Raw genomic sequence first — 72,089 nt, 5'->3', positions numbered from 1 at the left:
TCTGTGAAATGAAATAGCACAAATATTCCATTCTTTTAAAATATTATTGTATATAAAGAAAAACACATACTGATGTTTAATAATAGTTTTTAGCCATTTTAGGTTTAGGACAACATGGACAAGAAATATAGAAAAATAATGAAAAATATAAACAGTTACAATAAAAATGAGTGGCAAAACAAGATAAACAGAATACAACAAGGCCTAAACGGTAAGACCACTTCTATATACTGTAAATTCAGAAATTATTGCTTGCATTTATTATTGTGATTTTTCACGAATGGACAACTTACTGTGATTACAAAAAAAATCTGCATAAAGATCTATATATATCATGTATATATATATATATATGTTTCTGTTATCAAAACATGAGTTCTTATTTTTGCAATACTCACCAGTCACATTATTCGCATTACCATTACTAAAAACCTCTTGATAATTTCTGAATTACAAAAATAAAAGTATTTGCCTTTGAATGGTGACTTATATAAAAATAAGAAGATGTGGTATACATGGTAAACGAATGACTTATCCACCAGAGTTCAATAAAGTGGATGCAAGAAATTAAAGGCCAATGATGGGCCGGCCTTCAATAATGAGAAAACACTTCCTTTATAGGTCAGCCAATAAAAATCCCAATATGAAAAGACTTAAACAATCCAATTTAGTTCAACATGTTCAGTCAATAACAAACAAAACAAAAATCATGTTTGTGAGCACTCAACCTTACCATAATATTTGACAGTGGTTCAAATTTCACAACATATGAACATTCTATAACAACTATTGCAAGTGGCTCAACTTTAAATATCACTGCAAGGCAATAAACAACAAATATTAAATTTGGACACAAAGCACTGAAATAAGAGAACTCATAAGTACGAATATCAAATGAAAGTTTCTCAAACTGTTCATTAAACATGATAAAATAAGCTTATTTATATTGCTGTTTTTTTTTTTGTCCATTTAAACATTTTTTTTAATTTTTTTTATTTATAGGTCAGATATCTTGGTTTTTATGATCATCAACAGGTCCTGCAGGGTCTATACTGAAGAGGAAACTTAATTGTTAATACTTTTCTACATAATGTGCTAATTGTATTTAATAATGTGAAATGAACTGTGTGTTTTTCTGGAAAAAGAAATAGAAAAAAATCGACAAAATTGCTATTAACAAATTGGAGTACTATCAAAGATGCACAAGAAAACAATTGTGTAAAATGTAACAACCTACATATTCACTGATGGATTATGGAGAAATTAAGAAAAAAAATAGTATCTTTGTCATGTTTGTTGTCGAAATAAACAACTGCCTTATCCATTCATGTACATGGCTCCATCATATCAAATATACAGAGAAGATGTTTGAAGAACAAGTTGCCAAAATTTATTCAACCAATTGAAGGCAGATGTCTTGTGGATGGAATTATTTATGCACTGAACTGTTATGTAGGGGGTCGAATAATTGTACACAGCAGCTGAAACAGAAGACAAGTTAATTTAACATGAAAAGAGTTTATTTTATTTAATATGCAAATATGAGCACAATATTAATAACATCACAAGTGGTATGATATTCATAGCGTTTTGCTTATTATTGTATTGTCTTAAACATGCCAAACAGTCAGCCTTTTGTTTTTGTATGTTAAATACTCACCATGAAAATTTGTATTAAAGTTTTAATTATCTTTTGTATCAATAATTCAGTCTAGGAAAAATTATATTTATACTGTCATGAATTTTCCATAGAGGAAAAATAGGGGAAAACATTTCCTTAGGGGAAATTTGATGTTCAGAAATTTCCTTAGAGGAAATTTGAAAAACAATGATTTCCTTAGAGGAAATTTAATGTCTTGAATTTTCCCTCAAGGAAAAGTGTTTGTCAACAATTTCCTCACAGGAAAAAGTTTTTCCTCCAAGGAAAATTTGAAGCTGCAAATTTCCTCACAGGAAAAAGTATTTCCTCAAAGGAAAATTTGAAGCCGCAAATTTCCTCAAAGGAAAATTTGAAGCTGCAAATTTTCTCAAAGGAAAAAGAATTTCCTCCAAGGAAATAGAATTTCCTCCAAGGAAATAGAATTTCCTCAAAGGAAATGTTTATGCAGCAAATTCCCTAAGGGAAATCTTTTTCCCTCGAGGAAAAAACAATTTCCCTTGAGGAAAAATCTTTTTCCTTTAGGGAAATTTGATTTCCCTTGAGGAAAACTACTTTTCCTCTGAAGAAATTGTTGAAAAAAGGGGCATAACTTTTTCAACAGTGGTGCTAGAGCCAAAAAAAATTAGGACAAATATCAGGGAACCAATGCCAACCAAGTTATCAACTTCATTTTGACTTAACTCCAAAAATTAAGGTGACAACTTTTGCACTCAGCGGAATTGCAAACTTGTCCCGGAGACTGTTATATATATATATACAAGTTGGAGCAAATTGTAAATGGAGAGCCCATGGATTCATATCTTTACTTATCTGTGCTAATCCTAATGTACAGGAAAAACAAACAACGTCTTCCTTTACACCATAATAAAAGAACCCACCTTCCGCGTATTGCTGGAACACCGATTCATCAATTTCAACATCGGTACTAGCTTTAAACTTTTCGAACGTTAAACGTCGGTTAGCAACATTACTGAAATTTTCTCTATAATAATTACTATCATATTTTTGGATCAATTTATCTACAACCATTTCTTCTGAAGTTTCTGAATGTGATGCTTCATCAAGAAAAGGGGGCATCGGTATATGACTTGCTTCTGTATTACTTTTTCTAATATCTACGTGGAATGTACAATATGGAAACCTTTCTATGTGTCTTTCTAACGGGTCGTCATCTATGCTCCAAGTTCTTAAACATCCACCATAACAGAAACACTGCACGTAATCTATGTAATCGAAATAAAAGAAGCCAGCATCTGCGAGTTTGGAGCGAAATGTACTACTTTTTAATGGAAATGTTTTAATGAGTTTTCTCTTGCTATAAGCTCTTCCATTTGTGGATAGTGGGTATTTTCATGGGTCATTAAACTAAAGCATTTTAGCAGTGGACCACTTATATCTAGGGTCCTATCAGAATTTCTCACATGATGGCGTTTGTAGTGATACCAATATTTTAATCGAAAGTCATGGGTTACTGTTTTGAAGTGATCTAGATAAATATCAACTAACTCATCAAATAAGTTTCTATCTCTTCTAAAGTCGTCATAATGAAAATTTGTTAGTCCAGTTATCCGTATAATCCTAATTTTGTCGGACGAAAATATGCTGTTAAAGAGATCATTGATCAGTGGTTTTTGATCTCTAGAAATAATTTGCATTTTCCTCATATCAATTGAAAATCTCGCATCTGAAACCATCAAACCCCACCATTCTAAAACATTGGATGCCAACTGTTTTTCTAGAGTAGAGACATTTGGTGGAAGAATGCATTTATTTAAATTGCGCAAATATTGTCCTGTGTTAGAAAGTTGGCTAAGGCTGTGAACGTATGTTTTCAACGGCTGATGTTCGTTTGTTAGGAGTATTGCCTTAAGTAATTTTTTAATATCATCTCTCCAAGCGTAAAACGGTACGGTTTCCCGTAGTATTAACGGTAACACTGATTGTTCAGTGAGTAAAATAGGTATAATACGACACGATTCATTTTCTTCCTGGACAAACAAAATCGCGCACTGCATCATCTTCTAAATTTCGAGACATCTAGTGATTGCTGTGAAAGGACAATAGCGAGCTTATTGACGTTTTTTAAGTGTATTTCTAGCTCATCATATTCGCGATATCCTATACGCAGCTCAAATGATGTATTAAGGTTCTTTACTCCAGCCTCTCTAAGGAACTTGACACAATCCTTAGTCCTTAATAAGTCGCTTCCAATGTCCGAGCATAGAAAGAATACTGAAGCATTACGCTCAACTGTGAAATCGCTCTTCAGTTGTATGTCTGTAGAAGTTTGATTCAATGGTTCCATTGTAATACAATTACAATAAGAGTAGTTTAATTACTTCCAAAGGTAACAATTTCTCTTCTGCTTTTTGTTCGACCCTCTGCAAAGACAAAATAAAACACATTTTGACTTCCAAGATGTTTGTTTTAAACTTGTCTATAGATTCAATGAACATGTGTCTTAATTAAACGCTTAAGGTGGTACCTAACACTACAGGGAGATAACTCTGTAAAATCAGCTAAACGTTTTAAGTACGTTGCGTTGTGAATGCAATATTAAAGGTGAAATGCAAAGGTTTTTAAAAACTTTTTTTGTTTCATATTTTAATAAATTGGTTAAAATAAATACTAATAAGAATATTGGTAGTCGTATGTGTGTCCTCGTAATACATATAAAACAGGTAATTTCATGGTTCATCGGGGAAAGTGCAACATGATTATCTCCCTTTGTTCCGGAATGCTGGTGACGTCATATGTGTCCTCTCATTTTGTAAACAAACAAGCATGGCCGCGAATATGTGAACGACAATACAACGATACAACTATGGACTATCGATTCACAGACGATGAACGTGAACAGATAGACATTCAAAAGGTTAAACTAACTATGTCAGTACAATCATACATGTAGGAACCTGTAAGTCGGAGCCAGAGAATTGCCGGTGCCGAATCGGTAACTGGATAAAGAAGCCAACATTTTCTACATCCGATGGTGAAGATGGAAACGAAATAGATCTTTTAACAGTCTGTCTGCTTCAAAATCACTCATGGTGCGTAAATTAGATAGTAAAATAATGTATTTAGGAATACTTTTTGTGAGTCCGAGATTACTCTGACATCCAACGGCTGTTTTGTCAGACAAGCTTGGGCCCTCGGCACGACCCCAGTTCTGAGTTTGTCTGGCATAACAGCCGTTGGACGTCATAGTCATCTCGGACAAAATTTGTGTAATCACATAATATTGATATGAGTAGATTGGTAAACACAGTTAATGTACAGTGCAACCTTTAGCTGTTGAGGGAGGGGTTGGCAGGGAACATGCAAAATTGCATATCAGGGGGAGTAGGGAGATGGAATAATTTGGATTGAGTTAGGGGTTACACTAATGACTGGACCGAATGACAGGACCGAATGACAGGACCAAATGAAAAATGCTAATAACTTTTTCATTTCGCAAAGGATTGATCTCAAATTTAAAATATAATAAGATTTCATCATTTGATAAATAGATTTAAGAAAAAAATTAAAAAGTTTTGTAAGAAACTTTAGAAAACGTGACATGACCAACTCTGATAATGACAGGACCAACATCGAGAATAACAGGACCAAATCAAAATGCTAATAACTTTTTTGTTTTTCAAAGGAATTATTTCAGATTTGAAATATGAAATGGTATGTCATATTTTGAAACCAAAATGTTATAAAAATTATAGATTTATTTTCAAAAACTTTCGAAAACGTGACATGACCATCGCTGATTGACAGGACCAACATCGACAATGATCGGACCAGATGAAATTGCTAATTTCTCTTTTATTTCTCAAAATATTTTTCTGAAATTTGAAATATAATAAGATTTCATCATTTATCAAATAAATTTAAAAAAAAATGCACAAAAAATATGTAAGAAACTTTAGAAAACATGACATGACCAACTCTGATAATGACAGGACCAACTTCGACAATAACAGGACCAAATAAAAATGCTAATAACTTTTTTGTTTTCCAAAAGAATTATCTCAGATTTGAAACATAAAAAGTAAAATAACATAAAACATAAAATGATATGTCACATTTTGAAACATTTATGTTATAAGAAATAAAGATTTATTTTCAAAAACTTTCAAAATCGTGACATGATCCCATCGCTGACTGACATGACCAACCTCGACAATGACCTGAACAAATGAAATTGCTAATTATTCTTTAATTTCGCAGAATATTTCTCTGAAAATTAAAATATGTGAAGATTATACCATTTTATACATAAATATAAGAAAAAGGTATAAAAAGCTTGCTGAAATGTGACCTGGTTAACGTTGTCAATAACAGGACAATCCTCGACAATTAATGACAGGACCAAATAAAAATGCTAATTATGCATATAACATTTGTCAGAATATTCCTCTCAAATTTGAAATAATGACAATTAAGACCATTTTGCACATCATATAAGGAAAATATAGAAAAAAAAACGTATTGAAAGCTTGCGGTTGTGTGACCTGACCAACATCGGCTATGATCTGGCCAATGATTTTACTGAAATTGTTCAATTCTGATCCATAATTAGTAAGATATATCTTATAAATTCAGGAAAATATATTCTATGGTGGTTAAAATTCTTGACCTAGCTACTAAACATGCTAAACGTATGTTGGCAGAGAGTCACAGGACATGCAGAGTCACAGGACAAAAAGACACGAATGATCATTATATTTAAGAAAAAGATCTTGAAATATTTATATGTAATTACATATAATCATTTTATAGTTTAAGAGATTGTTCATTAAACTATAGATAAATTCAGATTTATTGAATTGTCATCATAATATTTCTTGACATCATGAAGCCCAATTTAAGCCACTTTGGAAAGGTATCAAACCTTTTAAAGTAGTCCGTGAAAATGTTTGATTCAGTATATTTTATGAAAATATTTGAAACTACCAAGAAATCATGCATGCAAGGGTCGGGCATACTTCAAGAAATGTTTATTTGTTTATTTATTATGAGGGGGGAAACTATCAAGATATACCCTGCATATACTCAAGCATACATGGAAATAATTATTTAATGTTCTGAAAATATTTATAAAACAACGACATGAACTATTATGTGATTTTAATTACTGTCATTACAATCTTTATTGGATTTATCAACTTATTTATGGCTTATGTCACACCTTTTGTTTGTTACCTTATAATTGTTTTCAGACGTGTCAGATTATGTCCGGTAATTAATATACAAAATAATCTGAATGAATGAATGATCTTTATTCTCAACCCAAATACATAGTTATAAAGAGTTAAGATATTGCATGTGTGAAATATCAATTAATATGATAAATATTTACACCAAAGATACATAAAGTTAGCTTTTTCCCTTATTTTCTAAAAACTTATAAATCATTCAATCTTAATGTGTGTTTTTTAATTATTATTATTAATTTCAACCAGGATAATCGATTTCTATAGTAGGAACTATGGTCATTTCATGTTTTCGCAATAAAAAAAATCTAGATTTTTTTTCTCTAATTGATGTTTTAAAAGATGAGTTCACATTTTATTTTAAATCTCACATAATTCCTTTTCAAAATTAAAAAGTGAATAGCATTTTTATTTGGTCCTGTCCTTGTCAAGGTTTGTCCTGTCATTGTTGGTCAGGTCACATTACAGCAAGCTTTTAATATTTTTTTTCCTATATTATTCCTATTTTTATGTATAAAATGGTTAAATCTGACTATATCTCAAATTTCAGAAAAATATTTTATAGAAATAAAAAGTAATTAGCAATTTCATCTGGTCCTGTCATTGTCGAGGTTGGTCCTGTCAATCAGCGATGGTCATGTCACGTTTAAACTTTCTATATTTTTTATAACATTTATTTTTCAAAATATGACATATTATTTTATATTTCAAATCTGAGAGAATTCCTTTGAAAAATAAAAAAAGTTATTAGCATTTTACTTTGGTCCTGTCATTGTCGATGTTGGTCATGTCATTATCAGAGTTGGTCATGTCACGTTTTCTAAAGTTTCTTACATTTTTTTTTAATTTTTTTTCTTAAATCTATTTATCAAATGATGAAATCTTATTATATGTAAAATTTCAGAAAAATATTTTGAGAAATAAAAGAGAAATTAGCAAATTCATCTGGTCCAGTCATTGTCGAGGTTGGTCCTGTCAATCAGCGACGGTCATGTCACGTTTTCGAAAGTTTTTGAAAATAAATCTATATTTTTTATAACATTTTGGTTTCAAAATATGACATACCATTTTATATTTCAAATCTGAAATAATTCCTTTGAAAAACAAAAAAGTTATTAGCATTTTTATTTGGTCCTGTCATTCTCGATGTTGGTCCTGTCATTATCAAAGTTGGTCATGTCACATTTTCTAAAGTTTCTTACAAAACTTTTTAATTTTTTTCTTAAATATATTTATCAAATGATGAAATCTTATTATATTTCAAATTTGAGATCAATCCTTTGAGAAATGAAAAAGTTATTAGCATTTTTCATTTGGTCCTGTCATTCGGTCCTGTCATTCGGTCCAGTCATTAGTGTAACCCTTGAGTTAGGAAAGTGGAAAATTATCAAAGACTCCTGCTCATCCCTCTTTGATCTAAGTTGAGATAAAAAGAAAAAAAATTGGGGGGGGGGGGTTTGTTTGATTCGATTGAAAAAGAAGGCCTGCAATGGAAATGTCTTCAAATGATACTGTCCATTCTTCCCTGTCTGTATGATATATATCATTACATGTACAATGTAATTATTACAATATAATAGTGGGTAATATAAACAAAAGCAATTGTGTGTGGTAATGTACAGTGAATCTACATGTGTGCACTATATATTATATATGTAGACAATTTTTGTCATTAATTATTGAATACCTCTGAATAAATTATATAAATAGTCACTAGTCAGTCCTAATTTTGAACAAATTTGCACATTTACAGTACTTTAATACATGAGTTGGTGAAATATCTTCATACATGTACATTTGTGTATGTCTCTGGTGTGATGTACTTGTATATATATCAAAACATGGGGAGGGTGGATGCATGTTTGATCATATATGTTGATTCGTTTAAATTAATTTTAACTGTTTAAGTTGTGAATGGAATAAATTAAGAAAATATATTTCTCTCTTTTTTTAAATTCAATACATGATGATTGATCAACATATATGTCAAACTTGCTACAGTAAGAGACTGTTGCATTTATGCTTATTAATTTGCTTGAACAGAGCGATTCTCTCTATAAACTCCATCTCATAAATATCTAGAAAACTTGTTAAGGAAAGTCATGGCTTTGTTTGTAATCAATTGCACTTTGTAATAGTATTACATTTGTAATACACATGACACATGTACATTGTACATGATAAACATGATAATTGGGTTAAGCTCTTGCAGAGATGATATACTTATATCCCTTTTGATTGATTGATTTTGTCCAACCCAAACCATACCTTCTTGTGCATGTTGTATTATGAATACATTGTACATGGGTGAATACCTTCAAGAACTAATCCATTTAATCCAAATCATATGATTCATGAGTAAGTATATATACTATCACATTGCTTAATTATGCCAGTAGCAAGTAACCCCTCATTATACACTAACTTGTACTACTTAAATGACTATATTCTTTTATTTTGCCAACACAAACATGTCAATTACCCTGTATTGAATCTAGTTTTCTGGAAAGTTCCCATTTCTTGGTCTCCCAATGACAAACCGTTGTATTGTTAATATTTAAAGACAAGAAGTTAATTAATTTTCTGTGATTAGGTTTTTAACATACAAATTCAATTTCAAACAATGAATATCACTTGCATTTATTTGTGACTGGCACAGAGACTGATGCATACAAAGCAATTCATGTTCAGTTTTCATAGATTTTTATACCAGCAGCTATTTCAGAAGCACCAGTAAATGTAAATGTTATATATAATTTCTGTGCCATTTGGCCTCTTATGTATTGTCTCATTGACACCCATTCCACTACTTCCCTACTGGAGCTATCATAAGATTACAGTTGATAATTAAAGTAAGATTTTGTACTTGATTTTTAAATCCTTATCAAGTTTCAAAAGAGTAAATAAACAACCATATGATTTTTACTACTAAATATGTATGAATAAAGAAGATGTGGGATATACATATATTGGACAGCAACCAAACAAAAATAACAAAGACACTTTGTAAAATTTCATTTTTAAAATAAGTTCTCACATGTCTCACTGAATAGTTTTTTGTTTTCAGAAATAACAGATATTTGTCACAAAGAAGATTTACCATGTACTAGGAGAAACATACGAGTTGTGTTGCCATCAGGTGTTGTTTGCAAAATAAGGGAACAGTTCCAAGCTGAACAATTAACAAACTTTAAATAGCCCTAATGACCACACAAAGAGTCAAATTATATTAACTATATTAATAATAAAATTTTATCACATTTATGCATTGTTTAATTTATTTATAAGTGGTCTCCTTTTCTTGTCTGTTTGCCTGATCTGCTAGTAGAGGTAGCTCAGTCAGTCTTTTATCAACTGCTGCTACAAATGTATATATAAGCCACTTTTGTATGAAGGATACTTCCATAAGTTCATGCACATTACCTTTAAAAATAAATAAAAAGAGAATTAGTCTTGTTTAATTGAAAAAACAATTTGATTTGCATAGGAACAACATAGCTTGAATCTTTCAGCATGGTTAATAATTATGGACAACTTTCATTGGATGCCAGACTCCTAATGGATTTTTTTAAATGATGGAGAGATGTATCATTGGAAATCATGTCTCTCATCTTCTTATTTCTATATGTGTTAATTAATCAGTTTCAAATTAATGTGACTGACTAGAAAACATAATGCCCATCTACTACTGTCATAGACATGTGAACAAAAACAAGAGAAGCTATAAATAATTTGGAATGATTATAAAAATAGAAGATCTGGTATGATTTTCAATAAGACAACTCTCCAGAAAAGACAAAATATCATAGAGATTAACAACTATAGGTCATCGTACAGCCTTCAACAATGAGCAAAGCCCATACCACATAGTAAGCTATAGAAGGTCCCATTGACAAATGTAAAACAATTCAAAAGAGAAAACTGATGGCTAAATTATGTACAAAACATCAACGAAAAACAAATATATGTAACAAATTAACAAACAACATCCACTGAATTTCAGGCTCCTGACACACAGAGGACGTAAAGATCTATAAACATAAAATCAAGTGGATTTTTTACTTATTTTTCCCCTCATTTTTGTTGAGCCTGTAATTAACAGCAAAAGTAGGCGAAAGAAACACTGTGTTCCGCCGAACCCTTACATATTTTATACAATACTATATATATATGTAGGACTCTAAAGTGCGATGGGGACGCTAAAGTACGATGGGGACGCTAAAGTACGATGTTCATGCTAAAGTGCGATGATCTACGCTAAAGTACGATGCCTACACACGCTAAAGTGCGATTGTCCGCGAAAGTATAGATCGACGTAATAAACGTACAATGAATTTTGACGAGAACAGTCGTTTATACAAACGAAAAATGAACATGCCGAAAGATAAATGTTTAAAATACAAAAAATGTATATGATTAATAACTTTAAGTTGGATGAAAAGTTGTCTCATTGGCACTCATACAACATCTACCTATATCTATTGGTACTCATTACAAAGAAGAAGAAAGCTTGGCGAATATTGCATGTATGCAAGCAAGCTGACTAAAAAGTCTTACTCTACAAGCATTAGGAAACTAGCTCTAATCCCTCGAACCTTACTATATTGGTTCATTGCACTTTAGCGTGATATACAATCTAGGTTGGTCCCCTCCGTAAAACATTTAATATGCCTTCGGAATATACAAATATTTAATTATTGTCGAGAATTTCAATAACGGCCGAGAATTGAGACTATATACAATCGTACGTTAATAAACAAAACAACCATTGCCTTTTAGCGTCACTCCGTGATTCACCATCGTACTTTAGCGTAGACCATCGCACTTTAGCGTGACCATCGCACTTTAGAGTACCATCGCACTTTAGAGTCCTACATATATATACATAAAGGAGACAGCAACCTATAAACAAATTATTTTTTTAATACTATATATGCATAAATCAGACGGCAACCTATCAGCAAATTATTTTTTGAAGGTTTTATGTTTTCCTGGTATATATAAGCTCTCCGCCCCCTTTTATAGAAAAAGATCAGTGATTGACTTTCAAACCTTCCATTATTTTGTTATCAGTCTTAGAAAACATTTCAAATGTCTGTATTTGGTCTGCCGTACATGTAACTGCAAGTAACACACTTGTGTTCATTCATTTTATGCAGGGTTACTATGACTTCTAAACATTTTATAGCCTCGAAGTTAAAATATCTTTTAAACCAGTCTATTTAGATCGAGCTTCAATAAAAATAATCCTAACCAAATTATAAACACAAATGATGCCTACCCTGCTTTAATTAGAAACCAAGTATGCCTTACGAATAATGAAATATATGATTTTGTAATGTAGATACCTCTAATCTCCGTCATTTTCCTATGGCTATGTTCTAAATGCATACTTGTGCTGGCTCCATGCAGGAAGGGCAGAAGTCTGTTCCTGCCGTCTTGTCATAATTAAACAAAGTCATAACATTTGCTTTCAGTCTTATTCTGATTTGGTGTTAATGTCATGAACGAGGCAATCTGCATCAATAACAAATTGATCAAAATCAAAGTGTTTGGGGTCATAATCTGGAATGCTCCGTTGAACGAAATTTAATTTGCTTCTTCACCTTTCGTGTCCAAATCTTTTGTCTTTGTTGGTCTTACGGAAATGTAAACAAACATAATCCCTGACCTGATCCAGTATTACAGTTGTATGCAACACAAAACACCATAGCCGGTTAACGTTGTTTACGTTCTAACCATAGATGTAATACCCATCTATTATTACATCTATGTTCTAACACATGTATTCGATACCAATGTAACAAAGGACTCATATGACGTCACAGCGAGAAGGAAATAAAGGGAGATAAACAAGGTTGGTATTTCCCGTATTTTTCGACACCAATATTTACCTGTTATTTTTAGTACCAACAAGGTTTGGAATTATTGTATAAATATAAATTTCAACATTTTAAACATAAATTCTTGCGATTTACACCTTTTCCTAAAAAAAAATTTCTACCTTTGCATTTCACCTTTAAGCTTCTCAATAATCAAAATTAGTGTTTGTCCAACTGCTATATAACCAGTGTAATTTTTCTGATAAAACAGTTTGTTCAAATTTTTTGAAATTTTTATATTTTTGTCAAAGGGTCAAATTGAATACTTCGTTAAAAATTTATGAAAATTAAATGAGCCAAATTAATTTTAGTGAAGGTGTTAGGTACCACCTTAAATTGATATATTAATTTCCTCGTTTTATTTGTTTTGCATCTGTCGTTTTGTGACCTTTAATTGCTTATTATGCAGTTATGGTTTTGTTGAAGGCCGTAGGGTGACGTAAAGTTGTTGATAATTTTTACGTCATTTAGGGTTTGGTGCAGAGTTGTCACATTGGGAATCATACCTCATCTTCTTTTTTTAATTTCATGCTTTTTAAATAAAGTTGTGAACATACATTTGTATCTGTCAAGGTGACATTTCTTTCTACACATGGAATTTGATATTCATTCAACCTTTGAACAAACCAAATTTCGGTTCTGACCGTTCTTGATGAAGATATTAATCTATACAATTTGAATGGATACTGAAAACAGGATTGCTTGATTGTTGCTTGCATAATGTCCAGTGGCAATTTTGAAAACACAAAAATAATATACATTGTAATTATCACGGACGGCATGTATTAAATTCATTTAAACCTAATGTATATCAAAAGACGGGGAGGGGGAGCATTGGGGAGGGTGTTATCAGCTGTTTATTGTTTGTTTGTTTGTCGCATGTTTTGTTGGATACAGAATGGCTTAAATGAAAAAATACAATGAAATTTAAACACAGATACAAGATCAAATGGACAAGTTAATATGATAACTAGATACATGTAGTAGCGGCAAACAGAAATGGTGCTAACTCAGAATATGATAGCTTGCATCAATTTTATTTTGAAGGGAAAAAACAAATTCTAGGAGTAAATGATGAAACATATACAAATTGGGGAAAAGGGCAAAGGAAGATGTGAAGCTGCAAAAAAGGATACAATTGTACAAGGTGGTTTTTGATTTAGAGAAACCCCGGTAATTGGAATAAGTGGTTTTAACGGTGACATCCCGTTAGTCCAACAACCATTATTCCGACAGCCTATTACTCCGACAGCCCACTATTCCGACAGTCCATTACTCCGACAGCCCACTATTCCGACAGCCCATTACTCCGACAGCCCACTATTCCGACAACCCAATACTCCGACAGCTCGATTTTTTAAAAATGAAATTACACTTTTATTGAATAAAAAGGAGTAATATCTTTAATTAATATTCTTTAATATTCAATTTGTTAAAAGTAGTATAACACTATAAAAAGTAGCATAACACCATAAAAAATCTTTTTCTCGGGATACATCAGTTTGTTTTGGGGATATATAATGGTGGTTTTTTTTTTTGTATTTCTCAGGAAATCGTGATACTGATTATTCCCACAATGCATTTTTCTTATGTGTACGGGTAAAATTACTCTAAAAAGACCAACTCAGTTCTCTATAATATTTGTGGTTGTCCGTTTTGATTCCAATTATTCTTTCCATGCGGGATATTTGTCTCAGTATATTGGAGTTGATACACATGCTTATTGCAACTGTTCAGTCCTTACCCTCATCCCTCTTTCGTTTTACGTGTCTGGGTATTTTATTTGTTTTTATATTTCGTCGTTTGTGTGTCCACTGTCAGTCTGTGCTGTTCTAGTTCGCTGTTTTTTGTGTGTCTTGATCTGCCTTCTTTCACTAGATCTTCGGTTTCCCCCTTTCGAGTATCAGGGGAGTGAAGTTTCACCACTATTAACTACATAAATAAAATCTTACCTCCTATACATTTCTAGGGATATATGATTGGTTAAGAGCGTCCGGATGGAGACCGTGTATATTCCATATTAGGTTACATGTAGTAGGGAGGCTGGGCTTATTTCAATACACGATTAGTAGTGGAGTTACGACTTTGGCACTATTAATTTGATTATTTAAATGTATTGAAAGTTATTTTTAATATTGTAATATCAAGGTTGTTGATATTAAATTATTATTGTTGAAATTGTTTTTTTTTTTTGTGCAGATCAATGGAACTAGGTTCTTAAAATTGAACACTTGAACATGTATATAAATAGGAAGATGTGTTATGATTGCAAATGAGACAACTCTGGTCTAAATTCAACAAATAAAGATTGTCGGTAAGATAAATTCGTTACATAGTGTGCTAGTGACCTAATATGATATATACAGTGTCAGTAAATTCCATATTCCATATTCCGTTCGCTCTCACCCCATATGGAATTTATTGACCCTGTATATATATATATATATATATATATATATATATATATATATATATCGTATTAGGTCACTAACACACTATGTACATGTAACTAAAGAATACAAATATTAAGATATCATTGATTTTAAGAAAGGTAGTTCATATGTTCATTAAGAATCGGTGCTCACCCATTACATTAAGAATTGAAAATGCCAGATACTCGTATTGTACAGCTGATAAAGTTGAGGATAAGCGTCATTTTTCAATCGAATGCTCACTTCCATAATAATTTGAGGGAGGAACTCTTTCATCATATTTCTAGCACATGTCAGAACTTTAAAAAGTTAGATAAATATGATAAATCTTCGATGTTAACACAAGAAAACTTTACTATTATGAGGGAAAATGATGATTATATTGTTAGTTCTTTTGAATTGTGTAGTATACATGTCTTGATATACTGACTGTTATTTGTTAGTTTTTTTTTCTATTTTGTTTTGGTTCCGATTGTGACTGAGGCTTATGGTGCTATAAAGATAATTATATCATATTATTATTGTAAAGTCTTAATGTTGACCCAATCATTATACCGCCGCTTCGAAAAAGTGGGGTATACTGTTTTACCTCTGTCTGTCCGTCCATCCAACCGTCAGTTCGTCCCTCCGTCAAAAACATTCGAGTAAGGATCGAAAAGCCAGTCACTCGGGAAAGGATCGTGTAGAGATCGAGTTTGGTCAGATTACAAATAGTTTACTGATCAGTACTCGACCATTTCGATCTTTGCTCGACTTATATACGATCATTTCCCGATCAACGACAACCTAGGCCTGTACGATATGTGGTCAAGATTAACTCGACCAATTCCCGATCGCTTCATGATCACTGTGACTTCTATATTGTTTTCATCCTAGACCAACTCGACCAATACCCGATCTCTACGTGACCACATTCGACCACTTTTCGATCTCTACTCGGCCATACACGAGTATACATGACTGCTACACGATTCTCTAAAAATGTGAGCTGCTCTGATTAACTCTCTTAACTTTGCTTCTGCAAAAATATATTGTCACTATTTATTTTTAGCTGTACACAAATTTCTCCATGTACAGTACGCGTCTGTACTTTTGCAAGGAGGTGTAAAATTTTAAAAGAGAGAACACAAATACCAAAGGAACAATCAAATCCAAAGGTCAAACCGACACAACCATAGCGAAAAACGAAAGCCGACGAGAAGACAAACAGAAGTGAACATAACACAAAATAAAAACATAGCAACACGAAACCCAATAAAACCTGGGATTATCTCAGGTGTTTCTGAAGAGAAGTAGATTCTGCATTTTGGCCCTAACTTGTGCATTAAAATTCATTAATTGCAATACTCATAGAAGAAGACCCTATATCAATACTGAACGAATAATAATGAGATGAAGAACAACGATCAAGAGTTGTTGACGTATTTCTAAACTATGTTGAAGTCCTTCCTTTAATCACAAAGTGATTAAAAATTCATCTAGAGTTGTCTCTCTTTATCTGTTGTTTTACAGTAATTCACAAATACCAAAATTAACATTATACAGACTTTCTGTAAATTATACTCATTTGTGTAGAGGTTCCATCCTCTGTTTTTCATTTATAACTTTTACAACTAATACAAAAACAATCCTTTAAATTAAACATACATTTTATTACACCAACTTGTATTTACATTTTCATGACTAGAATATACATTTTTACTTTGTGGCATTACTTTGGCTACAGAGTATATTATAATATTTTGTTGAGGCGCCAGGGTGACTACCGATTACCTATACACAATGGCTATCAGCTGACCTATGTTGACATAGTGTCATAAAACCCCTGGTAGTTAAACACGGTTACACCACCACCTACCATGGGGAGTGACCGGGGAAAACACTCGTATTACCAATGCTCCAGTTATTAGTGCCCCAACTGTTGGCAAGTGTAGGCCTCCCCTCTATAAGATGAGGTGAAGGAGGTCCCAGAGTTACCCATCTGTAGACCCCACCGTTACCACTAACCACATTTTCCAAACCTGCAAATTGTAGAACTTGTCAGGCCCAGAGCAAGGGCCGAGTGAAATAATCCCCCAATCACTACCAATCTCCCTGGACCTCCCCCCATTCAAATTTGACTCTGCACCTAAGGATAGTAGAAGATAATTAATTGCTTTAAAATGTCTTGTTTTCTTTCCAATTGTTAAAATTGTTAATTACTTAAAACTAGAATTAATTCTGGATGCTTAAATCACAATAGTCCATATGTTAATAACGTGCTTAATGACGGAAATGTCCAAATCATAGAAACGCAAGTTTATTCCAAATAGTCCTGTATAGGTCCAATACTATGAAGGTCCGGCTTGTATACTGGTAACCATAATATTGTAATCAAATACAGCAAACCAGTGCCTGAAAATATAAAACAAAAACAGCAGCAACTATTCTCATAGGGAGGGTGATTAACAAGTGCCCGATACGGAAATTCCAAAATTCTATTCTAGCTGATACGGGAATTCCAAAATTCTGATTCATGCTGCGAGCGCCGCTATGGCCATGCCAAATATGGCATTGAGCTACAGGCTGCAACACCCACGCACCCACACGAATATTTGATTGAATTAAACCAGATTATTGAAAATATAAAATTTTTATAATCTCAATTATTAGACAGCTGATGACTAATCTAACCTTCAAAGTTAGTTTTTAAGAACATCAATAATATGTTTTAGCTGTTTAACGGGCTAATTTTGTGTGTGTGACTGTCCGTACTTTCCGTATGTCCAGAAATGTTTGTAGGATGAAAATAAGAAGATGTGGTATAATTACCAACTCTCCACAGGACACCAACTGACACAGAAATTAACAACTATATGTCACCGTACGATCAAATGTTTACAAACACTTTTTTCATACGCTTTTTGGTATAATTTTATTAAAATGAAAATGAGACGAACGACAAATGGTTTTAATTTGAATTCGTGGTAGATATATGTAAACAGTTTTCGAAAAGGTATCCTCAATGGGATTGCAATTCTATATTTGGTCACATTTTGGGAAAATATGTAACATCTTTACCCCTTTTTGCAATATTATTAGTAAAAAAATGCAGGTTGTTACCATGGATACACCAAAAGAAATATCTTGAACCATTCAACTACTGGTTATCAGATCTATGGAAAATACTGATTACATATATATGCACATATATGACACAAACAGTAGGCTTAATTTGTAAGAAAGCAAGGAAAGGGGGATGGTAATATTTGAATGTTGCTATCTAACATCAGTACTTATCAAGTGACAAATCTCATTTTGAAGAAAAGAGCAGTAAAACTCCTATAACAAATCAGCGTCCTACTATACTTTCAGGAAGTTTTTATAACCATATGCATTGGGTCCTCTTTGTTCAGCTCCTGCAAGTCTCTCATACTTTTGATTATGCCATTTGATTAGGGACTTTCCGTTTTAAATTTTCCTCGGAGTTCAGTATTTTTGTGATTACTATTTAAACTGGTAAAGAATGGTAAAAGTGACACTACCCCAATTCGCACTTGATCTGTGTTTTATGGTATTGTGTTTCATACAATTTGGTTAAGGCAAAATAAAATTATTATTGGGACGTATATATACGTACTCAAGGACGGACAAGGGTAACACTTAATGACTCCTCCGCTGCAGCGGGTAATATAAAAAAAAAAATCAGATATTTTTATACTGAAATTGTACATACCCGACCAATGCCCGACTATCCCTACGACCCCTATACGATCAAGTCGATCTAGTCTGGCCGATATCAGGCTGAGATCGAGTATAGGTGAGTTGGTCTAGCTAGTCGAGTAAAGATCGTGTAGGGATCGTGAATTTGTCGAAATTATCGAATATGCATTCAATTAGTGGTCGGGTTTGAGTCGTGATGGAGTCGTAAAGGAGTCGTGAATGGTCGGGTTAAGGTCGTGTACAGTCGGATAGCAGTCGGGTAGAAGTCGTAAACAGGACCGATCAAGGATTTGGTCCCGCTTGGTCGTGGAAATTTGAACAATCGTGAACATCGAGTTGATCTGATCGGCAGTGTGAACCTAGCTTTACCGAACACTTTTCACATGACAGCCAAGTTAAAAAATTTCGTCACATTTTTCTCAGGAATTACAATACAATGATTTCTGAAATTTGGTTTAAAGGTTTATATGAGTCAGCTATACTGTGTGATGCTTTTTCAGATTCACAACTCAACAACGAAATATTTGGGCGGGGGTATCATCAGTAGCTCGCATCATCACTGGTTGTTCTTGATTTATATGCTCTTTATAGACCCTTTAATTTGGAAAATGAAATATTCTGTTCTGTTTTATTCTATATACAGATTTCGAATTGAGTATATAGAAAGTATTCGAACTACCTTAGCCTTTTGTTATATATACGGAGTTATATCTTAAATATGTTATTACATATCTAAACATAATAATACAGACAGACACATTTTGTTTTACCCTGTTACCCTTATACTTGATTTGACAAATGTCGGACTTATGGGCTGTCTGAGTATTGGGCTGTCGGAGCAATGGGTTGTCGGACTATTGGGTTGTCGGACTAATGGGTTGTCGGACCAATGGGCTGTCGGACTAATGGGCTGTCGGAATAATGGTGTGTAACCGGTTTTTACATCCAGTGGCAAATTTTACACGCATAACAGGATCCCGTTAATGTGATATGAATGTGAATCATACTTTCATGACTATATGTCAAAATAAAGCTTATTACTGCATCTATAGACAATCGTACCAGTGGCGGATCCAGAGGGGCGTAGAGGGCGTACGCCCCCCCCCCCCCCCCTTTGCTGGGACTTTTTTTTTGTTTTGTTTTTTTAGGTAAAATGATTAATCAGACTAGACTTCGTGAACTTTGCCATTTCCCGTGTATTTAATTTTTATGCAACAATTCTTTACTTATAAAGATATTTTTCGCTGGTATTTACCGACTATGGCAAAGTCATGTGATTCGCTTTGGTGGAGTTGACCAGTGCGTCGAAAAACGTCACTCGGTCATTTTGAAATTCAAATTACAGTAACACATTGCTTAGGCTGAGGATGACAATCATGATACCTTTAAAGCGAGACAGGATTGAGCAAGAACGTATTGACTTTTATTTCACAATTCCACCAAACAGAAAGTAAAACTCTATTACACTCTCATGAAAAAAAAAGTTCCACAGCAATAATATTTACATACGAAATCTTGTTTAACCCCAAACGTCCAGCCTATTTCAAAATAATATAACTGAACAATGATCCCCAGTCAGTATTTAAAGCTCTAGATAGATTTAAAGTCTAAGGTACTTAGATTTGATGAGGAGGCAGTCTGAGATATTTGAGAAAAAAATCTAACTCTGATGTTTGCCTTAAACAAAAATTCTGGTCGTATCTGGATTGAAAACAATAATCTTTGCCACATTTTTTTACTATTAAAAACGACAATTTCCAACAAAATTATTAGCATTAAATGAACATGATGAATAAAAACGGGCGTATTTTTTTTTGTGGCCGGGTTTCCATGTCTGACCGGAATGTCTGTTTCGCCGAACTGATATATTGAATACTTTTTTCAAACCAGACTGCAACCTGCCTATTGGGTGTGGCCTTTATGTCTCCATTTGTCGACCGGCATTCATAAATTCGTTGTCATTTCAGACTCATTCGTAACCTTTCGGTTGAGTTGGAACCCCTTACTTCTCTTGTTTAGGTGAAACTTTTCAACGAAACATTTAGCTAAACATTGCTTGTTTGTATTTTAACTCGAGTCGGTCGTTTTGTAAATTTCATTGAATAGCCTGGCGTATATTTTGCTTACAAAAAGAAATCTTTAGTGTATCCTAATTTAACATACAACACACGAGAATTTGCCATGTCTATGTTTTACTGACAAGTCCAACATCAAATATATCAGTACATAGCTTTTGATCCATACTATCATTTTATGATAGACAATTGATAGGGAGAATTAATCCAGCATAAAACATGTCCAACCCTTACACTTTACAGCAACTGTAAAATATACATGTTCCACGTCAGGAACCGTTAAAGTGGGAATTTTAAACATACTTTATGTTTTTTTTTGCTCCGCTCGGCGATCTTTAAAAACTTCGCCCCCCCTTTCAAAAATCCTGGATCCGCCCCTGCGTACGACCTCCAACATAACAAGTTATCCCGATATCGTGTGGACTAGTCAGCTATAAAATGCTCCGACATGACTAAATGTAAAACAGTTTAAACGAAAAAATCAACGCCAAATAAACATGCCTTATGAGTTACATGTTACCCATTAGCAAACTAGATTAGGCAACAAAGAGTAATCAAGTAATTGAAGAGCTTTAAACACCAAACAAACTAATTATCTGGTATTTGAAGCATTACTAAATAGTTTTCTAAAGAATTCATTGGGACACAAATGACAATAATAGACAATCAAGTAGTAAAGAAGATAGTCGTGCAGTCTATTATCAAGGCTAGTAGTGAGATTTGTCAAGGTTATTGTAAATTGGGTGTAAACGACGAATCCCATGCCAAGAAATCCTCGCTAAAAATTCCGGTCGACCCCCCTACGGCAGTCATTAGTAGCTAAAGATTTGATTTCATTGAAGAAATTAATTTATGACCTTCATGTACGTGTCGCTTAGAACACAGCCATATACCAAATGGTCAATATTAATCATCCATGTAAATTGCTCTATGGGGTGTTTGCAGAATTTCAACGGAGGCAATTTCTTGGCATGGGAGAAAGGAAGAAAGACCATCACAATTTGTCCTATATTTGTTTATCTCTTTTTTAATTACATAAAAAAATAACCCTTTCAAATATAGAGTTCATAAGATACAAATATTCCCTGTGGACCCCCCCCCCTTTTATTTGACCAGGCTCAAGCTAGCAGCCACTCGCTAGCAGCCAATACGCTAGCAGCCAGTTTTCGGATATGTCTATGAACCAAAAAATTGCATAAGATTCAAACGTACTCAATTTATTTTTATTAATATATATATAACCAATGTGTGATCAGTGTTTTATATATTATAAAGCAGTCGGAGAACTATTTGATGATTTAAAAAATATCTAGTCCTGTTCATTAATTTGAGACAATAGTAATCGATGTCAATATACCAAACAGCGTGCTCCCCGCTTTTAACTTTAATAGTCAACAGTTTTCAGTGTACATGGAATCGTAAATATGTAATAAAAAGTATTGAAATGCTTTAAAAAATGTTTGTAACAGAGAATTGACATTGAAATCATAAATTAATTTTGTGATATTGTGTCAAACAGCTTTCCATATTCTCGGCATTCTGTCAAATAGTTCCTGAAAAGTTATAATTGTTCTGCATGACAAGAAAAGAAAGTTTCACTCGTGCATTAACATTTTTTAATTAGACAAATCTGTTTTAACGAAACATTCTTATTCTGAAGCAGTGGATATCGCTTACTTTTGAATAGACAAAAGGTTTATTTTTTCTACATAAAGTATGGTGGGCAGGGAAATTATTTATAATCTTTGAAATAAAAGAAAAAAAGAAATAAGTATTGCGGTCGAACATTTTTTATTAACATTTCCGTAAGGGTGGGGTAGGGTGTCCGACCCCAACTTTAGACCTAATTTAAAAAAAATCTAAGCCTAAGCACACCCTTGATTTTTTTTCAAGTAAACCTTACCTATTCAGCTTCACATTGCACCTAGTGGCGAAAAAACTATTGCCGTCAAACATTTTTTATGAACATTTCCGTAAGGGTGGGGTAGAGTGTCCGACCCCAACTTTGGAACTAATTTTAAAAAAAATCTAAGCCTAAGCACACCCTGGATTTTTTTTCAAGTAAACCTTACCTATTCAGCTTCACATTGCACCTAGTGGCGAAAAAACTATTGCCGTCAAACATTTTTTATGAACATTTCCGTAAGGGTGGGGTAGAGTGTCCGACCCCAACTTTGGACCTAATTTAAAAAAAAATCTAAGCCTAAGCACACCCTGGATTTTTTTTCAAGTAAACCTTACCTATTCAGCTTCACATTGCACCTAGTGGCGAAAAAAGTATTGCCGTCAAACATTTTTTATTAACATTTCCGTAAGGGTGGGGTAGGGTGTCCGACCCCAACTTTGGACCTAATTTAAAAAAAATCTAAGCCTAAGCACACCCTGGATTTTTTTTCAAGTAAACCTTACCTATTCAGCTTCACATTGCACCTAGTGGCGAAAAAAGTATTGCCGTCAAACATTTTTTATTAACATTGCCGTAAGGGTGGGGTAGGGTGTCCGACCCCAACTTTGGACCTAATTTAAAAAAAATCTAAGCCTAAGCACACCCTACATTTCTTTCTCAAGTAAACCTTAGCTTTTCAGCTCCACATTGCACCTAGTTGCGAAAAAAGTATTGTCGTCGAATATATTTTATCAACATTTCCGTAAGGGTGGGGTTGGGTGGCCAAATATATGATCAATCCTGAAAAACTGATACTTTTATACGAGAAGCCATATCTGCTGCAGGAAAATTGAAGTCTATGTTAAATCTTTCAGAATTACATCAAGGAGTGTCTGCAGATTAAGAATACATCAAATGAGGACCAATAACTGCACTCTGCCGCTACCGCTCTATGGCGCGATATTAAAAACCTCGCTTTTTACTCGGATGACTACCCTAGTGCCATTGAAGTATCGCTTCTTATATTCATTTGTTAGTTGATTGATAAAAAATCACATACAGTCGCTTCTGAACCGCGTGCTGTGTCTAAAGATAAAATTCGTGTATGTATGGCTATTACAGAATCTGTCGTTTATGTAGCAAAATAATCATTCACTTCATTCCACTTGGGTCTGACCGTGCAGTTATATCATGAATATCATGAATATGTGTCACGAACATTGATAGAAATTTTGTACTCGCATGGCTTTTGTGCTTCCTACACAGAGGTAAGACGATATTGCCATGCTCGATGTTGACCAGTTTTCAAGACAATATTTGTGTTCCAGACGGCATTATTTAAAAACATCAAGGGGAGTGTTTGATACAAGAAGGTGTCTCAAATTTAAGTGTCCAGGACAATAATAAATCTGTAAAAAAGCTCTGATGGTCGTGAGAACTATTTTGATGCCTCGTTTTGAAGTCTACAGACAGTGGGGATGTCAATCGTCACCATCATTCAAGTATTGGGATATGTTTTACGCGCTGTAAAAATAATGATTCAAAATGGTAGGGAGGAACGAGAGGGTTCAAGGGATATACATTTGACCTCTATTGCTTCAATATTACAATACTTGTTTATTGCAAATAGAGTAAACTATTCGAGATGTTTACTTGTACATATTTTAGATATGCCCAACTTAACATCTGATATAGAACCGACTTTTTCATCTGGGCAGTTTGTCATTCGCCAGAAGCTAGGCAAATGTAATGAGGTATGGAGCGAAATTGCGACAGAAAAGACAGTAATTAAAGATTTAAAAGGCCGTGATGGTATAGTTGGCATTAAACAAAAGTTCGTACTAATCCGCTGGTCCCTCATCCATCACTTGCTCGCAGAGTTCAGTGCAGAAATGAGATTCATGAGATATTTTGATCCCGAAGAACCCTCTCATGCGAAAACTCGACCAGCTACATTACGGCTAGACGTAAAGATCATGTTCAACAGCGAATTACAAATCCTTTTTATATTAAATTTCATCCTTAAGCACTCATTAACATCTCAACTGGCAGGCATGCGCCTAAGGGAATTGAATCATCACTGACAAAAGCATTTGATGATGAAAATGGTGAAATCGTTTGTCAATAGTGCGTTGACAGAAGGTAAAGGTAACAACAATGACTTCTATGACCAAATACCTAGATCGAAAATTAAAACATTCGAAGACTTAACGAAAAAGTGTAAAATTAAGTGTAAGATAGGAGAAGTTCTTAGTGTACATGGAAGTCCAGAATTAGTCTTCCGTCGTGCTCTAGTTCTTGCGGGGTGTTGTGAAGATATTACAATAGAGAAGGTTCTATCGGTCCCAATCGGACCTGTTCCTACCTCCCTCTTCTGCGAAGACTGCACTATGCGAAAGAAATATAAAGACGATATTTGCCATCAAATAGAAGCAGAAGCTGCATTTAAGAATCAGTTGGCACCATGCAATCGATCTTCTACCGTACTTATTAGGGACGTAATTGTCTTAGTCCAGACATTGCATGTAAAGACATTTAGCACATTCGGTGACTTGGCTCTACCTGTCATTCAAAGTCAGAAATCTTGCCTTACCAATGCTGCTACAGTCTTTTATATATACAATATCAATCATTCAATAAAATCTGTCGAACTGGAGTAACTTCGATCCCGAAGGTATTTCAGGTAATATATGGTCGATCCATAACAGACCGGAAAAAAAATCTTGAATGTCAACGCAAATAAATAAGCCCTATTTAAGTTCCGTAGGGATTTTACCCTTCTTCATCATGCTCAGTACCCGGTGCTGACTTTGCCCGAGGATAAACTTTATCTAGCGGTATTTTTTGTTAACCAAATTGTTGTGAAGATGTTATCTTTCACAGGGTAACTGACTGCCAGGATTTTTCCAGCAAACATGAAGAGGCAGACAGGCAAATGATCATGCATGCCATGTTTGCTGATGAAGAGTTTGGGAGGCAAAACAAGAAGGGTCGAATATACAGATACATATGTCATAATTCTTGATGTGCATTTCTTTCCATCAATGAAAAACACACAGGAACTGTGGTTTCAAACAGGAACAATTATCAGCAATAAAGATGGTCGTTGATTCCTTCCTGTACATATATTATGCAGTGTGTTGAACACTATCATGTGTAAAGTTTTACCTGCTGTTTCTGCTTTGACCGGTTGTGATCCCACTTCATATTATAAGGAACCGGAAAAAAAACCAGTTGATATAATTTTAAAGGACAATCTTGGGGACCTTGATTTAGACCATCTTTCAAGCGGTGACATTGTCAAATCTGTTGATGTCAACTGGACATTTGTTGCATGGCTCTATGAAACGGAAAGCTAAATTTGACCACAGTGATTTGAAAAAACGCCGTAAAAGCTAAACAAAAATGATGCTAGCTTAGCCAAATTATACCCCAATGCGAATCAACTTTCCTTCAACCTGTCCTGAAAGCGTCACTTAAGACCACTGTTTGGACTTCTTCAAATAGTGCACAGCCACCAAAGCAGTTTCCATTAGACTGACTGGGAAGACACACATGGATTAAGCCCACTTTTTTAAAGAGACATGTGTGCTTTGAACAAAATCTGTCATGCACTGTATTTTTCAGTATCAAGGAAATGAAGCGTGCTGTAAATTATGATAATACGCGTATTGAATCCAAAAACGACGAAGTAGAGATTGGCCAATAGCTACGATTCTTGCAAAACACGTTCCCATTGTAATGTTTTGATTTTTTTACATGCAGTTAATCGTTTTTGTTAAAACCAGAACTTTTTAATGTAGCATTGGAACGACAAGTTATATATGGTTCAATCTGGCATAATTGACGAGTCTACACATTATCAAGATAATCCAGATAAGACATGTGTATGCATTTTATTATTTTGTTTTACGCTAAACCAACCGCTTAATACATGCAAGTTACACCTATGATTTTTCTTAAACCTCGCATTCGCCTCGTTTGATCATAATCATTGTTTGTTATAACTAATCGATCCGACTTCGTAAATAAATATTTATTTATCTTTAGCAAGATACTTATTTTCCAAAAGTACAAAACAGTTTGGATGCAAAATTAAAAACACTGTTTCCGCGCTTGAATTGTTTTTTTTTTAAAAAGACAAATTATTGAAATAATTTGATAAACTGGTGAATTTCAGTTAAGAAATAATTCTGTTATATGTTGTAGTAAAAATTGTTAATCAATATGAAAGTTAATAGATGTGAAAAGATCAAGGCCAGGTCTATATATGCTATGTTATAAATGCGAAAAATTCAGAATGTTCAAGATAAACGCAATTTTGTAATAGCAACCCTTTATTCAAGAGGTCAAATTTGTCGTTTTGACATCCTTTGAAGATTTAGTCGTTTTTGTAGCATTCTAATGAATATATATATAAGAACATTTCTCGTTTTGACCTCATGGTTGAATTAATGATATTTTCAGGCTTGGTATTTGACTCCAAGTGCACAAAAGTGACGAAACGCGCGTCTGCCGTATAAAATTATAATCCTGGTACTTTTGATAACTATTACCACTCTGGGTTTTAACGACCAAATGTTCTTATTGTACACTTTTCCTCTTTCCATTGATGCATAATTAGGTGTGTGTTCTTCCGGAACAATAATGTTTAAAGAAATTAAGTCGGGTTGCAGTACTTTTATATGTAGTGTACGAAAAATTTGAGTGCTTTACTGATGACGACAAGTCAAAAACATTGCAAGGATTGCTTAGTCTTTAGTTTTCTATGGCGTGTCTTGTGTACTATTATTCTGTCTGTCTGTTTTTTTTTTATCTATGGCATTGTCAGTTTGTTGTCGATCTATGAGATTGAATATCCCTCTGGTATCTTTCGCCCCTCTTTTGGCAGAGAAAATACAATTCAAGACTTTGTAAAAAATCAGAAAAAAAAGTTACTGATGCAAAATCAATGACTGCAAACCAGACATCAAACCCTACCAAAAGCAAACATCGTTCATTTTCTATTGTATTAATTAATCAGACAACTGGACAGGGTGATCACCAGATATCAGTTTGAAATTCAACAAGTACAATGTAAAAAAAGAGGGATGATTAGGCTGCGATCCTTATGCAAAAACTGAAAGAAGAAAAAATGATAATTATGTCCAAGGAGATGTCGAAAGAGTATAAACAAGCGTGGGAGCAAGCAATAATGTAACGGAGATCTTGAAAACAGTTAGGAGATGGCAAAGTGAGAGATAACTGTCAACATACCACCGGTTACAAAGGCACAACTCATAATAGCCATGATAATCACAAAACATATTTGTCTATCCGTTTTTAAATCACCATTTCCAGTGTGTTTTAGTTACAATGGAAGTCTTGATTAAAATACCACACTATATTTCCTGTGGTTCATATGGTAATTTATTCCTCAAATTGACCTATCTGACGTATGTACTGGAATAATTCTGGTTATCTTCCACAATCTGGTCGGGTACGACAGCTACCTCTTCATAACGAACATGTGAATAAAATCGTGAATACAATAAGTGTCGCAAAACAAAAGGGGATGAGGATAGGAAGATCAAGACAGTGTACAGGCATTATTCTTTTTCAACAGTCAGCAATTTATAAAAGCAAGTCTACAGGAACTTGACCGTCGTATTTCCAAACACACAGAATGTGCTTGGAGAAATTTTCCTTTATCCGGAATTAACAATAAATATATATCCGGAAAGTGGTAGGCATACTAGTATACCCATAGTTATCAAAGGTACCAGGATTATAAGAGAAACAGTTATGTGCAATGTGAATCATCTGGATGATTGTCAAATTAAGGCCCGATAGATCATAGGAATTAAAGTAAACACGAATACTTAGCTAAATTTAATGCACGATTACCAAGCCAATACTCATGTCAAAGATGAAAGTATAATATGTTACGTTTAATGGGACAGTTTTTGAGGATATTAAACTGCAGTGAAACCATGATTTCAAAATACAAGCGATATATATATATATATATATATATATATATATATGACGAAATAGACAAACACTTTGCGAGGATTACATGTATGCATATGAGATTGACAAAAGGAATGGTCACGCGACGTTACAGGCCAGATAATATTAATGGACAAAATAATTGAGACACATTCAACATACATTTTACAAGCTATTTCAGCAAATGTGGTACATTACTTAATATATATGAACATAAAGAGGAATCTGACTCAGAATTTGAAACTTAGGAATATATACAAAGCTATCATATCAAACCATGGCCCATTTAAAAAACAACTGTGTTCGTATTTCTAAAATAAAAAACATGAAAACAAGCAACCTCAATTTCAAGAAACGGAATATATTTAACGATCTTTTTGGATGAAATCCGCAAGACACGAAACAAGTTTGGATTTGAAAAACCAATCGTCCTAGGTTTTGCGATATTGGTCTAATCCAAAGCTTGATAACTGACTTTGTATAAGACTAACCACAATAAGAACTGAGACACGTTTAACTACATTCGCAAAACTGAAAATCTTGTTTACTATATTTAAATCACACACTTACAAATGGAATTGGAAAAATGTACATCAATTGGACAAAATGTCAAACTAAACGACTGACCATATCATACACTACAAGTCCAGACTAGGCTAAACAAGAACGTTTATATGTTTCACGATCGAGTATGCTGGAATATCAATGGTTCATTGCAAGTGTTGGTCTAAGCCGGTATGCCATTAGAACATTTAGGTAGGAAAATTTCAAGGTATGAAAAAAGTGTGATCAGAATGAGATTTTTAACAGCGACTTCAAACAATATATGAACTCGGGATATGATTTCTACAACAAAATAAAAACGATTTTGAGCTAATGATCCCATCTACATAGTACAACACAAAACAATAAATCTATTTCAGCAGACAACAATAGGCAGGCATTATCGATTGGACAGAAACACTACAAAATTAAAGACACAATACAGAGATTCATCTAATAGATTGTAGATTATGATGATGAACTAATTAATATCATGTATGAGGAGGATTCTTAAAGATTTACTTCTTATACCTACATAACGACCAATAACACTAAAAGAGAGGAGAAGATTCTAAAGGTATTGCTTGTTAGTCGAGCATTTGTGTCAATTTGGTACTCTTTTCTGCTTTAATTCCTTTCATTTTAACAATGGAAATCAGCCAATTTCTGTCTTATGACTATGTTCTTAATATCCTTAGAATTGTTTTAACGTTGTTTCATGTTGTACAATTCCGGGTTTCTCTACAAGTACCTGAACAATTGCTTTTATAAATGTCACGCTGCCAACAGAGCGTAAGTCCCAGTACACTGTCCACTTCCATCCTTTTCAACTCCAATTGCAAAATTTGTTTGTGATCTGTGTTCCACTCACTCCTATGTTTGTAATGATGTCGTGGATGTCATACATGCCTGGTTATAACAGTCATCTCCTTCTTGCAACAAATCCATTATATCGTTTCCTATTGTAAGCTTTTCATTCTGCACGACATTTTCTTGAACATTGAATAATTATTGCTCTAGTACATTTCCAAGTAATCACAAAGATCCAGATCACATCGTCCCTTCCGTTCTGCAGTGTGCATGTTGTAGAGCAAATTGATTTACTAATTAGCACGCTGCCGTCATAGCACTAAATATTATAGCAAATTCCGGACAATGTGTGATTCTGGTAGGGTTTGCAGTTATCTATTTGAAAAAAGCGATTTATGGTTTCTTCAGCTGGGATCATATTGTGTTCCTTGGTTTGTTTCTAAAATTGAATTGTTTCACTACAAACCATCACAATGTTTACGACTTGATGTCATCAGTAAAGCACGTTATAAAATGTCTGTTTTTGTTTCAAGTCTTCGTATGCTTCTCGATCTAGCATCATAACTAAGCAGTTATTTTGTTATCACTATTCTCTTTTTGCTGGGATAGGTCTTCTTTTTTTGGGTGTGATTAAAAGAGAAACCAAAGAAATATTTTTACGTTTTAAACTCAAAAGTTAGATTCAGACTAACAGTTCAACGACAACAGTACACAATACATAACCTAGAAAACAAGGACTGATTAAAATTAACACCAATAAAAACCGAGAGTGATCTTTAAAATATGTTGATACTTTATGTTGATACTTTAAATCAAGTAAGTAGTCACCCGATCTCAATCTCCAACAAGTCCCCATTCAGTTAACGTTCTCTTTTGTCAGTGATATTCTGAGTAGGTTGATGTTTTCTTTTCTAAACCATGAAAGCTGGTTGACATATTTTAATTGTTCTCTCAAACTTGTAAATGATTTTGAGATTCACTGTGATATCAATCTATTCAAAAGTAAAACGTCTGCCCATCGACGGTACTGGTAATCATTTGTATGTTCTACACATTCTTAATTATTTGACACCAAAATCGCCCGCATAAAATATTGCACCAACTGCACCTTCACATCACTGATGACTTTCTTGTCTTCCAGTCACTTAGGTAGACCTAATATTGAAATCCGACAATTGGTCTATATTTGTAGATATCGAATTTTATTTTAATCTCCTCAGTGAATGCCTAATATCTTTTATCTTATGCCCAACTTGCAAATTTCTCTCCGAAGCTATTATACTTCATTTTTAACATATCTTAAAAGTTGATTGCCTTTGACATGTTTGTCCAGCAATGCAAGTAACATTTTCTTCTTCAGTCTTATCAGCCGAATGGGTTCAATTGTATGAGCTTTTGCTATATCTTTATTTTTTACGCAGTTGTTTCTTAGGAAAAGCTTTCAACGTCATTTTTTTTTGTTTTTGTTTTAACAGCAAACACCATTGTATTTGTTATGGTCCTGTTGTGATTATATATCTTCTAAGCCTCCCTCTTATTATTTTTTTTCATTTCAATGTTTCTTTTTAAACCAACCCTGATATTATTTACAGATCAAAATGCAGGGTCAAATGTAAACCGTTTCTTTTGACACAAGATTCCACCAATTTAGTGTATTTTGTGTAGTATATTTTAAGCTGATACTTTATTTATTTCAATTTGTTGTATTTCTAATAAATGACAATTTACTGTTACAAAATATTCTATTCCTCTCTGTAATTTCTGTGATATGACATTTAACATTTCGTACTTCATGAGTCCTTTTTATTCATATCATTTGTATATATAAACCTGGAAAAAAGCATTACAACACCTGATTTATTCCATTCGACATATTTCAAACCTGAGTTGTACTTTTTTCTACTTTTTTTTATATAAAATGTGGTTAAATGTTCCTAGTTTTGGGGTGAATTGGGTCTTAAACACTGGAAAATTCAACTATAATTATACAATTTTTTTTTAAAAGACATCATTTTTGAGCAAATGCAGTGTTTACAAATATTGGTCTACGCGATTCCAATTCCATCGGACAACTTCGAGTCGGAGTCAAACACACCCATTTTGATACATTTTGTCAATTTAAACCGGAAATTTTATTATTTTGAATAACTTCCGTTCACACGGATAACTGATTCCAGCCGCCTTCTAATACCACCACATAACCGTCGTATTTGTTGTTGTGTTAACTGTTGCCATTCATGGAGCAGTGCATTGTCCAATTCTGCAAGATTTTGCATAGGAGGTGTAATTTTTTGCACTTTTCGACCGTTGATGTCCCAAATATGCTCTATAGGGTTTTAATAGCGGCTACAGGCTGGCCAGGGCAATGTCTCCACTGACTCGTCGTAAAGATACGCTGTTACAGCCCGCGATCGATGCGGTCGTGCATTATCGTCCATGAAAATGGGCCTTGTCCTCAACGGGTGATTGTCAAAATGCTGTACTACAATTGCCTCAAGGATTTCCTGCTGGTACCTTTGCCCATTAAGGTTACCACGAACAGTTTTCATGTCCAGCCTACAGTCATAAGACACACATACCCACACCATAACGGAGTCACCACCGAAAGCGACTATCTCAACCAGGTTTCTTTCGGCATATGCGGTATTTGGCTACCACCAAACACGAACTCGGCCATCCGTGGCATGCAACACAAATTTGCTTTCGTCGGACCAATGCACCCTTCTTTAGATACCAAATTCAAGCGACGACGAGCTCGACACCACCGTAATCGTTCAGCTTTGTGTCTAGGCGTGAACAATGGCTTTTCACGGGCCTTCGGGAACGGTATCCTGTCCTTTTGAGTCGATTTCTCAAAGATCTTGAGGAGAGTGCACGCTGTGGAAACCACTGTCTTTTCAATACTGACCTTACTGTTAATGAAGGTGTTTCTTCAAATAATTCGGCTAAGAGCTCTGTTTTCACGATCTGAAGTTACTGAAGGTTTTCTAGATCTGGAAAGGTCCTCCACAGAATTGGTATTTTGATGTTTACTAACAATTCTGGTGATGGTTGAATAGTGGTGACCCACGTGCACGCGTCGGGCAATCTGCCTTAACGACATTCCAGCTGCTCGCATGCCAATTATTTGCCATCTAACATTAGTAGAAAGTTGAGGAGGACCCATTTCATCAACTGTTGATAAGTTTTTCACAAACAAGCTAACATACAGCATACATTTTGACCCGTATCTTAAACTTGACTTTTGAAAGTTTTAAGTGACGGCCACGCACGGTAAGTTCATGGGGAAATGCATGGGTGCAAAACAATGAATTTAAGGTCAATAAGTAGGAAAGGTGTACTCTATCAGATAAATAAAAATGAAAATAAAAAAAAAATCACGTTAATGTCAATTCTTTATTTATTTTTCATTTTATCATTCTCCTATCAGGTAATTTTTTCTTTCGTACTGGTCTATTGTTTGTAAGGGTTTACGGTAAGGGTTGGGTTTATGTTTTAAAAACTGGTGATATGCTTTTGCAACTGTCAATTCTATACTACAAGTCTACTGTGTTCTTCACCAAAAGACACGGGGGAAACCTAAGATAGATTTCATCATATATCTAATAGTGAGGTATGATAGAATGCACGCCTCCTTCCACGGCTTAGATTTAAATCGGAAATATTCTTAATTAGAGGTAAGCTAAAATGTTTTATCGACAAAAAGGCCCAGGTGGGATAAACAAAAGAAGATATACATCATAAATTACAAATTGGGGCCTGAGAGTACCGACCACTTACCATCACTTATTTTAAAAGTTTCCTTCGAACATTTTGATTCGGACATGATGCAAATTAAGGACAGTGACCTCGGGTCGTCTGGACCAACCGATCCAGGTGGAAGGACTATGTAAGGTCTACACTATACGTGAAACATATAGGGATCTGAAATAGCTGCACCCTTATCCATTCTATATTTAAGTCCACCCGTCATTTGCAGTAAAACAACCAAACCTGTGTCTTTTTATTTACCCAAAAAGCACAGTTTATGACTACTCTTAGAACGGTCTACACCACATTTCCAATATAGGTATCTGACATTACTGCCCTGTGTGTTGAAATGATTTATCAATGATATGGTCATCATTATAAATCAACTTTACATTTTTCGAAATACTAAGGATTTTCTACACCAGGAATATACTTTAGCTGAATTGACAAACCATTTTAGAATGTTTGGATACTCAATGCTCTTCAACTTTACTTGGTCATTTTAAACTTGATGATTTAAGAGTCACTGAAGAGTCTTTGTATACAAAAAGCGCGTCTAGCGTATCTATGATGATATAAAAAAAAAAAAAAAAAAAAAACTTACAGCTAATAAAAATATCATGCTGCCAAGACTAAATTATCAGTAAGCATTCAACATCCAATGGATTTAGTGTACAGACGTCACAAACAGTCAGAGAAAAACATCACCTTGTGCAATGTCAAGATACAGGTCTCGACAGATTGTAAATCCATGAATGTGTATTTGTATACAATAATAAAATTTAATTTGCTTTATATTTACTGATACTAGTAACAAAAGTGATATTGATACCAATAAAAACAGTATTTAATTATTTAGTTCAAGTATTAAATTGGTAACCTTTTAGAATAAATCAAATTAAAGGATCGATAAGTTTACCAAGATCGTTTCTCAATTTCAGGGCTCGGTAAACAACAATTCCGTAAAAAGGAGGATGTGCTAACCCTTTAAAAATTAGGTCCAAAGTTGGGGTCGGACACCCTACCCCACCCTTACGGAAATGTTAATAAAAAATGTTTGACGGCAATACTTTTTTCGCCACTAGGTGCAATGTGAAGCTGAATAGGTAAGGTTTACTTGAAAAAAAATCCAGGGTGTGCTTAGGCTTAGATTTTTTTTAAATTAGGTCCAAAGTTGGGGTCGGACACTCTACCCCACCCTTACGGAAATGTTCATAAAAAATGTTTGACGGCAATACTTTTTTCGCCACTAGGTGCAATGTGAAGCTGAATAGGTAAGGTTTACTTGAAAAAAAATCCAGGGTGTGCTTAGGCTTAGATTTTTTTAAAATTAGGTCCAAAGTTGGGGTCGGACACCCTACCCCACCCTTACGGAAATGTTAATAAAAAATGTTTGACGGCAATACTTTTTTCGCCACTAGGTGCAATGTGAAGCTGAATAGGTAAGGTTTACTTGAAAAAAAATCCAGGGTGTGCTTAGGCTTAGATTTTTTTTAAATTAGGTCCAAAGTTGGGGTCGGACACCCTACCCCACCCTTACGGAAATGTTAATAAAAAATGTTTGACGGCAATACTTTTTTCGCCACTAGGTGCAATGTGAAGCTGAATAGGTAAGGTTTACTTGAAAAAAAATCCAGGGTGTGCTTAGGCTTAGATTTTTTTAAAATTAGGTCCAAAGTTTGGGTCGGACACCCTACCCCACCCTTACGGAAATGTTCATAAAAAATGTTTGACGGCAATACTTTTTTCGCCACTAGGTGCAATGTGAAGCTGAATAGGTAAGGTTTACTTGAAAAAAAATCCAGGTGTGCTTAGGCTTAGATTTTTTTTAAATTAGGTCCAAAGTTGGGGTCGGACACCCTACCCCACCCTTACGGAAATGTTAATAAAAAATGTTTGACGGCAATACTTTTTTCGCCACTAGGTGCAATGTGAAGCTGAATAGGTAAGGTTTACTTGAAAAAAAAATCCAGGGTGTGCTTAGGCTTAGATTTTTTTTAAATTAGGTCCAAAGTTTGGGTCGGACACCCTACCCCACCCTTACGGAAATGTTCATAAAAAATGTTTGACGGCAATACTTTTTTCGCCACTAGGTGCAATGTGAAGCTGAATAGGTAAGGTTTACTTGAAAAAAAATCCAGGTGTGCTTAGGCTTAGATTTTTTTTAAATTAGGTCCAAAGTTGGGGTCGGACACCCTACCCCACCCTTACGGAAATGTTAATAAAAAATGTTTGACGGCAATACTTTTTTCGCCACTAGGTGCAATGTGAAGCTGAATAGGTAAGGTTTACTTGAAAAAAAATCCAGGGTGTGCTTAGGCTTAGATTTTTTTTAAATTAGGTCCAAAGTTTGGGTCGGACACCCTACCCCACCCTTACGGAAATGTTCATAAAAAATGTTTGACGGCAATACTTTTTTCGCCACTAGGTGCAATGTGAAGCTGAATAGGTAAGGTTTACTTGAAAAAAAATCCAGGTGTGCTTAGGCTTAGATTTTTTTTAAATTAGGTCCAAAGTTGGGGTCGGACACCCTACCCCACCCTTACGGAAATGTTAATAAAAAATGTTTGACGGCAATACTTTTTTCGCCACTAGGTGCAATGTGAAGCTGAATAGGTAAGGTTTACTTGAAAAAAAATCCAGGGTGTGCTTAGGCTTAGATTTTTTTTAAATTAGGTCCAAAGTTTGGGTCGGACACCCTACCCCACCCTTACGGAAATGTTCATAAAAAATGTTTGACGGCAATACTTTTTTCGCCACTAGGTGCAATGTGAAGCTGAATAGGTAAGGTTTACTTGAAAAAAAATCCAGGTGTGCTTAGGCTTAGATTTTTTTTAAATTAGGTCCAAAGTTGGGGTCGGACACCCTACCCCACCCTTACGGAAATGTTAATAAAAAATGTTTGACGGCAATACTTTTTTCGCCACTAGGTGCAATGTGAAGCTGAATAGGTAAGGTTTACTTGAAAAAAAATCCAGGGTGTGCTTAGGCTTAGATTTTTTTTAAATTAGGTCCAAAGTTTGGGTCGGACACCCTACCCCACCCTTACGGAAATGTTCATAAAAAATGTTTGACGGCAATACTTTTTTCGCCACTAGGTGCAATGTGAAGCTGAATAGGTAAGGTTTACTTGAAAAAAAATCCAGGTGTGCTTAGGCTTAGATTTTTTTTAAATTAGGTCCAAAGTTGGGGTCGGACACCCTACCCCACCCTTACGGAAATGTTAATAAAAAATGTTTGACGGCAATACTTTTTTCGCCACTAGGTGCAATGTGAAGTTGAATAGGTAAGGTTTACTTGAAAAAAAATCCAGGGTGTGCTTAGGCTTAGATTTTTTTTAAATTAGGTCCAAAGTTTGGGTCGGACACCCTACCCCACCCTTACGGAAATGTTCATAAAAAATGTTTGACGGCAATACTTTTTTCGCCACTAGGTGCAATGTGAAGCTGAATAGGTAAGGTTTACTTGAAAAAAAATCCAGGTGTGCTTAGGCTTAGATTTTTTTTAAATTAGGTCCAAAGTTGGGGTCGGACACCCTACCCCACCCTTACGGAAATGTTAATAAAAAATGTTTGACGGCAATACTTTTTTCGCCACTAGGTGCAATGTGAAGCTGAATAGGTAAGGTTTACTTGAAAAAAAATCCAGGGTGTGCTTAGGCTTAGATTTTTTTAAAATTAGGTCCAAAGTTTGGGTCGGACACCCTACCCCACCCTTACGGAAATGTTCATAAAAAATGTTTGACGGCAATACTTTTTTCGCCACTAGGTGCAATGTGAAGCTGAATAGGTAAGGTTTACTTGAAAAAAAATCCAGGTGTGCTTAGGCTTAGATTTTTTTTAAATTAGGTCCAAAGTTGGGGTCGGACACCCTACCCCACCCTTACGGAAATGTTAATAAAAAATGTTTGACGGCAATACTTTTTTCGCCACTAGGTGCAATGTGAAGCTGAATAGGTAAGGTTTACTTGAAAAAAAATCCAGGGTGTGCTTAGGCTTAGATTTTTTTTAAATTAGGTCCAAAGTTTGGGTCGGACACCCTACCCCACCCTTACGGAAATGTTCATAAAAAATGTTTGACGGCAATACTTTTTTCGCCACTAGGTGCAATGTGAAGCTGAATAGGTAAGGTTTACTTGAAAAAAAATCCAGGTGTGCTTAGGCTTAGATTTTTTTTAAATTAGGTCCAAAGTTGGGGTCGGACACCCTACCCCACCCTTACGGAAATGTTAATAAAAAATGTTTGACGGCAATACTTTTTTCGCCACTAGGTGCAATGTGAAGCTGAATAGGTAAGGTTTACTTGAAAAAAAATCCAGGGTGTGCTTAGGCTTAGATTTTTTTTAAATTAGGTCCAAAGTTTGGGTCGGACACCCTACCCCACCCTTACGGAAATGTTCATAAAAAATGTTTGACGGCAATACTTTTTTCGCCACTAGGTGCAATGTGAAGCTGAATAGGTAAGGTTTACTTGAAAAAAAATCCAGGTGTGCTTAGGCTTAGATTTTTTTTAAATTAGGTCCAAAGTTGGGGTCGGACACCCTACCCCACCCTTACGGAAATGTTAATAAAAAATGTTTGACGGCAATACTTTTTTCGCCACTAGGTGCAATGTGAAGCTGAATAGGTAAGGTTTACTTGAAAAAAAATCCAGGGTGTGCTTAGGCTTAGATTTTTTTTAAATTAGGTCCAAAGTTTGGGTCGGACACCCTACCCCACCCTTACGGAAATGTTCATAAAAAATGTTTGACGGCAATACTTTTTTCGCCACTAGGTGCAATGTGAAGCTGAATAGGTAAGGTTTACTTGAAAAAAAATCCAGGTGTGCTTAGGCTTAGATTTTTTTTAAATTAGGTCCAAAGTTGGGGTCGGACACCCTACCCCACCCTTACGGAAATGTTAATAAAAAATGTTTGACGGCAATACTTTTTTCGCCACTAGGTGCAATGTGAAGCTGAATAGGTAAGGTTTACTTGAAAAAAAATCCAGGGTGTGCTTAGGCTTAGATTTTTTTTAAATTAGGTCCAAAGTTTGGGTCGGACACCCTACCCCACCCTTACGGAAATGTTCATAAAAAATGTTTGACGGCAATACTTTTTTCGCCACTAGGTGCAATGTGAAGCTGAATAGGTAAGGTTTACTTGAAAAAAAATCCAGGTGTGCTTAGGCTTAGATTTTTTTTAAATTAGGTCCAAAGTTGGGGTCGGACACCCTACCCCACCCTTACGGAAATGTTAATAAAAAATGTTTGACGGCAATACTTTTTTCGCCACTAGGTGCAATGTGAAGCTGAATAGGTAAGGTTTACTTGAAAAAAAATCCAGGGTGTGCTTAGGCTTAGATTTTTTTTAAATTAGGTCCAAAGTTTGGGTCGGACACCCTACCCCACCCTTACGGAAATGTTCATAAAAAATGTTTGACGGCAATACTTTTTTCGCCACTAGGTGCAATGTGAAGCTGAATAGGTAAGGTTTACTTGAAAAAAAATCCAGGTGTGCTTAGGCTTAGATTTTTTTTAAATTAGGTCCAAAGTTGGGGTCGGACACCCTACCCCACCCTTACGGAAATGTTAATAAAAAATGTTTGACGGCAATACTTTTTTCGCCACTAGGTGCAATGTGAAGCTGAATAGGTAAGGTTTACTTGAAAAAAAATCCAGGGTGTGCTTAGGCTTAGATTTTTTTTAAATTAGGTCCAAAGTTTGGGTCGGACACCCTACCCCACCCTTACGGAAATGTTCATAAAAAATGTTTGACGGCAATACTTTTTTCGCCACTAGGTGCAATGTGAAGCTGAATAGGTAAGGTTTACTTGAAAAAAAATCCAGGTGTGCTTAGGCTTAGATTTTTTTTAAATTAGGTCCAAAGTTGGGGTCGGACACCCTACCCCACCCTTACGGAAATGTTAATAAAAAATGTTTGACGGCAATACTTTTTTCGCCACTAGGTGCAATGTGAAGCTGAATAGGTAAGGTTTACTTGAAAAAAAATCCAGGGTGTGCTTAGGCTTAGATTTTTTTTAAATTAGGTCCAAAGTTTGGGTCGGACACCCTACCCCACCCTTACGGAAATGTTCATAAAAAATGTTTGACGGCAATACTTTTTTCGCCACTAGGTGCAATGTGAAGCTGAATAGGTAAGGTTTACTTGAAAAAAAATCCAGGTGTGCTTAGGCTTAGATTTTTTTTAAATTAGGTCCAAAGTTGGGGTCGGACACCCTACCCCACCCTTACGGAAATGTTAATAAAAAATGTTTGACGGCAATACTTTTTTCGCCACTAGGTGCAATGTGAAGCTGAATAGGTAAGGTTTACTTGAAAAAAAATCCAGGGTGTGCTTAGGCTTAGATTTTTTTTAAATTAGGTCCAAAGTTTGGGTCGGACACCCTACCCCACCCTTACGGAAATGTTCATAAAAAATGTTTGACGGCAATACTTTTTTCGCCACTAGGTGCAATGTGAAGCTGAATAGGTAAGGTTTACTTGAAAAAAAATCCAGGTGTGCTTAGGCTTAGATTTTTTTTAAATTAGGTCCAAAGTTGGGGTCGGACACCCTACCCCACCCTTACGGAAATGTTAATAAAAAATGTTTGACGGCAATACTTTTTTCGCCACTAGGTGCAATGTGAAGCTGAATAGGTAAGGTTTACTTGAAAAAAAATCCAGGGTGTGCTTAGGCTTAGATTTTTTTTAAATTAGGTCCAAAGTTTGGGTCGGACACCCTACCCCACCCTTACGGAAATGTTCATAAAAAATGTTTGACGGCAATACTTTTTTCGCCACTAGGTGCAATGTGAAGCTGAATAGGTAAGGTTTACTTGAAAAAAAATCCAGGTGTGCTTAGGCTTAGATTTTTTTTAAATTAGGTCCAAAGTTGGGGTCGGACACCCTACCCCACCCTTACGGAAATGTTAATAAAAAATGTTTGACGGCAATACTTTTTTCGCCACTAGGTGCAATGTGAAGCTGAATAGGTAAGGTTTACTTGAAAAAAAATCCAGGGTGTGCTTAGGCTTAGATTTTTTTTAAATTAGGTCCAAAGTTTGGGTCGGACACCCTACCCCACCCTTACGGAAATGTTCATAAAAAATGTTTGACGGCAATACTTTTTTCGCCACTAGGTGCAATGTGAAGCTGAATAGGTAAGGTTTACTTGAAAAAAAATCCAGGTGTGCTTAGGCTTAGATTTTTTTTAAATTAGGTCCAAAGTTGGGGTCGGACACCCTACCCCACCCTTACGGAAATGTTAATAAAAAATGTTTGACGGCAATACTTTTTTCGCCACTAGGTGCAATGTGAAGCTGAATAGGTAAGGTTTACTTGAAAAAAAATCCAGGGTGTGCTTAGGCTTAGATTTTTTTTAAATTAGGTCCAAAGTTTGGGTCGGACACCCTACCCCACCCTTACGGAAATGTTCATAAAAAATGTTTGACGGCAATACTTTTTTCGCCACTAGGTGCAATGTGAAGCTGAATAGGTAAGGTTTACTTGAAAAAAAATCCAGGTGTGCTTAGGCTTAGATTTTTTTTAAATTAGGTCCAAAGTTGGGGTCGGACACCCTACCCCACCCTTACGGAAATGTTAATAAAAAATGTTTGACGGCAATACTTTTTTCGCCACTAGGTGCAATGTGAAGCTGAATAGGTAAGGTTTACTTGAAAAAAAATCCAGGGTGTGCTTAGGCTTAGATTTTTTTTAAATTAGGTCCAAAGTTTGGGTCGGACACCCTACCCCACCCTTACGGAAATGTTCATAAAAAATGTTTGACGGCAATACTTTTTTCGCCACTAGGTGCAATGTGAAGCTGAATAGGTAAGGTTTACTTGAAAAAAAATCCAGGTGTGCTTAGGCTTAGATTTTTTTTAAATTAGGTCCAAAGTTGGGGTCGGACACCCTACCCCACCCTTACGGAAATGTTAATAAAAAATGTTTGACGGCAATACTTTTTTCGCCACTAGGTGCAATGTGAAGCTGAATAGGTAAGGTTTACTTGAAAAAAAATCCAGGGTGTGCTTAGGCTTAGATTTTTTTTAAATTAGGTCCAAAGTTTGGGTCGGACACCCTACCCCACCCTTACGGAAATGTTCATAAAAAATGTTTGACGGCAATACTTTTTTCGCCACTAGGTGCAATGTGAAGCTGAATAGGTAAGGTTTACTTGAAAAAAAATCCAGGTGTGCTTAGGCTTAGATTTTTTTTAAATTAGGTCCAAAGTTGGGGTCGGACACCCTACCCCACCCTTACGGAAATGTTAATAAAAAATGTTTGACGGCAATACTTTTTTCGCCACTAGGTGCAATGTGAAGCTGAATAGGTAAGGTTTACTTGAAAAAAAATCCAGGGTGTGCTTAGGCTTAGATTTTTTTTAAATTAGGTCCAAAGTTTGGGTCGGACACCCTACCCCACCCTTACGGAAATGTTCATAAAAAATGTTTGACGGCAATACTTTTTTCGCCACTAGGTGCAATGTGAAGCTGAATAGGTAAGGTTTACTTGAAAAAAAATCCAGGTGTGCTTAGGCTTAGATTTTTTTTAAATTAGGTCCAAAGTTGGGGTCGGACACCCTACCCCACCCTTACGGAAATGTTAATAAAAAATGTTTGACGGCAATACTTTTTTCGCCACTAGGTGCAATGTGAAGCTGAATAGGTAAGGTTTACTTGAAAAAAAATCCAGGGTGTGCTTAGGCTTAGATTTTTTTTAAATTAGGTCCAAAGTTTGGGTCGGACAACCTACCCCACCCTTACGGAAATGTTCATAAAAAATGTTTGACGGCAATACTTTTTTCGCCACTAGGTGCAATGTGAAGCTGAATAGGTAAGGTTTACTTGAAAAAAAATCCAGGTGTGCTTAGGCTTAGATTTTTTTTAAATTAGGTCCAAAGTTGGGGTCGGACACCCTACCCCACCCTTACGGAAATGTTAATAAAAAATGTTTGACGGCAATACTTTTTTCGCCACTAGGTGCAATGTGAAGCTGAATAGGTAAGGTTTACTTGAAAAAAAATCCAGGGTGTGCTTAGGCTTAGATTTTTTTTAAATTAGGTCCAAAGTTTGGGTCGGACACCCTACCCCACCCTTACGGAAATGTTCATAAAAAATGTTTGACGGCAATACTTTTTTCGCCACTAGGTGCAATGTGAAGCTGAATAGGTAAGGTTTACTTGAAAAAAAATCCAGGTGTGCTTAGGCTTAGATTTTTTTTAAATTAGGTCCAAAGTTGGGGTCGGACACCCTACCCCACCCTTACGGAAATGTTAATAAAAAATGTTTGACGGCAATACTTTTTTCGCCACTAGGTGCAATGTGAAGCTGAATAGGTAAGGTTTACTTGAAAAAAAATCCAGGGTGTGCTTAGGCTTAGATTTTTTTTAAATTAGGTCCAAAGTTTGGGTCGGACACCCTACCCCACCCTTACGGAAATGTTCATAAAAAATGTTTGACGGCAATACTTTTTTCGCCACTAGGTGCAATGTGAAGCTGAATAGGTAAGGTTTACTTGAAAAAAAATCCAGGTGTGCTTAGGCTTAGATTTTTTTTAAATTAGGTCCAAAGTTGGGGTCGGACACCCTACCCCACCCTTACGGAAATGTTAATAAAAAATGTTTGACGGCAATACTTTTTTCGCCACTAGGTGCAATGTGAAGCTGAATAGGTAAGGTTTACTTGAAAAAAAATCCAGGGTGTGCTTAGGCTTAGATTTTTTTTAAATTAGGTCCAAAGTTTGGGTCGGACACCCTACCCCACCCTTACGGAAATGTTCATAAAAAATGTTTGACGGCAATACTTTTTTCGCCACTAGGTGCAATGTGAAGCTGAATAGGTAAGGTTTACTTGAAAAAAAATCCAGGTGTGCTTAGGCTTAGATTTTTTTTAAATTAGGTCCAAAGTTGGGGTCGGACACCCTACCCCACCCTTACGGAAATGTTAATAAAAAATGTTTGACGGCAATACTTTTTTCGCCACTAGGTGCAATGTGAAGCTGAATAGGTAAGGTTTACTTGAAAAAAAATCCAGGGTGTGCTTAGGCTTAGATTTTTTTTAAATTAGGTCCAAAGTTTGGGTCGGACACCCTACCCCACCCTTACGGAAATGTTCATAAAAAATGTTTGACGGCAATACTTTTTTCGCCACTAGGTGCAATGTGAAGCTGAATAGGTAAGGTTTACTTGAAAAAAAATCCAGGTGTGCTTAGGCTTAGATTTTTTTTAAATTAGGTCCAAAGTTGGGGTCGGACACCCTACCCCACCCTTACGGAAATGTTAATAAAAAATGTTTGACGGCAATACTTTTTTCGCCACTAGGTGCAATGTGAAGCTGAATAGGTAAGGTTTACTTGAAAAAAAATCCAGGGTGTGCTTAGGCTTAGATTTTTTTTAAATTAGGTCCAAAGTTTGGGTCGGACACCCTACCCCACCCTTACGGAAATGTTCATAAAAAATGTTTGACGGCAATACTTTTTTCGCCACTAGGTGCAATGTGAAGCTGAATAGGTAAGGTTTACTTGAAAAAAAATCCAGGTGTGCTTAGGCTTAGATTTTTTTTAAATTAGGTCCAAAGTTGGGGTCGGACACCCTACCCCACCCTTACGGAAATGTTAATAAAAAATGTTTGACGGCAATACTTTTTTCGCCACTAGGTGCAATGTGAAGCTGAATAGGTAAGGTTTACTTGAAAAAAAATCCAGGGTGTGCTTAGGCTTAGATTTTTTTTAAATTAGGTCCAAAGTTTGGGTCGGACACCCTACCCCACCCTTACGGAAATGTTCATAAAAAATGTTTGACGGCAATACTTTTTTCGCCACTAGGTGCAATGTGAAGCTGAATAGGTAAGGTTTACTTGAAAAAAAATCCAGGTGTGCTTAGGCTTAGATTTTTTTTAAATTAGGTCCAAAGTTGGGGTCGGACACCCTACCCCACCCTTACGGAAATGTTAATAAAAAATGTTTGACGGCAATACTTTTTTCGCCACTAGGTGCAATGTGAAGCTGAATAGGTAAGGTTTACTTGAAAAAAAATCCAGGGTGTGCTTAGGCTTAGATTTTTTTTAAATTAGGTCCAAAGTTTGGGTCGGACACCCTACCCCACCCTTACGGAAATGTTCATAAAAAATGTTTGACGGCAATACTTTTTTCGCCACTAGGTGCAATGTGAAGCTGAATAGGTAAGGTTTACTTGAAAAAAAATCCAGGTGTGCTTAGGCTTAGATTTTTTTTAAATTAGGTCCAAAGTTGGGGTCGGACACCCTACCCCACCCTTACGGAAATGTTAATAAAAAATGTTTGACGGCAATACTTTTTTCGCCACTAGGTGCAATGTGAAGCTGAATAGGTAAGGTTTACTTGAAAAAAAATCCAGGGTGTGCTTAGGCTTAGATTTTTTTTAAATTAGGTCCAAAGTTTGGGTCGGACACCCTACCCCACCCTTACGGAAATGTTCATAAAAAATGTTTGACGGCAATACTTTTTTCGCCACTAGGTGCAATGTGAAGCTGAATAGGTAAGGTTTACTTGAAAAAAAATCCAGGTGTGCTTAGGCTTAGATTTTTTTTAAATTAGGTCCAAAGTTGGGGTCGGACACCCTACCCCACCCTTATGGAAATGTTAATAAAAAATGTTTGACGGCAATACTTTTTTCGCCACTAGGTGCAATGTGAAGCTGAATAGGTAAGGTTTACTTGAAAAAAAATCCAGGGTGTGCTTAGGCTTAGATTTTTTTTAAATTAGGTCCAAAGTTTGGGTCGGACACCCTACCCCACCCTTACGGAAATGTTCATAAAAAATGTTTGACGGCAATACTTTTTTCGCCACTAGGTGCAATGTGAAGCTGAATAGGTAAGGTTTACTTGAAAAAAAATCCAGGTGTGCTTAGGCTTAGATTTTTTTTAAATTAGGTCCAAAGTTGGGGTCGGACACCCTACCCCACCCTTACGGAAATGTTAATAAAAAATGTTTGACGGCAATACTTTTTTCGCCACTAGGTGCAATGTGAAGCTGAATAGGTAAGGTTTACTTGAAAAAAAATCCAGGGTGTGCTTAGGCTTAGATTTTTTTTAAATTAGGTCCAAAGTTTGGGTCGGACACCCTACCCCACCCTTACGGAAATGTTCATAAAAAATGTTTGACGGCAATACTTTTTTCGCCACTAGGTGCAATGTGAAGCTGAATAGGTAAGGTTTACTTGAAAAAAAATCCAGGTGTGCTTAGGCTTAGATTTTTTTTAAATTAGGTCCAAAGTTGGGGTCGGACACCCTACCCCACCCTTACGGAAATGTTAATAAAAAATGTTTGACGGCAATACTTTTTTCGCCACTAGGTGCAATGTGAAGCTGAATAGGTAAGGTTTACTTGAAAAAAAATCCAGGGTGTGCTTAGGCTTAGATTTTTTTTAAATTAGGTCCAAAGTTTGGGTCGGACACCCTACCCCACCCTTACGGAAATGTTCATAAAAAATGTTTGACGGCAATACTTTTTTCGCCACTAGGTGCAATGTGAAGCTGAATAGGTAAGGTTTACTTGAAAAAAAATCCAGGTGTGCTTAGGCTTAGATTTTTTTTAAATTAGGTCCAAAGTTGGGGTCGGACACCCTACCCCACCCTTACGGAAATGTTAATAAAAAATGTTTGACGGCAATACTTTTTTCGCCACTAGGTGCAATGTGAAGCTGAATAGGTAAGGTTTACTTGAAAAAAAATCCAGGGTGTGCTTAGGCTTAGATTTTTTTTAAATTAGGTCCAAAGTTTGGGTCGGACACCCTACCCCACCCTTACGGAAATGTTCATAAAAAATGTTTGACGGCAATACTTTTTTCGCCACTAGGTGCAATGTGAAGCTGAATAGGTAAGGTTTACTTGAAAAAAAATCCAGGTGTGCTTAGGCTTAGATTTTTTTTAAATTAGGTCCAAAGTTGGGGTCGGACACCCTACCCCACCCTTACGGAAATGTTAATAAAAAATGTTTGACGGCAATACTTTTTTCGCCACTAGGTGCAATGTGAAGCTGAATAGGTAAGGTTTACTTGAAAAAAAATCCAGGGTGTGCTTAGGCTTAGATTTTTTTTAAATTAGGTCCAAAGTTTGGGTCGGACACCCTACCCCACCCTTACGGAAATGTTCATAAAAAATGTTTGACGGCAATACTTTTTTCGCCACTAGGTGCAATGTGAAGCTGAATAGGTAAGGTTTACTTGAAAAAAAATCCAGGTGTGCTTAGGCTTAGATTTTTTTTAAATTAGGTCCAAAGTTGGGGTCGGACACCCTACCCCACCCTTACGGAAATGTTAATAAAAAATGTTTGACGGCAATACTTTTTTCGCCACTAGGTGCAATGTGAAGCTGAATAGGTAAGGTTTACTTGAAAAAAAATCCAGGGTGTGCTTAGGCTTAGATTTTTTTTAAATTAGGTCCAAAGTTTGGGTCGGACACCCTACCCCACCCTTACGGAAATGTTCATAAAAAATGTTTGACGGCAATACTTTTTTCGCCACTAGGTGCAATGTGAAGCTGAATAGGTAAGGTTTACTTGAAAAAAAATCCAGGTGTGCTTAGGCTTAGATTTTTTTTAAATTAGGTCCAAAGTTGGGGTCGGACACCCTACCCCACCCTTACGGAAATGTTAATAAAAAATGTTTGACGGCAATACTTTTTTCGCCACTAGGTGCAATGTGAAGCTGAATAGGTAAGGTTTACTTGAAAAAAAATCCAGGGTGTGCTTAGGCTTAGATTTTTTTTAAATTAGGTCCAAAGTTTGGGTCGGACACCCTACCCCACCCTTACGGAAATGTTCATAAAAAATGTTTGACGGCAATACTTTTTTCGCCACTAGGTGCAATGTGAAGCTGAATAGGTAAGGTTTACTTGAAAAAAAATCCAGGTGTGCTTAGGCTTAGATTTTTTTTAAATTAGGTCCAAAGTTGGGGTCGGACACCCTACCCCACCCTTACGGAAATGTTAATAAAAAATGTTTGACGGCAATACTTTTTTCGCCACTAGGTGCAATGTGAAGCTGAATAGGTAAGGTTTACTTGAAAAAAAATCCAGGGTGTGCTTAGGCTTAGATTTTTTTTAAATTAGGTCCAAAGTTTGGGTCGGACACCCTACCCCACCCTTACGGAAATGTTCATAAAAAATGTTTGACGGCAATACTTTTTTCGCCACTAGGTGCAATGTGAAGCTGAATAGGTAAGGTTTACTTGAAAAAAAATCCAGGTGTGCTTAGGCTTAGATTTTTTTTAAATTAGGTCCAAAGTTGGGGTCGGACACCCTACCCCACCCTTACGGAAATGTTAATAAAAAATGTTTGACGGCAATACTTTTTTCGCCACTAGGTGCAATGTGAAGCTGAATAGGTAAGGTTTACTTGAAAAAAAATCCAGGGTGTGCTTAGGCTTAGATTTTTTTTAAATTAGGTCCAAAGTTTGGGTCGGACACCCTACCCCACCCTTACGGAAATGTTCATAAAAAATGTTTGACGGCAATACTTTTTTCGCCACTAGGTGCAATGTGAAGCTGAATAGGTAAGGTTTACTTGAAAAAAAATCCAGGTGTGCTTAGGCTTAGATTTTTTTTAAATTAGGTCCAAAGTTGGGGTCGGACACCCTACCCCACCCTTACGGAAATGTTAATAAAAAATGTTTGACGGCAATACTTTTTTCGCCACTAGGTGCAATGTGAAGCTGAATAGGTAAGGTTTACTTGAAAAAAAATCCAGGGTGTGCTTAGGCTTAGATTTTTTTTAAATTAGGTCCAAAGTTTGGGTCGGACACCCTACCCCACCCTTACGGAAATGTTCATAAAAAATGTTTGACGGCAATACTTTTTTCGCCACTAGGTGCAATGTGAAGCTGAATAGGTAAGGTTTACTTGAAAAAAAATCCAGGTGTGCTTAGGCTTAGATTTTTTTTAAATTAGGTCCAAAGTTGGGGTCGGACACCCTACCCCACCCTTACGGAAATGTTAATAAAAAATGTTTGACGGCAATACTTTTTTCGCCACTAGGTGCAATGTGAAGCTGAATAGGTAAGGTTTACTTGAAAAAAAATCCAGGGTGTGCTTAGGCTTAGATTTTTTTTAAATTAGGTCCAAAGTTTGGGTCGGACACCCTACCCCACCCTTACGGAAATGTTCATAAAAAATGTTTGACGGCAATACTTTTTTCGCCACTAGGTGCAATGTGAAGCTGAATAGGTAAGGTTTACTTGAAAAAAAATCCAGGTGTGCTTAGGCTTAGATTTTTTTTAAATTAGGTCCAAAGTTGGGGTCGGACACCCTACCCCACCCTTACGGAAATGTTAATAAAAAATGTTCGACCGCAATACTTATTTCTTTTTTTCTTTTATTTCAAAGATTATGAATAATTTCCCTGCCCACCATACTTTATGTAGAAAAAATAAACCTTTTGTCTATTCAAAAGTAAGCGATATCTACTGCTTCAGAATAAGAATGTTTCGTTAAAACAGATTTGTCTAATTAAAAAATGTTAATGCACGAGTGAAACTTTCTTTTCTTGTCATGCAGAACAATTATAACTTTTCAGGAACTATTTGACAGAATGCCGAGAATATGGAAAGCTGTTTGACACAATATCACAAAATTAATTTATGATTTCAATGTCAATTCTCTGTTACAAACATTTTTTAAAGCATTTCAATAATTTTTATTACATATTTACGATTCCATGTACACTGAAAACTGTTGACTATTAAAGTTAAAAGCGGGGAGCACGCTGTTTGGTATATTGACATCGATTACTATTGTCTCAAATTAATGAACAGGACTAGATATTTTTTAAATCATCAAATAGTTCTCCGACTGCTTTATTATATATAAAACACTGATCACACATTGGTTATATATATATTAATAAAAATAAATTGAGTACGTTTGAATCTTATGTAATTTTTTGGTTCATAGACATATCCGAAAACTGGCTGCTAGCGTATTGGTTGCTAGCGAGTGGCTGCTAGCTTGAGCCTGGTTTTTATTTGTGCTCTCTATTTTCAACCCTCGAATTAAGCTTTCGAATATAATTAAAATTAAAACCTTGCTTTCTAACCAATCTATTCATGTACCGGACCGGCAACTTTCTTTATTTAATACGAAAATCTACAGTGCCGTTATACACATGCATGTTGTTTGCTTGGTGTCTCCACCCGAAAAGAAAGAAATAGTCTAACTCCAAGATATTATATTCCTGCATCACGTGATTTGTACCATGTGGAGCTTACATTTGAATAAATACCGAATATGGAAAGTGAAACTACAATTCAAAACATAAAGTCGGAAGGCACAAATAAGAAAAAGAAAGGGTTTTTTTTTTGGCAAAAGGTGCAGGTAAATTCTCTCCGTGTTCAAAATATACATGAAATATTTGCCACTGCCCCTTTTCTGTTCTATGAATTCTAACCCTGAGTTTTCTATCTGTTACTCCATGCCAAGAAATCCTCGCTAAAAATTCCGGTCGACCCCCTACGGCAGTCATTAGTAGCTAAAGATTTGATTTCATTGAAGAAATTAATTTATGACCTTCATGTACGTGTCGCTTAGAACACAGCCATATACCAAATGGTCAATATTAATCATCCATGTAATTTGCTCTATGGGGTGTTTGCAGAATTTCAACGGAGGCAATTTCTTGGCATGCGTAGGATGCATATGAGTTCGTTTAAATATGTTAATGAGTATGGCGTGGTGTATATGTTTTGTAACATCATTCAAAGGTGGCCTGGTGATTTTTTTTATCCAATAAAAAACCAGTGGGAGTGTCGTTCAAGCCCGCTGCTTAGCGCGTGCACGAGAAACCCGATCCAGTTGGGAATACGGCACATCAGATATGACAAAAAGTTATTTTTCTGAATAATTGAGCGACTCAGGTTCCTCTAAGGGACATACCATTTGATTTTTTTGAGGCCTGTGAATTTTTAGAACAAATTATTCCGGCTCTGGTTTGTCATAAATATTTCTTTATAAAAAAAAATTTCCCCAACAAAATTGTATTGCAACAAAATTTAATTGCACATTTATGAAATACAAATATTCCGGCTCAGGTAAAAAAAAAATTCCCCAACAAAATTGTATTGCAACAAAATTTAATTGCACATTTATGAAATACAAATATTCCGGCTCAGGGAAATTTCGTTGAAATTATTAAGTCACGGTGACGGAAAGTAGAAATCCTATTTGTAAAACAAACGAAATCCTTGTCCTCGTGCATTTACTAAACTGTCAATCACATGTAGACGTAACAAAGTGGTGGAGTTTAAATCATGGTTTAACATAAAAAAATATCAGATTAAACCACAGTCCAAGCTCCGCCTATCTACATGAAGTTGCAAGGAAAAAGTACGTCATGATTCTTTTTAATGGAATAACATATCAATCTTTATATTAAACCATGGTTTTTCAAAAAACCGAACTATTAAGCAGATTTCACGTAAAAACTTCAAAGGAAAAATGCCGTATTATGTTACAATAAGTTTTTATCAAGTGTCTTTAACCTATCGTCGATTTTATTACGTATTAAAAGCAAACTAATTCGAAGTTTAACTATCAATAAGCTTTATTCGCGGCAGGGTTTGTCCTTGATTAGTTGATCAGCTTAAACAATACGAGGTTAACTAACCAACAAAGGAATACATATCTGCATTTTCTTTTGAAATAATTGAAGTTTTATTTAGTTTGTTCGTATTATGTGTCGTTGCAACGCTGTCTCATGATACCGGAAGAGTTGGCCGCTCACAAATCTTTTAAACCCTTGACATACTGTATGTACAAATTCAAAGCTAGGAACCTGTAGTAGGTTTCACAAAAAAAAACTTACGACTAAGAATGATCTTAAGTCATAAGATCACCCTTGTTTTTGGTGGGGTTCGTGCTGCTTTGTCTTTAGTTTTCTATGTTGTATCGTGTGTACTATTGTTTGTCTGTTTGTCTGTTTGATTGTTTTTTTTGTTTTTCTTTTTAGCCATTGCGTTGTCAGTTTATTTTCAATTTATGAGTTTGACTTTCCCTCTGGTATCTTTCGCCTCTCCTTCATGGACAATTTTTTGAAGAACCGACTCCTGTGTAATTCAGTGGTTGTTGCTAGTTGTCGCTTCTTGATGTCTGCTTAACTTTACGGGTTAGTTTTGATTATTTTTGATTGCCGTATTGTGGCTTATAGTTCCTTTGGTGATCTTAAGTCTACATGTGAATTGTTGTCTCGTTGGCAATCATCTCCATATTTTAACAATATGAACATAAGGAGATGTGATACATGTATGTGTGATAGTGATAATTTGTGTAAATTACATGTATCCATCTTCATTTGTAACTATTTGAAAAGGGAATTCTTCATAAATATGATACTTTTGAACTTTCATTGACAAAAACTGTTCGGTCATAAAATGTCATTATATTGTTAAACTACATGTATTCATTATTTTATCGAAATCATTTTATTTGCAATATTTGTCCGTCAAAGTAATTTCATTATGATGTAACGATTTTTTTTTTGTAAAGCTTTTTGTATTATAAGTAATAATTAAGTGTCAAGTATATTTTCACAAAGTCAGAAATTTGTTTCAAGATAATTCTTTTTGTAAATAATAGATAAAGTCACAGCTTTACATAGTTCTTAAAAGTTTTCTTACGTAAAAGAATAATTAATCCTTTAGCATGTTTAGTCATTTCAATTACGGCGCTATTTAGCCTAAATCTCAAACGACAGATTTTTTGTTATATTCTTTTGTTAATCCTTATCGTATTATTTCATTTTAGGCCAGATTTTTTTAATTATCTGTTTAACGAGATCCGCCGACTCCACATTTTCCGATTTCAGAATAAAAATAAAAGTAGTGCTTCCTACTTTTATTTTTATTTTTTCCGCCGACTGTTACAAAATCCTCAAAAAAAAAAAAAGTACGAGTACGGGTCTGCGACTTTTAATTTATCTCTTGTCGCATGGTCAAACAAAGTGGCGACTTCCGGGAAGGGACCGTTTTTTTACATTAAACTTGAAGTGCGATCACTAGAGAGAAGTTCGTGTTCACTCAAATGTGTTAAGTGTAATAGAGATGAGACAATCGGGGTCATGTTGTCCAAGGAGTTACCGGAAGATGTTGGCATCAACCGCATTATAACCAACGGGGCACATGTGGAACCTGACATGCCGGTCAACGTTTTGGAAGAGTTTGGGTTTGTATTTTTCCTTTGAAGAAATATCGTAATATGCATATTAAAATAGTATCAAGGATATCAATTAAAATCAATAATGCTTTTTGAATTTTGTGTATGGATGGGACCAAATCATTTGAAAAACCACTTTTTTGATTCACGTTCACCCCCTTTCACTTTCGCACCCTACAGTACACGTTTGCACCCTACACAGGGATATTTTGGGAAACTCAAGCTGGTAGCCCAGACCAAATTATTTCTAAATGATGTTTGTATTTTGAACTAAATTTTATCAAAATTTTAGTAACCCAGCTCAAAATCTAGAGGCCATAGGCGACTGGGCCCCTGCTAAGTATTATCCCTGCTACATGTTCGCACACAATTTTTTTATTGGTTTTGTGTTTGATAATTTGTGAATAAAGTCAGATTGACCAGTATTTTATTTCTGTGTTGAATAAATCATAAGGTCAAAAGTAAATAAACAGGTTTAATATATAGAATATTAAACGCCTTTTTAAAGGAATTTATTGGTGTATAAACTGGACCAATTTACTCAGGTTTATTACATTAAAGAAGGATTATATAATATGTTATTGAAGTATAAAACAAGTATTATAAATTTAATATATATGTGCTATGGTAATAAGAGTTGGACAAGTATAAATACAAAAAGAAAGGGTGAAACGCATACATATATACATATTAATAACACACACACAAACATTCAATGTAAACACACATGATTATAAGTGCAATAAAGCAAAGCACAAGAAGCATAGATTATAGTTCTGACATGCATAATATTTTATATTTATATTTCCTTCTTTCAGGCCAGACACAGGTGTTTGATAGCATCTGTATATATTGTGGTGACAATGAAGTAGTTGTGGATGACAATCATGAGATAAGTAGGCTGAAGAACGACAACGCTATCGTTAGACCTATATCTGCATCGTGCATGAACTCTGGACTGAAGTTCATAACAAGAAATGCCAAAAAGAAATAAAAATGAACAATGATTATGAATAAAATCCATCTCTTGATATTTTGTTAATTTTACATTTATAATAAGAAAAAATAATGTTGTATGATTGCCAATGTCACAACTCTCCATCCATGACTGTTTTGTTGTCTTAAGCAATTATTGTTATCGTATGGCCTTCAACATAGAACTTCAATGGCTCTCACCATATTAAAAGTAGGCTATAAAGGGCACCAAAGTTGACCAGTGTAAAACAATTCAGACTTTATTCATACAAACAGCCTGATTAATATATATAAAACAAATATCATATACAGTATAAACATTTATTAAACATACACTAAGAGGTTTCTGACTGGGTGACAGGTATATACATATATATAGTGTATACGCAGCCAAGTTGATATATTTGCCTGGTGCCATGGATCTATATTAGAGTAAATACATAACAAAAACATAGTTTTTTATGTTCAAATTAATAGAAGGGTTAATATACTGGTCTGTTTTCATTCCATTGTACTTGTATTTTGATAAGTTCTTAAAAAAAAAAAAGGGTCACTTAGATTGGTTTTATTTTTATTTTTAGTGTCGACTGGACCAATTTTGCACTTTTTTTTTTTTTATTTCGTCCCCTCGACCCTATTTTTTTACAAATTTTCTCGTTAAACAGATAATAAAAAAAAGTCTGGCCTTATCCTGCAATTGGGTTTTCTACTATACAGATACAACCCTACAGATATCGCTATGCTGTATCTGTATACTATACAGATATCGCTTTAAAGCTCCGCCCACTGTCGGACTGAGTATTGTATGAACCCGCGTGACCTCAGAATGTGTATTGCAATCGCATTCCAACGACGTATCAATTGTGAATTAACAATTTCTTTTATACGTTCTGTTTCTTTTCCAACATTTCTTTAGAGCAATAAGAATCACACCAATTTTCTGATAACATTTAAGAATTGAATGCTTCTTTTTATAACTTCATTGGGGTGTAAAAGCGTTGACCGAAGTACACTTTGTATGAAGCGCGGTCAACGCTTTTACAACCCTATTAAGTTACAAAAAGAAGCATTCAATACTTATAATTACATTTTTTTAGCCAGGCTCATGAAAACACGAATTTTATCAATTTTTTATTTAATTCACCTGTGCACTTTATTGTGGGACCTCGTGTTATCAAAAATGAAAAGTTTTATTAAGTAATGCAATTGCGTAAGGAATAACACGTGATGTGCAGTTAGTCAATCAGAATAACGTATTATAATGACACGTACATCTAATGTAATTATACACAAATGAACAGCAGTCTTTTCTACGATGACAACTATCGATATCAAAACTTGAATGTGTATGATTGTGTAACAAAACCAACCATGTCAATTTCAGCATGCATGTTTAGTGAATGTCGAGTCTGAAGCGTAGGACAACTCGTACACTCCTGTTTCAAATTGAACAATGTTTTGTTATTTGTTTTTACTGTTGAAATTAGTTGTTATGTTAAAATAGATAATTATTCACTTTTAGCGATTGTTGACCATTCGAGATTCTTTTTTTGCGAACCCGTCTTCAGCTGAATGTGTGATTACTGTACATCGTATTACTACACGGGCTTCAAGGGATTTCAAATAAAAAATAAATGCGAAACAAGTGTTTTTGTGTCTTTCAAAATACAAATTATATACAGAATTTATTGCAGGATAAAGACAATAACTGTTTAGTGTTTTTAAATATCAGCTGTATTTGTACTCGGCTCGAAATAGGTGTAATAGCTCGCTAAAAGCTCGCATACACCTTGTTTCCTAGCCTTGTACAAATACAGCTGATATTCAAAGACACTAAACAGTTATTGTCTATGTCATTCAGTAATCTCGTTTATATTATGAAATTGTCACCATGTAAATTCTAGATTTAAATATGTTTTCTGAAGTTCTAACTTCAGTGAGAGTCGGGCATTCGTACTGGCAACATCCGCTCTATTTGTAAAAGTATATCAATTTGTAACATTTTGTAAAACTACATGTATGTATTCCATCCTGAATCATTAAAAACTAAAAGGACTTGTGTCTAATTCTACAAGTGGAGTCAAAGCGAGTATTCTCAGTCAAGTGACTAGATCCTATAGTCATTATCTAATGTTGGCATCGCCAACATCTGCAACCGGTCGTGGGTTGCAGCTCGTTATCAACTTCAAATCAGTAGCTAGTCACCCGGTTACATTTGCTTGCCAGTAAGACAACTATCCGCCAAAGTTTAAATGAAGTGAATGTAGTCAAGTCTACTAAACAATAAACTCAACATAGATACCAGGACTAAATTTTGTAAATACGCCAGACGCGCGTTTCGTCTAAAAAAGACTCATCAGTGACGCTCGAATCCAAAAAAGTTAAAAACGCCAAATAAAGTACGAAGTTGAAGAGCATTGAGGACCAAAATTCCTAAAAGTTTTGCCAAATACAACTAAAGTAATCTATGCTTGAGGTAGAAAAGCCTTAGTATTTTAAAAATTACAAATTTTTGTAAACAGTTAATTGATAAATGTAACCATATCAATGATAATTCATGTCAGCACAAAAGTGCTGACTACTGGGCTGGTGATACCCTCGGGGAAATAAATCTCCACCAGCAGTGGCATCGACCCAGTACGACCTAACAAACTAGATTACCTATAAGTCTTCCATAATCTTATATTCAGTCAAGAAGGAAGTCATTTATGTTAATCAGGGATAAACATAAATGAAATTTCAAGGGTGGAGCTGATGAAATAAGTATTCGAATTGTTAAAAAAAATATACAAAATTATATATTTTTATGATCTTTGTCGGCAGTATCATATTAAGTTGTACACATACATTCGTGAGTATGGCCTGAATGGGAGAAAGCAAATTAAAACTTATTATGGTCTTTCAAAATTACTGTGATTAAAAACTATTTTTCAAACCTTTCTGAAATAATCTCAAAATTAAAGTTAGTGCTGATAAAATCAATAGTGAGGCTAAATATCTAAGGGTTGTGCAACAAATGCAAAGTCGGATGTCCTCTCTTAAATATGTAGGCTGTGGCGATCCCTGTTCATGTTTGTAAACAATATTTGTTGAGGCCTATATGATACGAACTTGCAAACCTAAATAAGTCATTCATAAAGTATATGAAATAGATGATGCATTCTATTAACTAGTATTGGAGAGAAAAAAATATATTATGATTCGTTTTATGTCGCATGTCAGTTCGATAATACTATAACGTACAATGTACGTATAACAATCAAGTAATGGCGACCCACGGTTAAAACGTACACATATAGTTATTAAAATTGAGAATGGAAATATCAAAGCGACAACAACCCGACCAAAGAGCAGACAACAGCCGAAGGCCACTAATGGGTCTTCAATGTAGCGAAAAATTACCTTTATTCGTTTGTATAAGTATAACACCATTAATAACAAAATACATCCTTTACACTAATCATTCTGTGTTCATTTTCAGATATATATGTAAAAGATCACAAGCCATGTGATTGTTCATTTGAGTTAGAAAACTGCGTTTTACCAAAGAACAGTGAACCGAACGACAATATAAAACATCGTCTGGAAAAGTCTGTGGCTACGGGTGTTTGTCCGCACATACTCTTGGAAGAAAACAAACCAGATATAAACGTTCTTGAAGTATCAGACGAGGAATTAGATGAACCATTCGATAATTATTCGCCAGATAGTATGGACAATACACCGACTTCAAACCGACAAGGCTTTGGCTATGGATTTTATTGGATACATCTTGCAGTAATATATTAAAGGACAAAAGTTATTCGAGATATGCTTCCGGTGCTAGCAGAATATGTTTTCCCGTCATTTGTATGGTATACACTGCAAAATGGATTTTCTCCCTTGTATCTTGCTCTTCTCTCAGAAGACGAAGAAATATCTTCACTACTTAGCAAATACAATCCAAAATTTCTACAAGATAAACTTCGGCAAAAATTCTTCCACATTAATCCCATACAGTGTAATACTGTTCCGATGATATTCAGAATAGCTAGTTTAGATAAAGTTGCAGCATTACAAACATTCATCAATATTGATCGTACAAAAAACCGCCAATTATTAAAAGCAGCACTCAAAGGAGCATTTTCTACTCATGCAACGTCATGTATTTTGTTTTTAATGGAGAAAGGAGTCAAACTTGATTCTGCCACTTTAAAGGCAGAGATAAACAGCGCTGTGTTTCGAGGTGATGCTGATACGCTAGACGTCTTGTTGAAGTATCATAAGTTCAAAGTCACGTCGCTTCAGGTGAAGTTAGCCGTGAAAAAAGGTATTACTAAGATTGCAACTTCTATGTCATTTTTTTATTTTTATAAGACATTATTACATGAGAAGATCTAAAAATATATAAAGTTTTAATGCAGTCCATTTTTATGCGACCGCAAAAATTGAAAATTTTTTGGTAGTATATTGGTATCACGTTGGCGTCGTCGTCGTCGTCGTCGTCCGAAGACATTTGGTTTTCGCACTCTAACTTAAGTAAAAGTAAATAGAAATCTATGAAATTTTGACACAAGGTTTATGACCATAAAAGGAAGGTTGGGATTGATTTTGGGTGTTTTGGTCCCAACAGTTTAGGAATTAGGGGCCAAAAAGCATTTTTCTTGGTTTTCGCACAATAACTTTAGTATAAGTAAACAGAAATCTATGAAACTTTAACTTAAGGTCTATGACCACAAACTGAAGGTTGAGATTGATTTTGGGAGTTTTTATCCCAACAGTTTAGGAATTAGGGGCCCTCAAACAGGTCCCAAATAAACATTTTTCTTGGTTTTTACACAATAACTTTAGTATACGTCAATAGAAATCTATGAAATTTTAACACAAGGTTTATGACCACAAAAGGAAAGTTTGGATTGATTTTGGGAGTTTTGGTCCCAACGAATTTGGGTCCAAAAGGGGCCAAAATTAAACTTAACTTGATTTTAACAAAAATTGAATTCTTGGGGTTCTTTGATATACTGAATCTAAACATGTACTTAGATTTTTGATTATTGGTCCAGTTTTCAAGTTCGTCCAAATCGGGGTCCAAAATTATTATATTAAGTATTGGGCAATAGCAAGAAATTTTCAATTGCACAGTATTCCGCAATAGCAAGAAATCTTCAATTGCACAGTATTGTGCAATAGCAAGAAGTTTTCAATTGCACAGTATTGTGCATTACAATATGTAGCAAGAAATCTTCAATTGCACAGTATTGTGCAATAGCAAGAAATCTTCAATTGCACAGTATTGCGCAATAGCAAGAAATATCCAATTGCACAATATTGCGCAATAGCAAGAAATTTTCAATTGCATAGTTTTGCGCAATAGTAAGAAATATTCAATTGCACAGTATTGTCCCATTTTCAAATTAGTCTACATTAAGGTCCCAAGGGTCAAAAATTAAACTTGATTTCAACAAATATTGAATATATGGGGTTCTTCAATATGCTGAATCTAACCATGTATTTAGATTTTTAATATTTGGGCCCGGTTAAAAATTGGTCCACATTGCCGGTCTGAAGGGTCTAAAATTGAACATTATTTAATTTCATCAAAAATTGAATTCTTTGGGTTCTATGATATGCTGAATCTAACCATCATGTATTTAGATTTTGGATATTGGACCATAATAGGAAAATGTCTGATTAAAAAATTTTTAAGTTTTTAAGTTTAAGTTCTTAGACCACATTCTTTCTGTGTCATAAACCTATGTTGTGTCAACTATTTAATCACAATCCAATATCAGAGCTGTATCAAGCTTAAATGTAGTGTCCATACTTGCCCCAACTGTTCAGGGTTTGACCTCTGCGGTCGTATAAAGCTGCTCTCTGCGGAATATCTTGTTCCACAGTGGCGGATCGGGGGGGGGGGGGGGGGTTCTGGGGGTTGAAACCCCCCTTTTTGGTCGATCAATGCATTTGAATGGGAGCATATAGTTGCACCCCCCCCCCTTACTCTGGGTTGGGAACCCCCCCCCCTTTTTGAAATGGCTGGATCCGCCACTGTTCCATGTTGTAATGTTGTCCGTCGTGGGTGCGTAGTAATCTTGCACGATACACACATAGGAGAAAAATTAGACGTAACTTTCTATTTCCAGATACATGTATCTAAAATATTTGACACTAAAGCCTGTGGATGACGAACACAACATTTTATAAATTAAAAAAATATCTTATTACTAAATAAAGGTATGAATTTATCTTCCTCAGCAAATTCCATAAAATCATTATTAAAAAGTGACACTACAGCGAACATATTTTGTCTTGAATCGTTAATATTGATGACATTTTGAAATCACATTATTCAAGTAAGGTCGACTATGCGGTCAGGATATGAATATATAAGTAGATGAATCATTTATATGATAACTATCCAGTAAGATTGATTTGAGCTATTACATATTATGATAAAATTATGACGGGAATTAAAAAAAAACAGTTTCTTTGCTTAGTAGTTGATTTACATGTATGTGACTTTGTTTTCAAATCAAGCCCTTACATCTGTTTTAAAAGAGATACAAGAAACACTTGACGTCGTGGGTGCGTAGTAATCTTGCACGATACACACATTGGAGAAAAATTAGACGTAACTTTCTATTTCCAGATACATGTATCTAAAATATTTGACACTAAAGCCTGTAGATGACGAACACAACATTTTATAAATTAAAAAAATTATTTTATTACTAAATAAAAGTATGAATTTATCTTCATCAGCAAATTCCATAAAATCATTATTAAAGAGTGACACTACAGCGAACAGATTTTGTCTTGAATCGTTAATATTGATGACATTTTGAAATCACATTATTCAAGCAAGGTCGACTATGCGGTCAGGATATGAATATATAAGTAGATGAATCATTTATATGATAACTATCCAGTAAGATTGATTTAAGCTATAATTACATATTATGATAAAATTATGAAAGGAATTAAAAAAAAAAAACCAGTTTCTTCGCTTAGTAGTTGATTTACATGTATGTGACTTTGTTTTCAAATCAAGCCCTTTTATCTGTTTTAAAAGAGATACAAGGAAAACTTGACGTCATAATCATAATGACAAAAAAAAAGCTAGTTGTCGTGGGTATTTATATTAATAACAAATTAATTTAAAATTCAGATTTATTTTCATTATATACGTCATGTGTTTTTGATGAGCACTTACTATTAAATTGCCCTTTTATTTGCAGTTAAAATCTTCTTTCATTTACAGTTTTCATATTGTTAGTAAAATATCTATATTTACCTTATTTTTTAGGTAAAATTGATGTAATCAAAACTATACTCGATTACTTACCGCGACTTCATCCAAATTACAGGGATTACAAAGAATATTCTGAATGTATTATAGACGCAGTACTGAATAACTCCAGTCCAATATTACAGTTACTTCTAAAGAAAAACTTTGATGTGAATGCATGTTTAAAAAACATGAGTGCTTTAAAATGGGCTGAGATCTTCGAATATAAAGACATAGAATATCTGCTTACTGAATCTGGTGCCAACAGCTTTCTAGAAGATCAGTCGGAAGCCATTAGCGTTTTTAATTCAGTTTTAAATATTAATCAGCGTAATGATCACATGATCCGACGATTACTAGAAATTGGACGTGACGTGAATGACGCGAGTGATGGAACACCTCCTTTTTACACAACAATGCGCCTGCGTCGGTACGATTTAATGCACGAAATCTTGTTATGCGGTGCCGACCCTTATTTGCAACCAGAAACCTGGAAGTATTTTTTGATAAGACAGGAGACTGCAGAAAATTGGAAGTTAATGTTACATGTATTTGTTAGAGCGAACGCTAATTTAAGTATTGACACTAAAATAACTCTTATTCAGTATATCTGCGATCGGGGCGCTAGCCACTTGTTCAGAAATGATGACCTAATTCTCATTATAGTATTGAGCGCTCATACCATAACCGAAAACGATAAGATACTATTGAGGGAATATCGACATAAATGGAGCGATAATTTAAAGTCTAAAATAGACGAATACTTTCAAAAACCTTTATCACTGCAAATAATGTGTAGAAATTCGATTAGGAAACAATTCGGACAGAATCTTCATAGATTTATACAAATAAATAGAGATAATCTACCTACAAAATTTGTAAGCTTTTTGGAATGCAGTGATGTGCTGGAACTATTTTTTACAGACCATGACAGAAAAAAATTTGATACCCAGTGAACGTTTAATTAAAAATAAAGGCGTTGGATGTTAAATTGTATATAGTAAAGTGTTTCTATCTTGAATCCGGATCAATACAGTTTTCTCTGCAATTCTATAATGACATATAATTTATTGCCCTGGTTTTGTTTTACTTTTTCAGGTCGAAAATTATAAAGTCATATGATATAAAAAGAAGATGTGGTATGATTGCCAATGAGACAACTGTCCACAAAAGACCAAAATGACACAGACATTAACAACTTAAGGTCACTGTGCGGCCTTCAAACCAGTTTCTGGTGATTATAAGGTCAAAGAATGTGTTATACCAATGCATGCATATATATATATATACTGAACCAACTTGAAGTCCTCTGTACATTTATTACGAACAAATAACCTTAAACCGACAAAAAATATCCATTCGGTGATCGATCATAATTACTCAGCAGCTTTAAGCTGTGGTCACACCTTACCGGATAGCTCGAACGGACGCCAACGTATATACGCTAAATACATTGGATTGTTAAATGATTACTGATTGATATTTTAGTCTTCCACACATGCTTTCTGTTAGTAGTTGCTATTTCCTTTGAAATAGCTTCTTGTTACTGCAAGCACTCTCAGATCTGTACTTAGTGTCTTTTCGTGGTCTTTTGGGGGTTTTGCTTAGACGGATCTTTTTTATCGAGCTGACGAGTTTTAAAAGTCCTTTACAACATTTTTTGTATTATGGTTTTTGGATAATATATATTGTCACACCGTTAAATCCGGTTATCATGGTTATGGGGCCGGGGCGACAAGGGGAATGGGGTCGTCGTCGATGATCTGGTTTGAAATGTTTCATATTCTGTCATACCAGGGTCTTTGAAAGCTCAATTTTACGGTTTATGTTGAATCATTGTTATTATAGTTCTTTGAGTACTTATACATACTTTGCTATCTGGTGTATACATATCTGTCTCAATTGCAAACATTTGTCAATGACATCGCCTTAACTTTATATAGAGTGTGTAGGTAGTGTAATCTACTATACATGTTATAAGCACCATAAGACTAGTTATTAAGCCAGTACACACATAATTTCGCATATACCAGCTGGGTAGTTTATATTTAATGATTGTCAAAATCAAGGCAAATTGAATGCGATTGTGGGAAACCGAGTAAAACGAGACGAAATTGTGGTGGCCGGCTTCTCAATCATACTGGAATGCTAAACCATCCAATAAAAAATATGTGATTTTAGTGGAAATGTCTTAGAATCAACGTACACCAAGCATGAGCAAAGCACTACAGGATTAACAAGTTTTTATACAGTATATGGTAAAACAAGAAAATATAGGAAAACTACGTGTGAATAAATTGTGTATGCAACTTTTGTTTAGAGAGGTTGATGTAAACATATATTGCGCATAATCTAATATAATACAATCCTTTCCTCAATGGTTGACATCTAATTTAAATAAAAGCCCAAACTTAATTTTGAAAGTCTAATGAAGGAAGATTGTCGGTGTTTAACTCATGTAATTGACGTATATATATAAATATCCAATATATATTTTTGCAATTTTTTCTCGAACTTTAAACTCCCTCAGGCAAAGTTGGCTTTAGATGAATTTGGCTATTTGTTTTGGGTATTTTTGATATAAAGCTCTTCAACGATTTTCGGTACTTATACATCTTCGGATTTCAAATGTTTGGCTTTGAGCGTTCCTGATGAAGGTAAATCCAGAAAAGCGCTTCGGACGCAATAAATTATAAAACGTGTTGTTTTCCATTTTTTAACTTTATAGACTCGGAATGATTCAGAGCTTGACATATTGTATAGATACATGTACCTGTTTACTGTTAAAGACAGTTATTTTGCCTCAGTATGCAAGTTTCTATGGTTTGTTCCGTTGTGTTGCTGTCTAATCCTGCACCTGTTATATTTTTGTTCCTTTGTTTAAACAATAAGGACGATGTGTATAACCATTGCAGCCGAATGTATTAAAGAAATGAAGTTCCATGTGTATTAAAGGAACAATTTTAAAGCCAAATATAAGGAATCGGAGCTTCATAGATATCGGAAGATGGGATAAGAGTGCCAATGAGATTAGAACTCTCCATCCAAGTCACAATTTGCAAAACCATTCTATATAAAAATAATAAAAAGAGAAACGACGAACACTGAGCATCAGGTTCCGGACTTAAGACAGGTGCAAACAAATGCAGCGGGTTTAAACGTCTTTTATATGTTTATACATGACTTGTATATAATGTATACAGATATAAGAAGATGTGGTATTAGTGCCAATGAGACAACTCTCCATCCAAGTATATAATGTATGCATGAAGGAGATATATTCCTTATCATAAAATATAAAGATTCAATTAGATATATCAAGTTTATTATTGATACATATAGCATACATGATTTTCAACTAATGAGGTTCTAACGATATAATATAAAAGAAGAGACATAAGATATTACTCATGTCAATGATTTCGACACTGCTCGTTTTGTTTTCAATACACGAGTTGTAGTCATATTAGCGACAGTAATAAAAAATCCTTGCAATCCACACAATATGGTGAAAACATAATCCAACCATTCAGATTCCGAAATTGCAGCCACAATACCAGTTACCCAAAAAACTCCCGACAAGACCACAATTCTTAGGTAAATTTGAGCATCTTCATAGATATTTAGCTTCCGAAAGTGTCTCATCCCCATGCGTACCCTACAAATCTAAGTTACAATTTGAACCATACAGATACAATCAACTGCAACACCAAAAACTACAGGTCCAGAAAAGAAAATTATATTTGCAGGATACTTATTAGGAAAGCATACTGATCCACCATACCCAAGAGACCAATATTCTGGACCAAACTGATCTACAACGATCCCTGGTATAACGATTAACAACGGGATAAGGAGTCCTACAAAAGTTACCATACGACGCTTATTCACAACGTCTTCATGTTTGATTGAATTCCGAGATTTTAGTTGTGAAATAGTATACACGATGTGTTCGATAGCTATTGTCATATACGAGAAAACAGTTAACCATAAATAGTGAAGAATTATACCAGCAATATAGCAAACTCTAGAAATCCTGGATGCACCAATACCAAACATGAACACAATATTGGCCAATAACAAAGACGTAGACAAATTTTCCATATTTGAACCAGGAACACTGCAATGAAATTTATGTTTCCTGTTAAAACTGATAACGATTGCTAACGAAATAACAGATAAAGAGAAACAGACATAGGTGATTGATGCTAAATTGCTAGTACTCTCTAACACTTGTATTCTGTCACATAGATTTTTCTCGGAATCGATATACATTCCTCCATCTTGGAAACTGTTTACAAAGACCTTGTGATAAATGCAAAACATAAGATTCATGACAGGAGTATGAATATTGTTAAATTGCAATAACCTTGAGAAAATTCCTCTTTAGCTCTAAAGTGTAGACGCTTATGAAATATTACGTCGAAACGAGTTACTAGGTCATTTTCTATGCCTGAAATATTATTTCGTTTTTTAACCACAGCGACGTTCTCTGTGCTGTTGTCTTTTATAACAATATCCAGTTCTTGTTCATTGAAGGATTTGTCGATTTCATGTATTTCGTTACTAAATAACTTTTTCGTGACAAGTAGAGATGCAGTTACTCTCACTATCATTTGACTTTCGCTAGCTTCCAGAATAATCTTCGATGAACACTTTGTAAAATTTGTAACCACAAATGTCCATAAAGACACAAGTCCTATTCCAACAAGTTCGCTCTTTGATTGATTCTTAGGTGATACTACATAATATTCCAGGTTTATTACATAATTGTCATATGTTTCCAAATGAGCACACGAGTTACTTCTTTCGATCTACAAAGAGAAATTAAAAAAATGATTGCTTTGTATAGTGTTTCATACGGAAGCGCATTAGCGCCTAACCTTTTGTTTTTAATATTTCTTCCTATCTTTGCGTTAAACGCAAATTTTTTGCGTTACAACGCAAACCTTTGCGAAATGACAAACCTTTGCGTAATAATGTAAACATTTGTTTTATTTTATTTCTTTTTAAGAATCAAATAAAACAGCATTTATTAATGGAGAAGGCTGTAGATATTAAAATTTATCACCTTTGTACTTCTTGAAAAGTAAAATGCTTGAATAATTAGAACATACAAAAAATGTAGTTATCATTGACTATTAAATAATGAGCAGAATGATTTAAGAAGATGAAGTATGAGTGCCAATAAGAAAACTCTCGATCTAGGTTACTATTCTTAAAAGTAAACCATCATAGGCCTAAGTACGGTCTCAACACGGAGCATTGGCTCACACCGAACAGCAAACTATAAAGACCCCAAAAACGATATCCATGTTATTACTAGTGTTTATATTACAAAGAAAATTGAGAAAATTGAGGTTATACCGAAGAAAAAAATCAACCCGGCTAATATAGCTATAGCTGAATATATAAATATACTTCCAATGTAAGCTCATGTTTGAGAACTGTGTAAAGTTGGTTAGATTCAATTAAGCTACCCTTTGGCAATACATGTATAGAATGAAGATGTTTTATTAATAAAATTATGTTCTCTCCATTCAAATTGCTACCAAAGCATCTTAAAAATACTTCACTATATTGAAATTAAAATTCAATGACTTTCTATCAAAGAAAATTATCATATTCTAAGATTTAAAAAAAAGATTTCTTGCATCAAAATTTAAAAAAAAAATGTTTCCGTATTAATAATTCATTTTAAAGCAGAAAGATTGTTTGGTCTATCTGACTTTGAAGTTTCACAAATGTATGACATTATTTTCGATCTTCCAATTGAAATATGCTTAATACTATACTATATCAATTTCCTTGTTAAATTATATACTTTTCTGATGCACAAATCAGTCTTAATTTATGTATAATTGCACTACAAGTATTCCATTATTCCTATGCATATGTATTCTAATTATTGTTCTTGTATGTATGGAGGAGGAAAAAAAACTTTTTATACGAATAGCTTGGCAGTATTGGTACTTCAACACTTGCGCGACGAGTTGAAGCCGGGTAGAGAAAATTAAATGTATTACTACGCATTTCTCGTTGCTCAAACTGCAATTTGAGATTCGATTTATTTATATTTGTCCGTTGCAATGCATATTGATTGATTGATGTTTGAAGATACCTTTATAGTTGCATAGATTCACATCAGTTGGAATCTAGTTAACATTATCACAATTACAGTCATAATTATTGCATCTCCGAATTGCATATGCTAAAAAAAAAAACGGCAATGCTATGATACAAGTTAGCATACAATAAACTGCCAAATATATTTTAAAAACAGTCTCAAAGGATGATAGTTACATATGTATGATATTTACCTCTTCAGACCATTTTTGACATGTGATATCCCCCTCCTTCTCTAACTTGGTTTCTTTGAATGAGAATATAACAGATAAGGTGTTAATATCCACCACTTGCCACAACAATCTCATAAAACGTGCAAAACAATCGAAACCATTCTGTTTGTCGTAGTCAGACATACAGAACTCATTTCTATACACACGCAAATCTCTTCCTTCCATTACTACTGTTGGATTTATATACCTCTGACAGTGGGTTTGACTGTTGTCTATTAAGTTAAGTACACATATTCTAAGATTAAGACTTGGAGGTAGTACCAGTTTGTAATCAGCGTTCATGAAGATATAACTAAGTTTTGACTTTTTGGTTTGATTTTGAAAATATTCATACTCGTCAGAAGTCATTTTTATATTGTAAAACTCAACTCCAAAAGGAATGTATTCTTTTACATCGTAACAGAGCGCACAGTATTTGTTCTTAAACATAATGTCGTTGCCAAAAGCAACTGGCGGACCACTTTCTACTAAGTTGCCGCTCATACATTTTTCGTCAACAGTTTTATTGCCATATCCCAAAGGACACCTTGATATGGCCTGGAAACCTCTATAAGCCGTTTTTTCAGTATCCAAATTGATACACTCATAGACGTGTTGATCATTTGTAATTGTAAAATTATGCTGAAGGCAGCAATCGTTGTAATTTTCACAGTCCCTATCGCAGTTGCAGTACCAATCGGAATAACTGAAAGTCGCCGGTGGATGACATGCACCTACTGAAAAACAAAAATCATCATTAATGTCCGGATAATTAGTTGTTTCTACTCCTGATTGGGTTGTTACATCTGTTGATTTTATTTTACTGATACGCATTTGCTCTTTGGTTCCTGTTTGTCTCGACTCTTCTGTTCTGGTAACTTGTATCTTGGTACCACTTGCTGTTGTTTCATATCTCCAGCGCTTACTTACTAGTGCTTGTCCTTGCAGCGAAAAAGGTAAACACAAACAAACAATTATCTCCAGCAGAATGTTTGCTACCTTCATTTTCTAGATATTTTCTTATAATGCGATGTTCCCGTCTCGTGGCCTTATTTTATCTCGTATTTAGATATACATTGACAACAGTAGTAGGAATAAGAAACGTTTATTCAGAATTAATCAAAAACGATCTTTTGTCTAAAGTGAGAATCAATGGTAGCTTAATCACCATTATTTTTAATATCTCTTAATTCTCTCATTAATTAAAACAGTATTTTATAGCTAACCATACGATATCCTTGACCGCAGTAGTATGAAAACAGCGATATTTATTCAGAATTAATCATAAACAATCTTTTGTCTAAAGAGTAGACATCAATGGTAGCTTAATCATCATTATTTTTAATAACTCTTAATCCTTCCACCAATTAAAACAGTATTTTATAGCTGACCATACGATATCCTTGGCCGTATCAGTAGGAAAACAGAAACATTTCTTTATTAACATACTATATAGGAAAATATCATTTCTATCGATCATCGCGTTAGGAAGTCGTCAAGAACACAGGATTATTTTACTTAGGGGGTTCACTCTATACACGCAAATTTTTGTTAATCTTCACTTCAAGGTTTATCGAGCAAATTTGAGCAAATTTTATTAAATAATGCTTTTTACATTTTTTTTTTACTTTACTACGGGCTCATGAGGATCTTAAATCTGATCTTATTGCTGTGTCCACAATTATTATTCTACGTATTTCACCTGTATCGGTTTGGACAATTCCATGGACTATTCCATACACCATTATGCTTAAGGGGTTTTCATATGTCATGTCAAGATAATGTATGCTATTTACCGTTGTCTGCGACAAATATTTTTTTTCTGATAAAGTCACTTTTCTTAAAACCAATAAAATATAGTTAACATATATATATATATATATATTATCTAACTGTGTTCATTGACCAGGATGTTAATGACAACACACACCTAAAATTCGTTTTGGTCTATCCGTCATTGCTAGGATTTAACAAATGGACATTTCCGCGGGAAATCTTCTGTTGAGACGTAATAATGTACGTAAATTTGGAATAATGCCTATTTAATGTGAAAATATATTGTTCTATGCGTTTGTATTTTTCATGAATTCTAAGGATTGAATGTGATTACATTTGTACACATTTAGTCTCCTCTCTATGTAGTCTAATATAATCAAAACTGAAGCCGTGGCATAGCAAAAAACTTTTGAATAGACTTTTATCAGCTGTTTATAGACATATCTATATTTATTTCATCTAAACTGACATTATCGGCGGAAACCGTGTATTCGCGAATTCTATATTAGGCTGTTAGGGGTTGTTTACATTGTGGACGATTCCATATAACATATCGTAATTTAGGAGTTGTTTACATTTTGAGTCGTATACATGATAAACGTATGTTTGTATGTGTTTGTTGAAGAAAGCAGCTCTATTTCATGATACTTTATTATACAGAAACATGTCACACAGTTTATTTACACTTTGGTGTGTCTAAATGACCTACATTATAGCCATAAAAATGGTATATCCCCATTGCAATTTACTCATGGCATTTAGTGTGAATTAATGAAATACCATACTGCCATATCGAATTTACGAACTATTAAATATATACATGATACTGCGATACATCTACAGCATTGGCGGATCCAGGGGAGGGTTCCGGGCGTTTGGAACCCCCCTTTTATTGGACGATCAATGCATCTTGAATGGGGACATATTGTTAGAACCCCCCTTTGTCCTGGGTTGGGACCCCCTCCTTTTTAAATGGCTGGATGTCCCTGTATAGTATTTTATTTTACAAAACCAATAGTTATAGTCCCAGGAGTTGGAATCCTAGCAATGACGGTGTAAAAATATGCCAAACTCAATTGCAACTATCACAGTAGAATCGAGAAATAGGGAGGTACATCCCCAACTCCATCCGGATTGTAAGGTCCTTCAAGTCGTTCTACGTTGACGAATTTCATTCCTATTCATATTGATAAATGACGTGAGTATATGTCAATGAGGACCGAACGACAAAGAAAACAAAACGACATATACAGACGGCAACAATCAGTCTTCAATAATGGACAAAATAAAGAAATAAAGCCAACTGTTTTGAGAGTATTATAATTTGGACTCAGATATTTTTCAACAAATTTATAGTTTTAAACATGCAGTGAAAATTAACATATATATACAAAATAAATTGGCATTATGTTTTTATTGTCGAGCCTTCGACTTTAGTCGAAAAAGCGAGACTAAGCGATCCTACATTCCGTCGTCGTCGGCGTCGTCGTCGTCGGCGGCGGCGTCCACAAATATTCACTCTGTTGTTAAAGTTTTTGAAATTTTAATAACTTTCTTAAACTATACTGAATTTCTACCAAACTTGGACAGAAGCTTGTTTATGATCATAAGAAAGTATCCAGATGTAAATTTTGTAAAAATAAAATTCCATTTTTTCCGTATTTTACTTATAAATGGACTTAGTTTTTCTGCGAGGAAACATTACATTCACTCTGTGGTTAAAGTTGTTAAAATTTTAATAACTTTCATAAAATATCCTTGATTTGTACCAAACTTGGACAGAAGCTTGTTTATGATCTGAAGATAGTATCAAGATTGTAAAAATAAATTTCCACTTTTCCGTATTTTACTTATAAATGGACTTAGTTTTTTTGCCAGAAACAATTTTTATAATGTTCTTAAACTATCCTGGATTTCTACCAAACTTAGACAAAAGCTTGTTTCTGATCATAAGATATTATTCAGAAGTAAATTTTGTGAAAAAAAAATCACTTTTTCCGTATTTTACTTATAAATGGATTTAGTTTTTCTTCCAGTTAACATTACATACAGTCTGCAGTTAAAGTTTATAAAACATTTATTAGATTCATAAACTATCCTGGATTTTTTTTACCAAACTTGGAAGCTTCTTTCAATCAAAAGACAGTATCGAGAGGAAAATTTTTATTGATGTTGTTCCTCATTTTTGTTGAGTCTGCGATTAACAGCAAAAGTGGGCGAGACACTGGGTTCCGTGGAACCCTTACGAATTTTGTTGTTATATCATGTACAATAATCAAGACATCAACCCCAGCCAACCTGGATGTAATTGAAGGACATCTAGAGGTCAATATACAGTCATAAACAAAAGAAAAAATAAGGAAATATATAGCAGATTTTTTAGAAGAATTATTATGAAATTTATTAGAAATATTTAGAATATATCGTTTAAAATTTAGGTTCCACCAATCTTTTTAGAAAACTGGCGATTTCGTTACGACTTGTCTATCAGAGAGATATTTCATCGGTTGAGATATGGAATCTTTATTATTTTATCATGAAGTCAAATTTGAACATCGACTTGAGAAATATTAATGAAGGTGGAATAAAGCCCGAATGTCAGTTTTAGTCTTATATATGTATGTCAATTTTATAGTGGAAGA

The 72,089-nt window shown here is 34.7% G+C and overlaps 1 protein-coding gene and 2 long non-coding RNA genes across 3 annotated transcripts in view; all 3 read left to right on the top strand.

Moving 5' to 3' along the window:
* Positions 1–2,417, top strand: part of LOC143046882 (uncharacterized) — a 2,869-nt gene extending 452 nt beyond the window's left edge. Inside the window, exons 2-3 of the long non-coding RNA XR_012969291.1 lie at positions 103–211; positions 1,003–2,417. This is a non-coding gene — a long non-coding RNA (uncharacterized LOC143046882). The remainder of the gene's footprint in view (positions 1–102; positions 212–1,002) is intronic.
* Positions 2,418–52,682: 50,265 nt separating this feature from the next.
* Positions 52,683–54,122, top strand: LOC143046846 (uncharacterized). The gene is made up of 2 exons (XR_012969289.1): positions 52,683–53,100; positions 53,910–54,122. It is a non-coding gene; the product is annotated as an uncharacterized LOC143046846 (long non-coding RNA).
* Positions 54,123–57,546: 3,424 nt separating this feature from the next.
* Positions 57,547–62,329, top strand: LOC143045007 (uncharacterized). Its single transcript, XM_076217283.1, has 2 exons — positions 57,547–58,375; positions 61,352–62,329. Exons 1-2 carry the CDS (start codon positions 57,877–57,879, stop codon positions 62,287–62,289), a joined length of 1,437 nt encoding a protein of 478 aa, XP_076073398.1. The 5' UTR covers positions 57,547–57,876; the 3' UTR covers positions 62,290–62,329.
* Positions 62,330–72,089: the final 9,760 nt, after the last annotated feature.

This window comes from Mytilus galloprovincialis, chromosome 9 (genome assembly GCF_965363235.1).
Source record: "Mytilus galloprovincialis chromosome 9, xbMytGall1.hap1.1, whole genome shotgun sequence".
Taxonomy (NCBI): domain Eukaryota; kingdom Metazoa; phylum Mollusca; class Bivalvia; order Mytilida; family Mytilidae; genus Mytilus; species Mytilus galloprovincialis.
This window is presented reverse-complemented; position numbering and strand designations above follow the sequence as displayed.

What these genes read in the sequence shown, in the direction of transcription:
- LOC143045007 (XM_076217283.1), top strand. Translation starts at nt 57,877, where the DNA reads ATGCTTCCGGTGCTAGCAGAATATGTTTTCCCGTCATTTGTATGGTAT. An exon ending in GAAGTTAGCCGTGAAAAAAG is followed by an intron (nt 58,376 to 61,351) that starts GTATTACTAAGA and finishes CTTATTTTTTAG; the next exon opens with GTAAAATTGATGTAATCAAA.